At 30.5% G+C, this 64,197-nt stretch overlaps 6 protein-coding genes across 6 annotated transcripts; 5 read left to right on the forward strand and 1 right to left on the reverse strand.

Moving 5' to 3' along the window:
* Window positions 1–1,178: 1,178 nt before the first annotated feature.
* LOC107018675 (aldehyde dehydrogenase family 2 member B7, mitochondrial) lies at window positions 1,179–5,616 on the reverse strand. The gene is made up of 11 exons (XM_015219217.2): window positions 5,462–5,616; window positions 4,511–4,648; window positions 4,257–4,399; window positions 4,010–4,163; window positions 3,670–3,899; window positions 3,265–3,354; window positions 2,391–2,564; window positions 2,162–2,299; window positions 1,872–2,009; window positions 1,726–1,787; window positions 1,179–1,637 (listed from the first exon to the last, which is right to left on the reverse strand). The coding sequence occupies exons 1-11, from the start codon at window positions 5,508–5,510 to the stop codon at window positions 1,364–1,366; spliced, it is 1,590 nt and encodes a 529-aa protein (XP_015074703.1). The 5' UTR covers window positions 5,511–5,616; the 3' UTR covers window positions 1,179–1,363.
* Window positions 5,617–12,672: 7,056 nt separating this feature from the next.
* LOC107020620 (spermidine synthase) lies at window positions 12,673–16,535 on the forward strand. The gene is made up of 9 exons (XM_015221059.2): window positions 12,673–12,986; window positions 13,994–14,070; window positions 14,164–14,286; window positions 14,681–14,785; window positions 15,115–15,187; window positions 15,304–15,375; window positions 15,459–15,654; window positions 16,055–16,181; window positions 16,287–16,535. The coding sequence occupies exons 1-9, from the start codon at window positions 12,797–12,799 to the stop codon at window positions 16,350–16,352; spliced, it is 1,029 nt and encodes a 342-aa protein (XP_015076545.1). The 5' UTR covers window positions 12,673–12,796; the 3' UTR covers window positions 16,353–16,535.
* A 1,573-nt stretch (window positions 16,536–18,108) lies between these two features.
* Window positions 18,109–22,444, forward strand: LOC107019902 (putative potassium transporter 12). Its single transcript, XM_015220263.2, has 9 exons — window positions 18,109–18,447; window positions 19,259–19,487; window positions 19,575–19,823; window positions 20,001–20,051; window positions 20,205–20,465; window positions 20,539–20,591; window positions 20,687–20,801; window positions 20,896–21,150; window positions 21,230–22,444. Exons 1-9 carry the CDS (start codon window positions 18,166–18,168, stop codon window positions 22,243–22,245), a joined length of 2,511 nt encoding a protein of 836 aa, XP_015075749.1. The 5' UTR covers window positions 18,109–18,165; the 3' UTR covers window positions 22,246–22,444.
* A 392-nt stretch (window positions 22,445–22,836) lies between these two features.
* LOC107018491 (RRP15-like protein) lies at window positions 22,837–26,547 on the forward strand. Its single transcript, XM_015218987.2, has 9 exons — window positions 22,837–22,992; window positions 23,496–24,033; window positions 24,476–24,577; window positions 24,672–24,753; window positions 24,876–24,895; window positions 24,994–25,054; window positions 25,320–25,393; window positions 25,844–25,948; window positions 26,187–26,547. The coding sequence occupies exons 2-9, from the start codon at window positions 23,527–23,529 to the stop codon at window positions 26,247–26,249; spliced, it is 1,014 nt and encodes a 337-aa protein (XP_015074473.1). The 5' UTR covers window positions 22,837–22,992; window positions 23,496–23,526; the 3' UTR covers window positions 26,250–26,547.
* A 12,542-nt stretch (window positions 26,548–39,089) lies between these two features.
* On the forward strand, window positions 39,090–44,684 carry LOC107020517 (potassium transporter 6-like). The gene is made up of 8 exons (XM_015220917.2): window positions 39,090–39,128; window positions 39,214–39,703; window positions 40,532–40,585; window positions 41,696–41,956; window positions 42,066–42,118; window positions 42,609–42,735; window positions 42,827–43,081; window positions 43,374–44,684. The coding sequence occupies exons 1-8, from the start codon at window positions 39,090–39,092 to the stop codon at window positions 44,432–44,434; spliced, it is 2,340 nt and encodes a 779-aa protein (XP_015076403.1). The 3' UTR covers window positions 44,435–44,684.
* Window positions 44,685–52,755: 8,071 nt separating this feature from the next.
* On the forward strand, window positions 52,756–60,098 carry LOC107020451 (probable alpha,alpha-trehalose-phosphate synthase [UDP-forming] 9). The gene is made up of 5 exons (XM_015220819.2): window positions 52,756–53,024; window positions 53,183–53,269; window positions 56,749–58,811; window positions 58,940–59,207; window positions 59,314–60,098. Exons 3-5 carry the CDS (start codon window positions 56,848–56,850, stop codon window positions 59,635–59,637), a joined length of 2,556 nt encoding a protein of 851 aa, XP_015076305.1. The 5' UTR covers window positions 52,756–53,024; window positions 53,183–53,269; window positions 56,749–56,847; the 3' UTR covers window positions 59,638–60,098.
* Window positions 60,099–64,197: the final 4,099 nt, after the last annotated feature.

Here is a 64,197-nt window from a genome sequence, read left to right on the forward strand (position 1 = left end):
AAGTGTGGTCATCTACACCCCCCCACACAAATATATTGACAAATTTAGTTAAATTATATTTTCTTATATTAATAATAAATAATTAGGTTAGAACTTATTTATAAAAAATAAGAGAGGTAAGCATTAAGTTAAAAAAAATTAAGTGACTTCCGTAGACCATTTGATCCATTTGGAGTGACACTTCTGACAAAATTTTCTCTATACCTAAGGCTCGAATCCTATACTCTTATGTTCTCTATGATTTGCTCATTTAATACTCATTCAATTAGTTCTTAGTTATTTTGGTCCTTTTTCATTTTCCCAAAAGGCATACAACACAAATATAATGTTTGCTTGGGCTCGCGTTGACTAGCTATCACATTACACAAACATACACACTATTATCAACAACAATAGAAAAACCACACAACACAAAATATGATATTTGGTGGACTATTTCAAACTAACTAAAATGCACATAAACCACAACATGATCTTTGCTTCAACTCATGCTGACTAAAGTTGAACCACACACAAATGCATATAATTCACAAGATGATCTTTGCTTCAACTCATGCTGACTAGTTTGAAACACACACAAACTACACAAACACATAAACACAAACACATAGACACACAAGAACTACACTCAAAATTGTGTATGAGAATTGGATTCTTAGGCCCCTATAAGAAGCCTTCTTTACCTTGTTGGTTAGAGACACAATTCACATAGCAAACAAAGCAAGAAAAACAAGAAGAGAGCAAAAGAAAGATGGCAGATAAGGAAAGCAAAGGGAAGGGAAAAGCAGAGAAAATCGGAGAAAGCAAAAATGGCGTATTTCCATTCACTCCTAAGAAAGGAAGTGTAATTCCTAAAGAGAAAAAACATGTTTCCACCATGATGGGTGAGAAAATTGGTCACTCTATTGTTTCTTTTGTCAAGAATAGCAAAAACAAGATCAACCATCATGAATGATACGAACAAGAAAATATTTTCCGTCATACCAAACTCACCAATATCATCCTTGTAATATATTTTTATTCTGTACTACCTTTTGTTCTACTAAGGTGTCTAGGAGGTCCCCTGTATACCACAAATCACAAGGTTCAGTATTGTATTTGTATATGCTTTTGTGTTATTGAATTCTACATTATAGTTCAGATCTTCATCACAATATGTAAAACACATACACAACGAGTGAATATAAGAGGAGAAATGCGAATTGAATAAAACTAGTTGCCAATTGACATCAAATGCAGTTTGTATATAAAAGAAGTTTTGAAAGAAAATCAACATTTATCGTCATCAACATCATGAACTAGAGCAACTTGATATCACTATGGTTTAGTTTTATTTGTAAAAATTGCTTTAAGAGGATTATGTTTATAACCATGCTGGATTCTTCAATGGTGTCACAACTGCCTTTACTTGCAAGTAATTCTTGAGACCGTATTCTCCCTTTTCTCTTCCCTGACCACTCATCTTATAGCCACCAAAAGGAATTGTAGCATCAAACGTATCAAAGCAATTAATCCATACCGTCCCAACTCTCAAGGCTCTTGCCAACGTGTTTGCAGTGTCAATGTTCTGTGAAAATACTCCAGCAGCTAGACCATACCGAGAACTATTAGCTCTCCGTACCACTTCATCAAGATCCCTGTAATAAACATATGCATACCATAAATAGAAGTCGATAATAAAGCTCCATGTACTGTTGACATATATATTTGATCATTCTCACATACTTAAATTTTAAGATGGACTGTACTGGACCAAAAATCTCATCCTGTGCAATCAGCATATCATCCTGACAATTGTACAATTTGTTAGTTATGACAATTTATGGACGTTGATGCTAAAAAGCACGTGTAGTAAAGTGAAATGTATATACCTTAACATTAGAGAAGACGGTGGGCTTAATATAGTATCCCTTTTTACCAAATTGCTCACCGCCAGTTTCAAGAGTAGCTCCACTATCAACACCAGATCTAATGTACTTCATGATCTTATCGAACTGTTTTGAATCAATCTGTGTGACAGGAAACGCTCAGGTTCGGTATTGTTACCTTATGAGAAGACTTACAAGGAAGGAGATATGCTTTTTTTTTCATTATACAGGTTTAATCCATTGGTTTCCAGCATTTTAGATAAGAAGAGTATTCGTTAGGAGATTATGAATACCTGAGGACCCTGCTCGGTGCCTGATTTAAACGGATCACCAACTACTCGTTTCAAGGCGCGTGCCTTTGCCTTCTCCAGAAATTCATCATAGACCTTCTCGTGAACATAGGTCCGAGAGCCAGCACAACAACATTGGCCCTTTAAAATTTATGTCATAGGTGTTACCGTGTTAGTATCTAACATGAACCTGACCAACACCCGATGAAGAAGTATAGATAGTAAATAATACCTGATTAAAGAAGAGAGCAAAATGAGCTTGTTCAACGGCCGTATCAATATCAGCATCCTCACAAACAATAAAAGGGGATTTCCCTCCAAGTTCCAATGTCACAGGCTTTAGATTGCTCTTAGCAGCCAATTCAAGTATGGTTTTCCCGGTCTCTGTTGATCCAGTAAAAGCAAGCTGTTGTTGGAACATAAGTGAATCAGTGTCCAATCCAGTGCAATATACTGGTATCTACTTCCATATGTACAACTATACATAGATATAAATAGATAATTCAAGTCATCTGTTGCCTTATCTACTCGTTAGACTTGAATAAGCTACATATGTGCAGACGTGTCTTCCATCCTAATACTTAGAGATTGGATAAATTGCATATAATAGCACGGCTGGCTAAAGATTCAAGTGCTACCAACTCTCTAATCCCATAAATACAGTCCAGAGTTGGTTAAGAATGAGAGTAACGCTAAGCATCAAATACTACCAGAGTTTTCATACGGAATGGGATAAACTATTGTAGATGCACTAGATTTCCTGCATAATATGTGTGAAACTTGCCTTCTTTATTGATATATGAAAAGTAGTCTTTTCAGGTGACAAGATTTCTCCACTGTTGTTTTTGAAATAATACTAAAAATATCAATGTGAGGGATATTAGCTCATTTGGCACAACTAGTATTTGGAAAGAAATGGCTACAAATGCCAATACATGAATTAAATGCTTGAATATGAATGAGGTTAAGAGTAGTTGTGGTGTCTCTAGCAATCCGTCAAACCAAAGAAATTGACACAATATGGAGAAGTAAAAGCTAAGGAGCCACAAACTTCAGATCTTCACACAGAACAGACTAAAAGACGGAATAAAAGTAGATAGAGTTACCTTATCCACATCCATATGACTACACAGAGAAGCACCAGCTGTGGCACCATAACCAGAAATGATATTCAGAACACCTTCAGGCAGGCCAGCCTGTTAGTAATAACTGAGTATTAGAGATATACCGTATCACTGGAAACATGTAGCAAGTGGCAACAAAAATGTATTAAAAAGAAATAAGTTGTAGCATATTAACAAGTAGATGCTTCAGTTTATGATTATTGTTAACACCAGAAACTCATGACACTTTAGTGACCTAGTATAAGAAGTAATGGATTATTTTTATAAAATTTGAGAAGTCGGAACTGATGATTTCACTTTAGATATGATGCCTATAAGATGAGACTTTGTGTACTTGCAGTGTGGAACGACTCTTGTCGGAAATAAAAGAGGAAACTTGAATGGTACCTCCTGAAATAGATTTGCTACATACAATGCAGATAATGGGGTCTGCTCAGCCGTCTTTAGCACAATTGTGTTACCACAAGCTAAAGCAGGGCCAATCTTCCAAGAAAACATGAGGAGAGGAAAATTCCATGGGATAATCTGACCAGCAACCCCGATCGGTTCATGCAACGTTTGAACATGATATGGTCCATCGGCAGGAATGGTCATACCATGAATTTTATCTGCCCAGCCTGCAGAATTAAAAGGAGAACATCAGGTGCATAAAACATTTTCAGGAACCAAACAACATAAAAGAAGTGGCGAAATACAATTACGCTCTTCATATGGTTATCTAACATACCAGCATAATAACGGAGTAGACGTACAACCATTGGTACTTCAATCTTAGCAGCTTGTGCATAAGGCTTCCCAGTGTCCCAAGTCTCGAGCGTTGCAATTTGATCGTTATGTTTTTCAATCAGATCAGCAAGGCGCAGCAATATCTTTGACCTTTCCTGCAGTTATGAACCAATAACGAGTAGATGAAATCTCGCATGCACAATCATTAACATAGCAAAAGAATGTACTAAGAGATACAAAGTAGATACATAAGCAGTCATCCTAGGCCATGGTCCTTCATCGAAAGCCTTACGAGCAGCAGCAACTGCCCGATTAATATCTTCTGCATCACCTTCAGCAATATGTGCAATTACCTCCCCTGTCCTGGGGTCGAGAGTCGGGAAAGTTTTTCCTAAAAGTTCAACGAATTAGCTCCATTGTACAAAAAAAGGGCCAAAATAGAAGTACTAAAAAAAGAGAACTGAGATCCATTATGGTGATTAACATGGATTAACAAATTTACCTGATGCAGAATCAACAAACTGCCCGTTGATAAGAAGTTTAGTATGATCCACATTGACAGTAGGCTTGATGGGCTCCTCGAGAGCAGCCGCTGTGCTGTATTTATAAGCAGCTATTTTGCCAAGATGGGATCTTTTTCCTACACAAAATAGTTTTTCTCATTATACTTCTCTACATTTCATCTCAGAATATTCAATCATTTCAATAAGTTTTCTACCTTAAAGATTCAGAATAGTCAAAGTGAAACAGGACTAGAACTCTTGAATATTCATCCATATTCAACTTTTGAATAGCTCATAAGCACAAGGTTGTTGAAAAGACATTAAACTCTATACAATATATTCAACCATTTCAATAAGTTTTCTGCATTAAAAGACTATAACTCTTCAACAACCTACATTAAAGAAAAATCATGATAATTTAAATGATGGAGATGTACAACAAGACTCATGCCACTAAAACACATGTATTTTTTATGATTATGGCGTTCGAGCCAGCTTTCACGCATCTTGACTAATTCCACAGAATACCTGCCACCTCCCACCACTAACAAGTACTAACGGAAAAAAAACAGAAGTGAGATAACAAATATAGTATTGTTGAACACCTCTTGAGCGGAGGGTAAGTGTGAACACTATTGATACTCGATCCTCCTAGAGATAGAGTGGGGAAAAAAGTTTAATTTTACTAAACATGTTTAAGTTTCTTGTTTTTGCTTGTATAAAGATTAGATCTTTAAGCATCATGAATTCAAAACCACTAAAAACACATAAAGGGGCTCCAACATTATTGCTAAAACACACAAAAGATTGAAACTTTTTATCCAAATCTTGAAATTCTATTAACAAGATCATGAAATTTATTAATTTAACCCCATAATTAATTCAACAAAAATAATCAAAATCCATTAAACAGAGAAACATAAAAGTTGAAAAAAAATAGACATTATTACCCTTTGATAGCAGATGAACAGAACGAGAGAGAAATACACGAGCCGCCATTATTGGAGATGAAAATTACAGCACTGTTTTCAAGAAAAAAAAAGTAGCAAACTTTATATAAACAATGAAAAGTTTATGAAAAAAATAGTTTGTTGTATCACGTATACTGTGGCAAGTCTTATCACTTATTAACAAATTATCCAATAATAGTACTGTCATTTAATATATTAAATTATTACGTAATTTCTTTTTATGTAAATTCTAAATATATTTTATTACTAAAAATATTAATTAATTTGATCCTTGTTATAAAATTAAAAAAGAAAGAATGCATGCAATTGCAAGTAGGGATATATTGGTCAAAGAGTGCTTTTAATTTGCTGGCGCAACGCAATTTTTTCCCATTAAATATTTTTCATTTTATCTTTTATTATTTTTTTATTTTTTTTTGCAAGCCTAAACATATTTATAGATTTCAAAATTTTAAAAAGTCAATAGAAGGTGAATTAGTAAAATTATTTATCTTTAATTTATGAGCATTTAAGGGAATGCAAAAGAGTAAAATGAATATAACTAATATAAAAGGGGGAAAAATCTCTTATTTATTACTCCTATAAAATATGGATTTTGGGTCTCCCTATATTTGTGTAAGTACATTCAATTTTGTATTAAATAAATTTTATTTATTTATTATTTTGTATATTTAAATTGTTTCTAGAATTGTCGTCAAAAATACATAGTAACAATAATATAACACAATAATTAGATAGTTTAGTACTTGATAATTCATTAAATTTATACAAATTTCATCAATCAAAGGGATTCAAAGTAACATGGATTGAAAAGTTGTACCTTCTATACTTTTATTTTTTTTTCTTATTTACGATTTTTTTTTCTGTTTCGATAATTTAAGTGGAGAACTTTGTTGGGGCACTTATCCAAAATGGGAATAAAAAAACTTCATAATTTGGATAAATATTACATTGAGAAAAAGAGTTTAAAACGGAACTCCAAAATTTGTATTTTCTATTCATAATCATAAAAGTGGAAATATTTAAAATGGATAGTGAATTTCCATGGTCAATTTTTGTTGCCCTTTTAAGGCTTTAGTTTGGGTGGATTGTAATGTTTAACCTATGATTTATGTCTCATTTAAAGCATGTCTGGTATTATTGTTAAAAATTCTTTATTTACATAAACGTTTTATAAAATACTTTTTCAGGAATATATATATGTATACAAGTTACATATATATAATTGTTTAATCGATATACATATACAACTCGTCTCTCTCTACTCTTTTGCTCGCCTAGCTCTCTCTTCGCTCTCCCAATTTCATTCGCTAGATATTCAAATATATATGTATACTAATTACATATATACAACTGTTTAATTGATATACATATACAACTCGTCTCTCCACTCTCTTCCCTATCTCGCTCACCTCTCTCCTCGCTCCCCATATATAAATCCATAAGTATACCAGTTACATATATATACAATTGATTAATCGATATACACATACAACTCGTCTTTCTCCACTCTCTACCTCTCTCTCTTCCTTCTTCCAATCTCGCTAGCCTTTCTCCTCCCTCTAACATATAGCTACGAATGTAATTAGCAAACTATAGTTATGGAGTGTTATTAAGTTGTTTTTGAGTGGTTATACTTAAAAATACCCCTTTTTGTCTAATGGGCTCTTGGATAGTTCACATCAATTGTAATTGGGCCGTTGATAAACATTTCCATTGTGGATCTTAAATCAAGTTTCAAGTCATTTGTTTCGTGTTTGTCTTTTAAGTTATGTTCATACGTGACTTTAGAGTTAGAACATAATATAACTTTACATATTGAAATTCAAATTGTTAAGTCCAAAACAACTTAACAAAAATAATATGACTTTACAGTTTGAAGTTAGAATCTAAAGAATTTCGACTATGCATAAGTTCGATGGTAAAAAGGGAAAAAATCAAAGATCAAGTCATTTGAAGGATAAAATTGAAATCGTGCAATTTTATTTGTAGAAATCGCATTTGTAGTTGCTTCTACAAACTTCTACTTAAAATATATATAATTTAAAATTACTTTTAAAGTTTAGTCATTTAATAAATATAATTTAAAATCTTTAGATCTTTAAATTAGAGTTAAATAAGTTTATTATAGCATACTCAAATATCTGAAGTTTGAAAAGCTTAAAATTCAAATCAAATCTTTGATTTAAAGTTACTCTGGCAAAAATTAATGCATTCAAACTTCAAAACTTATTTTATCCTCACATAATGAAACATAAAACAAATATTATTAATTAATAAATTATAATAAAAATAATCATAATCTAAGTTGACGATATGCTAACTTAATATCAAGCTTGGAATATAAAAATATATTGAAAAATAGTGGCTTTAGGTCTATAATAAGTGCATTTGGCACACATTTTTTCTCCTCAATAAAATGGAAACTTCACCTACCACTTGAAATTGTCTTGTAGCCAAAAACAAATAATTGAATGTTCTTTCATTCATTTAAACCAACCTTAATTTGTACTCAATTTATTTTTGTTTAGTCTATTTTGTTTTTAAAATGATTTGTTTCTTTATACAACTGTTTAATTTAAATTTTCTAAATGAAATATTTAAAATAATAAAATAAAATAATATTTGATACATTCTACGCATATCTGTGATTTATGACTAAGAGATTCAAAAATACTTTATTTACTTTTAAATTCTTTTCACTTTTTTTTTCTTTAGTGAATATTCTTAACAAGAATGGACCAATTGCATAGTTTTATTGCATATAAATGGGGTTACTTTTTATTATTCAACTTTTAGCATATAGAATAGAAACTATTCCATAAACACAATCTCTTTTTGTTAAATATTTGATTCGAAAATTGAAGTTTTAAAAGTTTGAAAATAATTCTTTTTATTTTCCCTCTTAAGTTGTTTATAGAATATGCTTCTTTTTTTTCCCTCAAAAGTATATCATTATTTAGTACTCAATATTTTCAATTTACTATAGAGTTTAGGTCACTTAATAAGAAAACAACCACCATGATGAAGTAAAACATATTATATTTACTATTTTTGGGATCCAAAAAGTACTTGATAAAGCTTAAAGGTGGTCTAAAGCTTATTTGAAATTATTGGCTAATGCATTGATATTAGCAAAAAATAAAAGGGTTAATAATTAGTGCAAGCATGGCTAATCCACCATAACTTACTCATTATAGGAAATTATACAATAAACAAACAACATTTAGCTACCAACTTTGTACTTGGTCTGGCTCGGTTATTTTATGCGACTGACGTTTTAAAAGGTGAAATTCTCGATCGTAATTTGGTCATATATATTCAGTATGATTAAATTGTGAATCGAGTAGAAAAGATTACCATCTTCTTTTTCTTAAAGAATAGGAGCGAGACTTTCACAGTGAAAGAAAAAGCTTAGTAATACAAAAGTAATGAAAAGCCCTAAAATTCCTTCAAACGTGCAAATGTGCAATGCTATTTCCCTTTATTATAAAAAAAAAAAAAAAAGAGAAGAAAATGTGCATCATTGACTATTATTTTCTTTTTAATTTGGAATAATCATTGTTTAATGTTTACTCCTAATAATTTTTTTTTTGTTTAGTGCTAATAATTACTACTTATGGGGTTTGATTGGAATTTAACGGTAAAGTCAATTTTAATTTTTTTTTAATTTTTAGAGGTTCTTCTAATTAATAGAAAAGAAATCTAATCTCAAACAATTCTTCTTGTTTTTTTTTAAATAGTAATAAAAAGAAAGAAACAAAATTTCAATTCACACAATCCTTATTTCCCTATTTTTTTTTCTTCTTTATTGCATGAATCATACATGAGATAATTTTTAGGCTAAAAATAAGAGGTTAAGTTTCAAGGTGAAAAAATATACATGTGAATTAATTTTTATCCAAATTATAAACATGCATAATTTAGTGAAAAAATAAAATAAATAAACAGCAAATGACTACTTAATAATTTGGCAGCCTTATAATTTTAACACATGATGTGTCACGTGTAAAGCATAATACAATTAAAATAAAAATCCATGCCATGTGAATCATGTACCTAATCATTGTCAATTTTGGTAAAGTCCAATCCCCAAAATTGTATTAACATTAAATCATAAATTTTAGAAATATATTTATATAACTGAAAATTTGAATAAAGTTTAAAAAGTTTTAAGTTCAAAAAATTGATCCAAACTAGATTTGGGGTGGGGGTTGGGGTGGAGGGATCACTTTTACTTATGAAATTTTAGATTTTTTGAGATTAATATCTGAACATAACTTTAAATTTTAAAAATTACTATTTCAAAAAATTAAAATTTTAAATAACTTCAAAATATATTGTTAAAAGTATCTTTAAGAAAATAAAATTATTATAAAATAGATTTTTGAAGCTTGAGATCCAAATAATAATACATGACATTTTACATGGTAATTTATTTCATATGTGATGTTCTGTGTATTATATCACGTAGAATTCATGTGTTTACTTATTCAATTTTATACTAATTTAAATATATATTTGTACACACCAAAAATTGAAATGCACAAACATAAAATGAGATCAAATTATAAAACACGTATATTATATTTTAAATTAGATAATATAAAACAGTAATTCACACCTAACGAGTTCATCCACGAATAAAGTACTAAAATTTGGGATTGTGAAAAACGTGAAGGGGTAGGTAGAAAGTAGATGCAATTTTTATTTTTGTTTTCTTATAAGATATAAGATCTTTCCACCGCCAACAAAGGATGTGGTATAGACGGTATCGTATAGTGGGTAAAGTTATTTTTTAATTAATTAATAATTTTGAGTTCGAATTTTAAATATGAAAAATTATTGAAAAGGAATGTTTTCTTTCAAATGGAGCTAAGAAAATACAAATTTAAAATAGTCAAATTTTAATGTGGTATCAAACATCAAATACTAAAATAAAATAAGGGAAAAGGGTCTGATATACCCCTCAACTTTGTCATTTAGAGCTGATATACCCCTTGTTATGAAAGTGGCTCATATATACCCCTACTTGTAAACAAATGGCACACATATACCCTTTTCCTCTAACGGAAATGAAAAAAAATAATAATTTTAATCTAAATTTTTATTATTTTTTTCTAAAAAATATAATCCCATATGAGTAAATTTAATCCTCGCCAAACATATTTTTTTGACTTTTTTTTGTTTCAATGACTAATTTATAATTATTATTTTGATAATTAAATTTATTTATGTTTCACTAATATTCTTGTAAAACTTATTGTAAATGATCAAAATTTTTCTTCGAATACGAAATTAAATTACAATACACAAAAAAAATAGTTTAATTTTTTATTCTTTAAACTAAGGAATGAAAGAAAAAATAAAATAAGAATAAGAAATTCAAATAATTATAATAAAAGAAGTCAAAAAATAATTTATGTATGAAAAAAATTAAAATATACCTTGAACTTTGATAGAAGAATCATATATACCCCTAAATAATTTTTAAAATTTTTTTAGAAGTAATAAATATAAATTTAAAACTAATTTTTTAAAATCCATTAAATGGAGGGTATATGTGAGCCATTTTGTAACGACAGGGGTATATGTGAGCCGTTTGTATAACGGTAAGGGCATATATGAGCCACTTTTATAATGAGGGGTATATCAGTTCTAAATGACAAAGTTGAGGGGTATATCAGACCCTTTTCCCATAAAATAATAAGATATGTCCCTCCCTCCATTTTAATTTATATCATTCATTTTTCTTATTAGTCTGTCCTTTATAAATGATTTGTTTTTATATTTAGTAAGAATTTCATTTAAAAATATCTACTTTATTTGAATGAATGATTTTCAACCAAATAACTATTATGATTTATTTTAAAGGAAAAACTATATAAATAAGCTATAAAACTCAAAATAATTATATATCCATACATCCATCCAAAATAAATCAAGAAATTCCATATTCTTAAAAAAGTTACAGCCCATACCCTCCATGCATTAACGCTGTCAGTTTTTACTTAATTGATATTAAATTAGTATCATATATTGTATTGATATTATTAAAGCTAATAATTCTGCTTAATTGATAATAAATTAGTATATAATATTTATATATATAAATTAAAGTTTGTTGTTCATAAATCACTTATTAGTCAATAATATTATAAGAATATATGTATATTATTGTGATATCATTAAGATTTCTTGTTATTTTTTAAGCATTTAAGAAATTTCATCCTTTTTTAAATCTCATATCAAATAAAGCTATGTTCGTATAAATTAAGACGAATAAAATAAAATAATTTTTTGATACTCGAAAAAAGATGCCTTTGACAAAAAAAAATATTCTTTTTTTATTTTCCAAAGGGGGTTGTGGGGTGAGTTTAGTGGGCCCAATCTTTTTGACTAAAAGCTGATACCTAGTAAAAACACAAAAACCCTAGTTGAGTAGATCATCCCATCATTTTACAATAATCACTAAAGTATTTCCATCATTTTACTAAATAACTAAAATAAAATTCATAATCTTATAAATAAATAAATTACCAACTCTAATAAGTAAAATTCACTTATTAATCTATATTTTTTATTTATACTTTGATCTATATAAAATTAAATAGACCTTTGATGCTAGGATTTGAGGTCCTAATTTAAAATCACATTTAGTTAGGGAAATTTCTAAAAAAAAATCATTTTTAAATTCTCTAAAAAAGTAAAAAATTTCAAATTTTAAGTTAAAATTATTTTTAAAATATATAAACTTGACCTATAAATTTAAATTTTACATTTTTTTCTTTATATAAGTTTTACAAGAAAAGACTTACAATCGTATATAGATTGATCGTACCATTTTAGAGGATTATGTTATATCGATCTTTATAAAATTATACCTGTCTCAAAAAATATAATTACAAATATTTATTTATAAAATGACATAAAAAGAAAAAATTTATTCGCTCAACAATTAACATCTTATAATATTTGGATAAAAATAACATAAATTTTTATATAGCTCATAGTTATAAATATACAAAATTTCACCATTTATCATTTGAAAATCATGTTCCAAAAATGGATTAATCTTTAATAAAAGATTCTCTTCCTTTTTTTAATAATCATTTTTAATGTTATAGATTTTGTGTTACTATTATTATCTTATTTTATTTTATCTTATATACATTGTACAGAGAAAGAGAGTGTGAAGGAGTCTGAATAGAGTCCTCAGATTGCGGTAACAATTGTAGGTATCCACCTGAGTTAAAGGGTTAAATTCAAGAACCCTGTTTTGTATTGTGGCCTATAAATAGACAAGGTTTAGTTATGGCAGATGAGTGTGCTGCTTTTGTGAAGGGAACTGAATTGCCAGTGAAGAGGCCAAGAGAGGAAGAAGCAGAAACAGAGATGGAAGCAGCCAATAACACCAACAATGCTTGTGAGAAAGAGGAGTCATCTCCTTATATCTCTTCTGTTTTACCTGGATGGTTCTCTGAGATTAGCCCCCTTTGGCCTGGTTTGTTCTAATCTCTTGTATAGTTTTTTGATTCAAGTTTTCTTTGGTTTTATGCATCTAGGCATTTAAGATTCTGCTTTTGGTGAATTGGGTTGTTATTCATATCTAGTTTTGGGGTTTATTAGTCTAATGATGTTTTGTGGGAATAAAAGTTTGGATTTTTGTGTTATTTGGGTATCTAAGGTTCTGGTTTTGGGGTTTATTACTGTAATGATGTTTGTGGGTATCAAAGTTTGGATTTTTTTGTTATTTGGGTATCTAAGGTTCTGGTTTTGGGGTTTATTACTGTAATGATGTTTGTGGGTATCAAAGTTTGGATTTTTTCTTATTTGGGTATCTGAGATTCTAGTTTTGGGTTATTGGGTTGCTCTTGGTTTCTGGTTTTGGTGGATTTTGGGGGATTATTTCTCTAATGATGTTTGTGGGTATCAAAGTTTGGATTTTTGCTTATTTGGGTATCCATAATTCTGCTTTTGAGGGATTGGGTTGCTCTTGCTTTCTGGTTTTGGTGGGGTTTTGGGGTTTATTACACTAATGATGTTTGTGGGCATCAAAGTTTGGATTTTTTCTTATTTGGGTATCCAAAATTCTGCTTTTGAGGATTTGGGTTGCTCTTGCTTTCTGGTTTTAGTGGGGTTTATTACTCTAATGATGTTTGTGGATATCAAAGTTTGGTTTTTTCCTTATTTGGGTATCCAAGTTTGTCTTTTTGGGAGATTCTTGGTGGGTTGAATACGTGAATGCTTGTGGGTATCAAAGTTGTGATGGTTGGCGATTGGTTTCAGCTTTGTTCTGTATGTTGGATTTTTAGTTTTGTAAATATTCTGTTTTTGTGGGGTTAAGTGTGTGAGCGGGTGGTTGCTGTAAAATTCTCAAAGTGAGATTTGGCACTTGAAAACTTGCCTCCTATCTACTACAGGATTGAGGTCTAGTTTTATTTTCTGGAAATCTAGTACCAGTTGTGAACAAAAAGGGAAGAGGTTACTGACAGGAAACGAATTATGCAGGGGAAGCACACTCATTGAAGGTTGAGAAGATATTGTTTCAGGGGAAGTCTGATTACCAGAATGTCTTGGTTTTTCAGGTAGTTGGTTGATCTACTAAGGTTTTAGTTTCTTCTCTTTTTTAAGATGCTGAATGCTTCATTCTGTGCTGCTTGCTCATTTTTGTGGTGCAGTCATCAACTTATGGAAAGGTGCTTGTTTTGGATGGTGTGATCCAACTTACAGAGAGGGATGAATGTGCTTATCAAGAGATGATCACTCATCTCCCTCTTTGTTCAATTCCCAACCCTAAAAAGGTCAGTTACACTACCATGACTTGAAAGTATTAAATCTTGAGATCTCATATGCTTTTTGACAGCATTCGATGTTATATCCTGAGGTCTTATGACATTGCTAATCAAGCCCATAGATTAGAAATTTTATCAACATCTGTTTGTATAACTCGTCCTTACAAGCTTCATTTGTTTGTTTGTTTTCCCTTTGTATCACGTTCTGCAGAAATTATTTGTTTATTTGCCCCTTCTAATCGCATTCTGCTGAAATTGTTTGTTTGTTTGCACCATGTAATTGCATTCTGCAGAAATTGTGTATGAAGAGTGATATTTGCAGGCGTATAATGGCCAAAAGCTATTGGTGCTGTTTGTTTCTTTTATTTGTGTGCCAACTTTAAGATGATTCTTCTTTCCTCAGGTGCTGGTTATTGGAGGAGGAGATGGTGGTGTCCTGCGTGAGGTATCCCGTCACTCTTCTGTCGAACAGATCGACATATGTGAGATTGACAAAATGGTAGTTGAGGTAAGCAGACTTGTTGATGCTAATTCATAAAAATGGTACCTTTTGTACATTTTTTGGTCATCATCGACATTTTTCATCCCCACTAGGGGTAGAGGAACATATTAGATTCTTCTAATTACATGTATTAGCAGTGTCTAATGGCATATTCGATCTTAGTCCAGAAGTGCTACTAGATGTTATCCTTTCTCTGTATTACTTGTTATTACAAGGTTTTGATGAGCTAATTCATGTATTTCATGTTAAGGACATCTCATTTGTAACTTACTAGCTTTAAGCTCTTGGAGAACATAATGCAATGTTGAAATTAAGTCTTCCTTCTCTTCCGACAGGTTGCTAAACAATTTTTCCCAGATGTAGCTGTAGGATATGAGGATCCACGTGTGAATCTCCGCATTGGTGACGGTAAGATCAAATAATGATTCTTGTTATCTTCTCAACCTTTCTGTTTGATTCTCATTTTAGTTCACTTACTAACATATATAAGTTCTTGGTGTTTCCTTTTTCCTGCTGTTTTGCAGGAGTTGCATTTTTGAAAAATGTTCCTGCCGGAACTTACGATGCTGTCATAGTGGATTCATCTGACCCTATCGGTAATCTATCATGTCATTGCTTGAGTACTACCTTTTTCATGAAAAAATTCAGCTTCCTTACAGTTCCACTCTTTCAACTTCAGGTCCAGCACAAGAGTTGTTTGAAAAGCCTTTCTTTGAATCTATAGCAAAGGCTCTTCGTCCTGGAGGGGTTGTATCTACGCAGGCTGAGAGCATATGGCTTCACATGCACATAATTGAAGAAATTGTTGCTAATTGCCGCCAGATCTTCAAAGGCTCTGTCAACTATGCATGGACTACTGTTCCTACTTATCCAAGGTGAACTTCTATTCTTGTCATTTGATCCAATAAGGTTCCGTTGATATGAACAAATTTGATAAATAAATACCAATTACTCAAAGATATTTCCTTTTCAAACCTGCTTTGAAATACTTCACTTGAGCCAAGGGTCTACTTAAAACGGCCTCTCTACCTTTCACAAGGTAGGGGTAAGGTTTATGTCCACCCCTCCCTCTCCAGACCCTACTTGCGGGATTCTATTGAGTATGTTGCTGTGGTACTACTTACTCAAAGTTACGAGTATTAAGACTGAAGATCCGTTAGGCAATTAATCAACAATTTGAAGTGTTCTTCTCATGTATTGGTGTCCATACATTGTTGCTTTTCTCTCATAATAAATATTGTTTTGCTGCTGTTGACGACTGTATCACTCTTCCAGTGGCATGATTGGTTTCATGCTCTGCTCTACTGAGGGACCTGCAGTTGATTTCAAGAACCCTATTAACCCCATCGACGATGAAACCCCTGCCAAGTCCATTGAACCTTTGAAGTTTTACAACTCTGAGGTATGTTGTCATTCTATTTCTTGGACTGAATCTTTGTTACTCACATCTAATCATAGCACTTCAACTTTTGATTTGTTCTATTCTTTTTCCCTTTGTCTCCTCTAGATTCACCAAGCATCATTCTGTTTGCCATCATTCGCCAAGAGGGTGATCGAAACCAAAGGAAAATGATTTTGAAGGAGTGCTGAATTAGTTGTACTACGCCCTATAGTTATCGCAGTTCTTTTTTTTTAAATTAAAGACAATGTTTTTAGGTTATTTAAGCCAAATGGAGTTGAATGATGGATTATAATTTCCTTTGTGCTGGATAAAGTTTTCATCTTTTGATATAATATTCTAGTTTGTTTATCTTGATGATTTTCATTCACTTTACATTATAGAGTTGTTAATGCATATTATATTAACTCAAAATTCTGATATTAAATCAAACACCAAACATTAATAGGGTTGAGGCAACATTACAATCTATACATATAAAATTTTATATTAACCAAAATGGCAAAATCGCTGGAAAAGCAAAATCGCTATAATGTGATTCTTTTTTTAACAAAAACTATTTTTTTTAAAAAAATTTAAAGAAAATCGCTGCCTATCTTAGAATTTTTTAAAAAAAATTTGCAAAATCGCTGCAATTTGCTTCGCTGTTGTACCTGCGATTTTGCCATTTTGATTAATATAAAATTTTATATACCGTTTAAAAATTTTTGTTAATATTTTATACGGTAAAAGTTACCAAAATTTCGATAAATACATATTACTTTTTACGCATGTAATAGTAAAATTACAATATTTTAGAAACATAATCACTAATATAACAAACTATACTCACATGAACAACAATATTCAAGAAACGTAACCCTAATATCTATATATAGTTTTACTATATTCATTCTAATAAATAATAATACTCAAGATTTTCTATAGTCGCTCTAACAATAACATTTAAAAACGTAGAAAATTATATTCAGATTAATAATAATATTCACGAAACTTGTAAAAAAACAAATTAGGAAGTATATGTATAAACATAAATAAAAAATTAGTAATTAATTATACCTGCAACTTGTCTTTCGTTGTAAATGCCTTTATAAACTGCCCCAAAACCTCCAAATCCAACTAAATTTTCAATAATAAGTTTTGAAGCATCAAGTTCCCATTCTTGTTTCTTCGTCATGTTTTAGCTTAATTTTATGGATTGTTGGGTTATAGTATTGATTATATATAGTATTTACTATAATTTATTTCCTATTAGGAAAAGAATTACCTTTTATTGAATTCAAATTATGATAGGATTAGTTAGTTGAAATAAGTTATCAGTTATAATAAAATACGTTATATTAAAATCAATTTTTTATTAAGGTTTTGATTTGTAGTATTTAAAAGGAAAAATGCACAAGTAGTCCCTCAATCTATGCCCGAAATTCCAGAGACACACTTATATTATACTAAGGTCCTATTACCCCTTTAACATATTTTATAACTAATTTTTTACCCCTTTTCGGCCTACATGGCACTAACTTGAAAAAAAATGTCAGTCAACGTTGGGCCCAAGTGTGTCTATGAGATTTAGGTCGAGGAGGTACTTGTTCATTATCCCTATTTAAAATAATAAATTTTAAGAAATACAAAATTACTTGGGACTACTATAAATTGTATCTTATCTTATTTCGCCTTATACAATACCAAAATTAATTTTGTATTTTATTCTAAAAAAAGAAAAAGAAAAAAAAGGGGTTTACGGGTAAAGTTGAATTTTTACTCAAACTAGAAAAGAAACAAAAATAAATTTAATAAATTTTGATGTTGATAGAAAGTGTCAAACATTATTCGTTTGTTCTGTTATTATTACATGACACGTTTTAGGTTACAAATAAAACTTTCCGTGTTACACGAACTAGATTTTAGGATACAAAAACAATAATAATAATAATAATAATACTTTAGTACACCAAATAAAATAATCAATTTTGTTGTTGTTAGAATTATGAGTAGTAAAGAAGAAATTGAAGAAAATAGTATTACTAAAGGATTATTATTGAGAAGAAATGGTAGTAATGGAGGGGGAAGTAGTGGATCATTAAGATGGGTTGATGGTAGTGAAGTAAATGATAATCAAGAAGAAGTTTATGATAAAAATGAAGAGATTATTAGAGAAAATAATTATGGATCTGTTAGAAGAAGGCTTAAAAAGCCAAAAAGAGTGGATTCTTTGGATGTTGAATCTATGCAAATTAAAGGAGGGAATGGTGGTAGCCAACATATAGAGGTAAATCGACAGCGTAAAGAATTTTTATTATTTGATATGAGTTTAATCATGTTATAAAGTCATGTTTATCGCAAAATCTGATTGAGTAAATATTTATATAGTAACAAAGATGTATTTTTGTAGGAGAGCTCAAATAGTTGTTTTTAAAGCTCTTTTCTAAAAAAAAAAAAGTGATGGAATTTCATAAAGGTTTTAAATCGTCAATTCTGAAAGTAGAAATTTTAGACTCGACGTAGAGAAGTAGTAGTAGTAACATCATGAGTGGAATTTTTATGTAAGTTATGAGTTCATTCAAATTCGATAGACCTAAATCTTATAATATTTATGTTAAGAATCCACTAAATAAGTATTTTTTCTGTCCTAAAATCAAGTGAGTTGTGGTAGAATTTCCTGATCTCGAATCCATATTAAAAACAACTACATTAATGCATCTTGAACTCAAAATAAGAAGGAAAATTTAACTAATATATACTAACAATAGAAAAAATGCATAATCAATTTATTTAAAGTTGTTATAGAAGATAATCCTCACTATTCAAGTTGGTAATCAACTTTTATGAACAATAATTATCTTTTTGATAACAAGAATTTAAGTTATATGCATTGACAGAGTAAAAAATATTTATACAATCAGATCGCTTAAAAGGTGTTTGTAAGTAACTCATTGTACATGTTTTGTGGAACTATCAACATTTTCTAGTTACATTCTTACACTCTGTTTGTATGGTTGTTACGTATTTTTTTATAATGTATCGTATTGTATTTTGTGATTACATTCTTGGACTAATTTCTATTACTTGTATATAAACAGGATGTGCCTCTTTTAGCTACTCTTTCTCTAGCATTTCAAACACTTGGTGTGGTATATGGTGATATGGGAACAAGTCCTTTATATGTTTTCTCAAATGTATTCAGTAAGGTTCACATCACTTCAGAAGTTGATGTCTTAGGTGCATTGTCGATTGTGTTATACACAATCGCGCTCATTCCTCTAATGAAGTATGTGTTTATCGTGCTTAAGGCCAACGACAATGGTGAAGGTATATATACGTAGGCAGTTTTCAAAAGTTTATCTTTTGTTCTCTCTCAACTTGTGATGTAATGCTTTGTTTTGTTAAATGTGGTAGGAGGAACTTTTGCGTTGTATTCGTTGATCTGTAGGTATGCAAATGTCAATCTTCTTCCTAATCGTACGCCTGCTGATGAATGTATCTCGAGTTTTAAGCTCAGATTGCCTACTCCAGAGCTAGAAAGAGCTGTGTGTATAAAGGAGATATTGGAACGTAAATTGTTCTTGAAAACGATTCTATTGCTATTGGTTCTGATGGGAACATCGATGATAATTGGAGATGGTATCTTGACACCAGCAATATCAGGTACTCCCTCTGTTTCAATCTATCTGTCTTAATTCTAACTTTCTACAAGACATCTTTAAGACCATAAGATCAAAGTACATTTTGGTGAATTCTACGTATCTTTCTTCATGTCAAGTCAAAACGAGATACCAGGATGGTTTATGTTGTTTGGTTTGAAATTCGTTTCTATTTTGGCAGTTATGTCTGCTGTTAGTGGACTGGAGGGTAGGATACCGGGATTTAATACAGGTATAGTTTGCTTCTTTATCTTTAAAGTTACTCGCAAAATGACTTACTATTAAGAAGCTAAGATTTATTTGTGTTCTATGGAAATGTTTTGATTAGTACTGTTGGGAACTTGTGCATAGAAAAACCATTAATGTGATTGATCGTTGCATACAGATGCTCTGGTAATAATTTCAATTATCATCCTTGGTGCGTTGTTCAGCATACAGAGATTTGGGTCAAGTAAAGTTGGTTTCACTTTTGCTCCTGCTCTAGCATTGTGGTTCTTCTGTCTGGGTTCGATAGGAATTTACAATATGCTGAAGTTTGATGTAACTGTTGTAAGGGCAGTAAATCCAACTTATATCTATCTGTTCTTTAAGAAGAACTCGACCAACGGATGGTCAGCTCTTGGTGGTTGCGTATTATGCATAGCAGGTATGTAACCTATTGTTCATCTGTGGAGAGATGTAGAATACTAATATGATGCTCGATTATTCAACACGTGCAGGAGCAGAAGCAATGTTTGCGGATTTAGGTCATTTTTCTGTGCTGTCTATACAGGTGTTTTTGCCATTGTCCCTTCACATTCATATGCTTGACTTAACATAATATCTAACAGCACACGCTTCATTTCTGATGCAAGTCGTCTCGTGCAGATTGCCTTCACGAGCGTGGTGTTCCCCTGCCTTCTGTTAGCTTACTTTGGCCAAGCTGCTTTTCTTATGAAACACCCTCAATCAGCTGGCAGAATCTTTTATGATTCAGTCCCAAGTAATAATCGTGTTAATGAGCTCTATATATTCACTTTCCGCGTTCTATAACAAGTGCTCTATTGACACTCGGTTTTTTTTATCTGAACAAACAGATACTTTCTTCTGGCCAGTTTTTGTGATAGCAACTATAGCTGCAATAATTGCCAGTCAGGCTATGATATCTGCTTCATTTTCATGTGTTAAGCAAGCTATGGCTCTCGGATGCTTCCCGAGGATGAAGATTATTCACACCTCAAAAGAGCATATGGGGCAAATCTACATTCCAGTTATCAATTGGTTCCTGATGATAATGTGCATGCTTGTGGTTGCTGCATTTAGAAGCACAACAAGTATAGCCAACGCATACGGTTAGTCTCTCAGTTTACACAACGACACTCAAGTGCTTGTTATCTTGATGATACCGAGATTATGAATCTTCTATTGCAGGTATAGCTGAGGTCGGTGTAATGATGGTTACTACGACTTTGGTTACAATTGTTATGGTACTGATATGGCAAACAAATTTGATTTTGGCTTTGTGTTTCCCCTTAATATTTGGAACAATGGAGGTTGTGTACATGTCTGCTGTTTTATCAAAGATCTTAGAAGGTGGTTGGCTTCCACTCGTTTTCGCCTCTCTGTTCCTCTGTGTGATGTATATATGGAACTATGGAAGTGTACTGAAATATCAAAGTGAAGTTAAGCAAAAAATCTCATTGGATTTCATGGATGAACTTGGATGTAGTTTAGGTACAGTAAGAGTACCAGGGATAGGCTTACTCTATAATGAACTAGTTCAAGGCATTCCATCGATTTTTACGCAGTTTCTATTGGACCTTCCAGCTATTCACTCTGTTATAGTCTTTGTCTGCATCAAGCATATCCCAGTACCTGTTGTTCCTCAAGAAGAACGATTCTTGTTCCGAAGACTGTGTCCTAAGGACTATCATATGTTTCGTTGTGTAGCTCGATATGGCTATAAAGATGTCAGGAAAGAAGATCATCACTTATTTGAACAGCTTTTGGTTGATAGTCTTGAGAAGTTTTTAAGGAATGAATCACTTGATCTTGCTTTAGAAACCAATAAACAATCTCAACCTGAGTTTGCCAACAATGTTGTGAGTCCAATGGACAACTCTGATGAGCTTAAAGTACCATTAATGCGCGATCAAAGATTAGAGATTGAAACATCTATCTCAGAACCACCAGCAACCACAGCAGCAGGAGATGAAGATCCTAGTTTGGAATACGAGCTTTCAGCACTTCGCGAAGCTAGTAAATCAGGATTTACATACTTGCTTGGACATGGAGACGTCAGGGCGAAGAAAAACTCATGGTTCATCAAGAAACTAACTATAAATTACATGTATGCATTCCTTAGGAGGAATTGTAGAGGAGGAAATGCAACAATGAGAGTACCTCACATGAACATAATGCAAGTTGGAATGACATACATGGTTTGAACAACCATATTGTGTTTGTTTTACAAGACAAAAATGTGTATGTTGATGATTCAAGAATTTAACACAATCAATCTTTCAAGTATTCTATAATGTCTAGTTAGATTACTCAAATCATCAACTTGAATGATGATTTAGTCTAATATGAAATATGTTTGAAATGATACAAATGATGAACGATATTTTGCTAATTATCTCTCTTTGAATGGTTATTACGTATTGTTTCATAATATATTTTTATAACTTTTTGTCTTTACATAATGTCACACATCTTCAATTTGAAGAACAAATTTTCACTCAAACGACTGCTCGTCATCTTCTTCGCTTTTTAGTTTCTTAAAAAAATTAATATATCGCAGCTATAAATTGTTTCAAGTGTTATAAATCAAAAAATATAAAATATTAAGAGAATTTCATATCTAAAATTTGGATTGTTTAGAGGTGACTTCTTGAGTTGATAAAAACTGAAATGTTTATGTATTTTTCATGTATAATGAAGTTATATATAGTAAGTGTATTATAATGATATAATCTGTGTATTTCCTATGTATACGTAAGTTATATTGTATAATCGGTAAGTGTATACAACGTGAGGCCCAATATATTACATCAATTCAGCCCACTTTACTCTTTCGCCTTCTTTAGGTCCAAAACCCTCAACCCGCCGAGACTGAGAGCTGCCGTCTACTGCTCTGAGTCTCCGCCGCCGGTTGCCGCCTGCTGCTGCTCGGCCGTCTTCCTCGTCGTTAGGTAAGCTCCGTCGTTATTAGTTTTTTTTTTTGAGAAGAATCAATTGTAGATTAACTACATACACTATAATTGAATTGAGAGTTGTGCTTGTTGAAGACGTGAATTCAGTTTCTGCTTGTTGATGTTGTGTGTTCAATGCTTGATAAATTTCTCATATTTGAGTTGAGATTCTGTTAAGTTATCCAATATTATTATTCTGTGAATTTTTATGTATTCGGTATTTATCTGTTTTTGCTCGTGTGTATTGATTCTGCATTTAGATTCTGCAAAACGAGAACCTATAGATACATAAGTGCAAATAAAGTTTGATTATTTCAAAGCCTGAATAGTATAACGCACTATCCCGTATCCGTCTGAACCTTGAACCTTTTAATTCTGTAGCTGCAAAACTTTAAACTCTATTCTTGTTATTGGTAATTTATGGTTATGCTTATCTAGGTTGTAGTTGTGTTTGTGTGCTGAGTTTCCTTTTTCTACTGCTGACCTAACTTCTAATTCTGCAGCTTAAGCTGTGTAAACACACGATAGAACATTATGGCTGAAGAATCAGTCTCAGAAGCTACGAAATATTTTAGGAAAAGAAAGATGGAGCACAGGAAGAAAGGGGGTAAGGGAAAGAAGAAGCAAAAGGGTGCGCCATTTAGTGAAAAAAGAGTAAAAATAGACAATAAAATGAAGAAGCTTTTTGAGAAGAGAGCTAGAGACTATAACTCTGATAATGAAGATGATAATGATGGGGAGCCTTCCCCTGTAACTAGAGCTAAACGTACAGCATATGGTAAAGACAAGCCCAAATCATATGGTAAAGAGAAACCCACATCATATGGTAGAGACAAATCCACGTCATACCGTAAAGAGGAGGAGGATTTTGATGAGGAATGGGCAGATGATGGAGAAGAGGATCTCAATGAGGAAATTGAGATATCTGAAGATGAAGATGGAGAAGTTCAGCCTGGAATTACAAAGTTCATAGATGGTTGTAACGCATTCAGACTGGCGTTCAAAAAGATACAAAAGAAGTCTGCTTCTGATGATATACTGGTAAGTGACCTGCTTTCTCCATCATTTTTTAGTTGGTTGGCTTCGTGTTACCCTCTTTTTTTCCCGAAGTTATAGGACTTCAAAATAATTTTGTTTTGTTTTGTTCCTTAATGGGCATCTGGACTTGGTGTTTGAGATATCTATCTTCTATGAGTGTTTGGTTTTGAGACAAAACAGTGCATGTTTGGAGGAAAAAACAAGACAGCTATGCAGGAAAATTAAGCATTTTGTTTCTTCTTCCGCAAGAAAAATGGTACTTGTTTCCACAGATAAAACAGACCCTTTATACGCCTTTTAATGCATTTATTCAGTTACTAGCATGTAAGCTAGATTCTAATGAAATTATAGTTCAAAAGCTCCACAAGCTCATACTTACTGTGTAGAGGAAGTGTTTTGGAGAAATTAATGGTAAATATGTTGGTTTGATGAACCTAACCTGCAGGGCCCTGTCTTATCAGCACACAAGAAGCTTGTTGCGGAGAAGCTTGCTGAAGAAGATGTAGAACGAAAGGTTAAAGGGGAGGCAAAAAAGGAGAAGCACTTGGTAATCCTGTCTGGTTTCATTTAATTGCTAAGTTTCCTGTTTTTTGTTAGTGTATTGTTGGGACTTGTTCTAATCTTTGACATTTGTGTAAAAGATAAGAGAGAAGGGACATGAGAAACCTGCTAATTTCTTGGACACCTATGAAAAGTCTCTGATAGCAGTTGCAACAAAGGGAGGTAATCAATTTCTTCTTGTTGTGTTGGAAATTTAATTAGTATTGTAAATGCATTAATAACCTTTCTATTAGATCCAACTAACTTTGTCCTAAATTTTTTTGGGGGCACTATGGGACTATCAGTTGTCAAGTTATTCAATGCTGTAAGTTGCAGTACACACTCAAACTCAATGCTTCTGTTTTATAAAAAAGTTTTTTGCTACTTTCAGCTTGCTCAATTTTCTTTGTGTATGTGATACAGGTTAACAAAGCACAACATGCTCAAAAAGGTTTAAATCCCTCAAGGGCAAAGGACGAGAAAGGTAAGGGCAAAATTATATGATCGGTTCTCAATTTTCTTTATAAAAAGTTTTTGTTTTTTTAAAAGAACTGAGAACTCTGTACATGCCGTTTTGCTGTTCACATGGTAGAAGTAAGGATGGGATCAACTGCAAGTTCTCGTCTTTAAAAACTGCAATGGATCACAAATTCTTTATAATTCAATTGGGAATAGTTTGGTTAAAATTTACCTTTAGAGCTGTTATTCTGTATCCAATACAATAACTTCTTCTATTTTCTGATGTATAGTAATAAAGAAGCGACGAAGAGAAGTATTTTTCTCTGAATTGGGCAAGGCACCATCACAAACAACTGTATCAAAGGTCAACTCTTTTCTCCCTCTTAGAATTATGATGATCATTTTGGGAAATTTCTCTTATTATTTTACAACATTTTTTCGTATAGTTATCTTGTCTTGGACGATCGTTTTCTTTTGTTTTTTGAGTTGGGTGGAGGGGGGCGGGAAGAGCAAAAATGGGTCTAATCAGAAAAAAGTATTTTCGTGCTGTCTCTAGTTGGTTCTATATTTATTTCATATTATTTTTCTGTTGTTACATTTGCTTCATACTTGAATGAGTTGGTCCTAAATGAAAGGTACATCAAATAATGTGATATATTGTGGTGCTTTTTACAATTACCAATCATTTTTTGAGTCGATATTTTTCAAGCGCTTGTCCAAAAAAGAACATTTTCAAGTTTCACCTATGCAGGCCAGTCATTTTCATACCAGATTATTGCTTTTTTCCCTTATTCTGTAGTTTAATTTCATGCAGGCTGGTGCATGCAATTTTTTGGAAGATGAAGGCCCCGCGTGGGCTCCTCTACGTGATAACTACATGCTGACTAATCCCAAATTAAAGGACTGGGATAAGAATCCGGTAAGGATAACTTACTCCTAACTTTCTGAATTTACCAGACACCATGCTTGTGAATTAAACACGGTAATAGGAGAAGCTCCTTGTATATAACAAAATGTTCCCTGCATTCGAAACTGTTTTTCAAAACTCACAATCCTTATTAGTTAATAATACTAGTTATTAGATCTTTATGCTTATTGGAGGCGGTAGGACAATCTCCCTCTTTGCAAATGATCGATGTTATCTGATGTTCGTGCAGGACACAACTGTTGATGACGACGTGAGGATGCCAGCTGATTCAGATTCATCTGATGATGAATAAGTTACTGAAATTTTGATATTCAATCTATCTGTTTCAAGCATGTTGGGATGCTGAAAACCTATATCCAAAGCAGGGAAGTATCGCGTAGGCATAGTCAAATTAACGCTGGAGCAACTTTTTGACTGTATAGAGATCCTCCTGTTGTTAGCTGATGTTTTTTTTGTAATCCCTTTACAGATTTTGATATTTTATTTTCGAGGTCTCTTCGTATTTTATCCATTATTCGTGCGAACGGGGATATACTTAATGGTGTTCTATATATTCCAGTATTACACTAGATTGATTTAGCACTATGAAATCATGTTGCATAGCCTGTGTTGTTAAAGACCTTTACCAAAGATAATTAAACTTTACAAAGTTGGTTCAATCTTATTACAACTTGAATATTCATCAACCATCTTATTTTTTCTTGAGAGAAAAATGTGTATGTTCTTTCATATGGGCTTTTAGATTTTAGTCTGTTCCCAAATGGGCTTGACTTCTTAATAAGATAATATTTGGTTACATGCAAGTGGCAAAGTAGAATAGTAAGTTACATATGAGCTACATAAGAAAAGAAAATGCTTTTTTTCTTTTTCACTCTTTTTTGCTTCTGTTTTTTCTCATGCTTTTATGCTAAGGTACTTGTATTAGAAGCTTTCCCAATTTCTCACTTTTATTTAAGTTTGTTCAATGAAAATTAATAATACTTTAATTACATACAATTATTGGGAATAATTTACTAATTCACACTTCTAGAAGTAATATATCTACATTCTAAAAATAAATGACCTTTGAGTGGCTATCAACACTTGCCAAAGAAAAAAAAAAGGTGAGAATTGTGTGAAAGGTGTTATCTTATGATGATAATTTAGAGTGGTCCAAAAAATGAAGATGCCAAATGTAAAAGCAACATGATTATTGACCTTCAATATTTATTTTCTTTCACTAGTGTTCCTATATATATTAGCATTAAGGTATCAAAATACTCAAGTAGAAACATTTTCTATCCTTTTCATTTGACACTTGCTTAGTTGGTCCCCCCTCACTAAATTGATATTAATGGCTAAAAAATCATTGATAAGTAGAAATTTCTTGAACCAGCACCATTTTTCACTTCTTGTTTTTTGACCCTTCAACTTCTTCTAGAATGAAAATTCTTTGAAACTACTAATAGATTTGAATATATGTAAGTGTTAGGGAGAGGGGCCTCCGCCCCAAACAGTCAGATTCACTATTTACTTTTTTAGTTGATATACGTACATTATGTACGATGTGTTATACCTTTATTGGCTATTTTTAGTTTTAAGCGATTGGGATGTTGGTATTTTATATTTAGACTATTTTATATCATGATGCCAACAATTTGAATGTGTCCATGTACTATATAATTTCCTCTCTACAAAGAAAGAAGAGTCATTAGGTAAATGTAAACCACCAAAAGTTTCGCGTTTAACTAGATTTTTGTGAGTTTTTAAGTCCTGTAGGTAAAAAAATATTTTATTAAGAAGTTTTTTTCTCTAATAAGTCCTATTCAAATTAGTCACAATCCCAAAATGTATATCGGATATCTGATGGAAAAGAAAAACACTATAAAAGAGTAGAGTCGTTTGATAGCTAGTAAAGACGTGACTTGTCTATGTATTAATTTCTATATAAGTTATACATCATCTAATATCTAGTTAAGAAGAAAGTAATTCAAGAAGCAATACGTTATGAAGGAATTGGTGTATTATCTTATGCATGGTAAAAAAATTAATAGCTAATAACGTCATAGCGAATACTCACACTACTGTTACTTATATTATCGATACTCGCATAATTCTTATCGACTATCAAACAAACTCTTGACATTACATCAAGTTTTACTTGTTCAAGTTGGGTGTTCTAAGAAAACATCAAATATGGTTGAAACTAACTACTCCAATACTTATCCTTTGTTGTATATGTATTTATTTATATGTATATGTATATGTATATATCCATGTCAAAAAAAAAAAACAAATTGAATTTTCTAGGAATAAGTGGGTCCAAGTCTCTAATCCAATCAATAAAAAAAGACAAATTGAGAGGTCCAAGTCATGAATAATTGGACCATTTAGTGAATAGGGCCCAATTTGAGACAATCTTCCACGTGTGGGAGCTATTGATGAGGATGTCTTGAGTTTACGTAAATAGCCACTTTGATTATTGACTTTAATGATGTCAACTTCTTTTGCATAAAATGAATCCCATTTTTTTCATTTTAGTCACTAATTCAATCATAAAAAAGTGAAAGAGAAAGAGAGATAATTAGGTAAAAATAAACTTTATGTCAAATGTCAAAATTTAGGTACATGACTTAAAAGTCTTTATCATGGAGTATGCATAACTAGAGTGGCCTTAGTTGGAATGAAGTGACTACTTGGGTCCAATCTCCAAATAGAAAAAACTTTGATAATCGCATCTGATGATTTATCTAGTATAGTTTATATGTCCTATATAATTTACAAGCTATTACATAATACGCTTAGATAAATTTATTTAGCGTGCACTTTAAGAACAGTAATTATGATTATTTTCAAAATAACTCCAAAAAAGAGAGCTTGTCATATTTCATTCAATATAATAGCATTTAAAATCTATTTGTTGAATAATGCTATTTCATGATGTCACACATATTTATTAAATCAAAATTATTAGGTTCGAGTGAATCCATCAAATGCCTAGACCGCCCCTAATCGAAGAAATGGTCAAAATTCAACCACTCAACTCAAAACACTTTTTGTTTATTTGTTTAAGTTATTTTTTTTAATTACAATTAACTTGATAAAATTATTTATTTAAGAGTAACTTCAAATTTTATCCTACATTTAATTATAAAAAAGTGAATTATTTATTGAAAAAGACAAGTAAAATAGGTTGTGTATTTATTTTAGAATTTAATTTTTTTCAAATTCATATTGAAATGTCTATTTTAAAGATTTATTGTTCCTTATTAAAGATAATTTTTCATTCATTTCCCAAACATAAAAACAAAACCCTCAATATTTATATGTAGAATTCACCTAATCCTCTTTTTATTGATAGGACATAGAATTCCAAACAAGAAAACAATGACAAAATATATCTCTTAAAGTAAGGAGGAAAAAAAGAAAGAAAAGTTGGGTGATCAATATTATAATGTTTTTAGACACCCTAATTAAGGACAACCTTATTATATATTCACTTATTTTGGCTTATTTAATTACTTGGATATGATATAATATAATTACTTTAGGTATTTGATGGATATATTTGACGTTTTACCTAACTATATATTATATAGTTTAGTATGCCAATGTAATACGTTCCTAATTGTTAACCTACTTAGGCGGCAACTAAAACACTTTATGACAACTACTTGTTATGCGTGTGTTTGATACGAAAGAAAACATTTTTTTTAAACTTATTTTTATATTAAATAAGTATTATTTTTTAATTTATTTATTTGTAGTCGTTATGTTGAAAAAAATAATTATTCTAAAAGATTTATAATTTAGATAAATACTATGCGAGCATTACTGATTGCGAATCAATGAAAATCTTATATTATAAAACACGATTTTTCCTTCAATTTCTACCGAATTAGCTCACTAGAATATCAATACACTTCTTGATGATTCAACTAAAAAACATATGAGAATAATCATTGAACATTTTTTAGTAGACAATTTTAATTGAAAATAATGTTTTTTTAGTGGTGAAGGTGAGGTGAGGTGAATTAAGGAGTGTAGGGTGGTGGGGATAGGACAACGAAGATGATAGTGAAGATGAGGTGTGTGTGTATCAAAGTTAAAATAAGGATACAATTTAATCGATCAAATATAAAAAAATCGAAAAAATATTTTTTTTTCGTATCAGACACACCAATATAGTTGGATGTTTATTCAAACTTATGAAATACCTAATGAAAACGTGTTATGGTGTTTGTGTGTTGTGTTAAGCATGTAGTTTGTTTGTGTTGATTTTGATTTGTGTGATCCATGTTCTTTTATTTTGAACCGTTCCCTTTTTTCAATATTTAATAGCATGAGGTTTTCTAAAGATTATATTAAATAGGTGGATATTAAATATTTCAATATTGTTGCATTCGATATTTTATTCTGTTAGATAAGAAATATATAGTAATTCTGAAATAAAATATGAGATTATTATTTGATATTTCGTTAAATTTTTTATTAATCTAAAACTTGCGATTTTGAAATAAGTTAAATCAGTATTATTTTTACATACCATAACAATCTCATAATTACGGATTCCGAGATAAATATATCAAAATGAAATGAATTTTCTATTGCTAGATGTTTGGTTTATTGGATAATAATAAAATATTTAGAGATAATATCAAATATATATTTAATTTAATATAAACTAGGTTAAATAAAGTATCTTCATAGTTCGATATAGGTTGATTATTCGAATTTTCATCCTGGTTAATTAATATAAATAATTAATTAACTATTATATGACAGCATTAAGTATTAGGTAAACATCCCAAATACAATGTAAGTCAAACTGAAGTGAAGAAAATTTTATAAACAATTAATTAGTAAATTGTTTGGTATGAACCAACTATTTGTGTGAGAATTTTTAGAAGAAAAAGTAGGTATACGATTCCAACTTTGGAAAAAAGAAAAAAAAATTTCTTCTACAATTGTTAGTAGTAAAATTAAGTTTAAAAAAAGAACAAATAAACATAATAACAATTTTTTATTTTGTCTAGATATTTTTAGAAATTGTTCAAATCAAAAAGAAATGTCGGCCAATAAATTCTTTTATTACCAATAGACCCACAAAAGTACACATAAAATTAAATATTTACTATATTTTAATTTAATGGAGAAACTATTTCCTTTGTTTAGAGCATACATATTTCTTTTCAGGAAATTTAAATATTTGGAGATTGTTTCAAATAAGTTTATCAAATTTATCCATTATTTGAATTTCAAAAAGCAGGTTAATTATACTTTCAACCTCTTATTTCAACTTAATTTTAAATAGAGATAATGCACAAGTACCCCTTTAACGTATGCTCAAAAATCTCAGAGACACACTTATAGTATACTAAAGTTCTATTACCCTCTGAACTTATTTTATTAATAATTTTCTTTTCGGCTTACGTGATACTATCTTGTGGGCCCAACGCTGGTTGACTTTTTTTAAAAACTAATGCCACGTAGGCCGAAAAGGGATAAAAAATTACTTATAAAATAAGTTCAGGGAGGTAATAGGACCTTAGTATAGTATAAGTGTGTCTCCGAGATTTCGGGTATAGGTTGAGGGGGTACTGGTGCATTTTTTCCCTTTCAAATACGACGTTTTCCTCCGAGTTTAATTTTTTTTTTTAAAAAAGTATTAACTATAAAACTTTTGATCTCGCTACTAGGTGTATTATAACCTGAATCGAAGATAATAAATATTAGAGAGAAATATTAGTTACACTCGTAAACTTGATGTAAATTATTGATAACCTTTAGAATATTTGTCTGCTTGAGTAACTAAATGTAAATACACTCGTCATTACATTACATATCAAGTGATATCAAACTCGTGTAGGAGCGCATTAGACTTTTAATAAAAAATTAAGAGAAATACTGAAAACACTCTTAAACTTGACAAAAGATTAGGAGTATATTTTACTCCTATTGCAAGATCAATCGAGGGTGATTTAAATTCAGTTAATCAAATAAATAAGTGTTTAAGGTTATCACTAATTTAAAAATGAAACTAATAATTTTCATGGGATGTTCTCGATAGGAGGAATTATCCTATGGTAACTAGGAGATTCATTGGTCATTAATGAATCATTCATATGATTTTTTTCTGTTTATTTTTTAATTGTAAGAATTTAGCCATTTAATAAACAACACACATTCATGGTCGATCATCACCAAACAATTCCAATTAATGACGTTCATAATCATGATCAACTATTTTTCCATCTAATCCTCTATGATTAATCACATAAATGTAAGTTCACCTAATTATGTCTTGTCATTTTTGAACATAAATTTCTGGTTTATCTAGCTAAACTCAATAATTCAAACTTAATCTATGTGTTAGGATCCTAACCACAAACATATATTATTATTATTTTCCTAAGAAATGACATTGAAATTAGATTGGGAAAAAAAATTATACGTGTTTTAGACTATATTATGATAATAACTCATTGAGAAAAAAATAAATTATTATGTGCATTTATTCAATTCTTTGAATTTATCCACCCACCATTACTTAATACTTCTAGTCTAGTCATAAATAGGCAAGAGTCCAAGTTGGATGAGTTTGACTGAATTAAAGCTATAATTAGAATATATAATTAATATGATTTCAAATTCTTTTAAAACAATAGAATTTCAATTTTGATTTGTGATTTCAAAGTAATTCTTATTAGAGATCATAATTAAGTAACAAATTTACTCACACAGTCACACCCAGTGTATACACCAATTCAATACAATAATTATGATTATATAATTAATGAAGTAAAACATACATATGTTAATTAATTAAAATTAAGTAATATAAACATAAATTTAAACACATGACATACATGTATTTGATGTATATATTAGGTGCGGATAAGTTTCACCTCTAACCAACCAATAAGAATTTTGGATGAAATGATAAAGTATTTTGTCATTTTTAGTGAGAGATTTTGAATTTGAATTGTGAATATAATATCGCTTTTATTTGGGGGCATACCTCTTAATATGAGATTTTTTTAATAGGAAAACCAAATTTATTTCAACTTCAATCATAATATAGAATTTCGAGTAAAAAGAAAAAAAATAATTAGCGATAATTATGCTCTTTTGCCTTTTTAAAATTAAGGTATGTTAGTATTTATCAATAACAATACTATTAAATAAGTAAAAACTTAGCGACATACAAAATATCATAGCTAAAATAACAAAAGTTTCATACTAATCCCATTCAGCTATAAATTATTAAAAAAACAATTATTTAGCTAAGAAATTTTTAGCAATAAGTTAGGTAAAAATTGCGGATAGATTTCGAAACTAATTTCATATTTTCTACTAGTACAGTGAGGACTTCTTTTAGATCAAATCAAATGGAGAATATAGTTATTCTATTTTCTAATGTTGATGTTCAATTTTAATCACTATCCCTATTTGCTTTATTTATTTCCCCTATTATAGAAAAAAAAAAAGATTGCATCATAATTGAGTTTTTGACATAAAGTTAAGAGCACAAATCACGTTTTGTGAAAAATGTATGGTCATAATTAAACACTTTTTTTGGAAGAATTAATGGAGTGATAAGCAATGCACATAATTATACAAAAACTCCATGAAAAGTAGTATAACATTTCTAGAGTAGTCATTGCACGTATTATAAAGGCTATAGTAGAAATATAATGAGATATGACATGATAAATATTAAAATTACAATAGAGTAAAGTATTTATTTATTACCTAGCTATAGCACGATATAATATTATATATATAAAGTCCTATTTATCAAAGAACGCTTATTTTTTATTTTTAAACTTTTTAATATGAATTTAGATTTGATTGAATTTTAAATAAATTACCGAATATCAAAGGATATTTTTTAAAAAGTTATAACTCGATATTTTCTTTATAAAAAGTGGTTAGAACTTACAATCCACATTCCTCATTGTATCTATGTTTGTTAAGGATGAACATGATACGGTTGGTATCAAAATATTATATTGTAAATTGGTATGTGCTTTTAATTTTTTTTTTTTAGTATTTGATATTTATAAGTGAATATCGAAATATTAAAATATTGAATATCAGAAGTATGTAGAGATCTATAATTCATTTATATATTATTATAACACTAATTAATGACGTTGAAACTTTGACTAATTTATTTTGATTGAAATATATATATTTTTTTTGTGTGTATTCGTTAAAAATCAAATTGATTGCACTTCTTTTGCGTATTTCTATACGTGTTAGGTGTTAACATTTCTTAAAAATTCGAAATCATAATTCTCTATGATAAGAATATATGTATATTAAAATCGAACAAATTATTATGATTATTAATTCATTATACCATAAATATATCGAACTAATCCAATGTGATAGTGATATATTATTTCTAAGAATTAAAATTATCGAATCAAAATTTTAAATACCGTACCAAAACTCAGCTGATGTGGCACGTTTGGGTTCAAGTAAGTGGGTACTTTTGTCAAATTCACTCATCTTTTTCACTTTTTCTTTTTATGTATATCCCAGATTTCTTTTTCTGTGCTTTTTCCATAAAATTCCATTTTGGGAGTTTTTCTTAAAAAATTAATTTTATATAAAAGAATTTGCCATAAAAAGGATAAATGATGGAAAATAACCACCCACCCCCCTCATTTTTGTAAGGGTAAAAGGACTTCCTTTGACCCAAAAATATTTTTCTCAATATTTTGGGTATAATATATCACATGTTGACATTAATTTGGACATTAATTTAATATTAGATTTATTTGGACATAACTTTGTGAATTAATATAAAAAATATCACTATTTTACTTAAAAATAATTCGTAAACAAGTTTTTTACATTTGGAATAATTATTCCAAAAGTTATAATTTGATTAATGTACAAATTATGTGATTTGATTTTTGGTATCTTTTAATTATTTAGATTTTTCATGTCAACTTCATTGACAGCTATCTAAGTTAATTTGCTTTAATGACATCGTGTCCTATTATTTATTTTCTTTCTTAGTGTCTATTCATCAAAATTCATATACAACAAAAGAGAAAAATAAATTAATTAGAGTTATCGATTGAGATGGAATTACAATTTTAAGGAACAAATATTTTAAAATAATAAATAAAATTATCTTTATGCTATTTATAAGTTACGATTTCATCAGTCATTAACAACAGATTATATCTGTATCTCACCTAAATAAAAATAGACTACTTTTAATAATTCATCCGTTTCAAAAATGATGGCCTAGTTTGACTTCGAACGGAGTTTAAGAAAAGAAAGAAGATTTTTTAATGTTGTGGTTCTAAATTAAAGTTATGTCAAATGTACCAAAATATCGTTTAATCTTGTGGCCTCAAACATGCCACGTAGAAAGTTAAAGTTAAAGTATTGTCAAAAATAGAAAGGGGTCATTACTTTTTGAAACGGACTAAAAAGAAATGGGGATATTTTTTTTGAAACGGATGGAGTATCACAGTTAGAAGTTTTGTTTTGCGGAGACCAAAATAAAATAAAATTGTATAGTAGCTAGTTAGGTAAAACATACATATATAGCATATCTTATTTCTTATTATTATTATTATAAATGTATAGTCAAAGACTCGTGTGTGTGTTTATGATAGACTTTTCTTGTTTGTTTGATCAACTTCATGCCAATTCAACTTCTTATCTACCCAATCAACTTATTTAATTTTTTTTCTTCAAAAATTAGTCATTTTCCAGATTTTGTTGAACAATAATTATAGGAAAAAAGTTGTTTTGGAATAATGTTAAGTTATCCCACAAGATTAGTTGTGGGGTGTTGAAATCATACAACTTATGGAGATATAAAATAAATTTTTATATAATGTGATTTTAAATATTATCAACATTTTTTGAAAAAAAAAAAAGGTAAAATTTGTTTAGTCTTAGAAGATAAAGAAATGGCAAAAAAACCCAAAAAAAATTTAAATGTTTTTCTAGAAACATTCCTATTATTATATATTATTAATTAAAAAAAAATCAAGCGTGGGGATAGAACATAGTGAAGACCATGAACAATAATGCAAATTATTTATTATAGTATTATTATTTTTGTAGTGTTGAGATCATGAATCTTGAAGATCCACAGTAAAATTTAAAATATTTAATTATTAATTATCTAAAAACTTAGGTCATTCATTAGGCTCTTTCATTATGTTTTATGATCGAGACAAAAAAATTAATATGATATTTAATCAAAAAAAAGTTACAGATATATATCATTTGAATCAATTTAACAGAAATATACATAACATATATATTATAACTAATCTATGTATATTAATATATTAAAGATGTATCATCTATATATTTCGTAAATATATTTTATAAACTAGTCGAAACGAATTAATATTTAGAGTAAATCATAATTATCCCATCATATGTCTATTTTTAAATAATAACACATATTTTAAAGACCAAAAATACAGTTGTAGACATAATATGTGGTCGGTAGATTGTCATTTGTCACTAATCACAAGATTATTTTAATTTAATTTATTCTCTAATCTTACTTTTTTTTGTCAGAAGAAAAATAGAATATTTAATAAACTTAAAAAAATAAATATGAACGTCCCTAGTAAGTACCATATATTTTTGAAAATAAATATTAAAAATAAAAAATAATGTAAAAACCACTATTAAAAGGTTGTCGTGGTGTGATTTCTTATAGCATAATATATATATCATGGAGTCCACTTTCATAGATTAGTGATGTAATTTTATTATTCTCTAAAAGAAACTCATGGAAATAATTAATGTTTATTATATAATTAGGAAGGAGATTGCATACCATTTTTATTTTAGGGCGTGGTGATATTTAAAACTCAGAATCGTACTCGATATAACATAAATTGATATCATATTAAAATGTGTAATTAAGTCATCTAAAAATTTAAGCTAACAGATATTTTTCATATTTATTAATTACTTGATTGAAGTTACAAATGATAACTTATTTTTCATTTTCACGTTTTAAATATTATATTATTAAGTTTTAGTTTCCAATACTTCAAGTAATATAAAAGATTAGAACTACACGTCTTTTGTAGTGAATTTTAAGTAGGTTTTGATGAATAAGTTCAAACCAAACATTTAATTCAAGAATGAAAAATAAAGTTATATACCACTAATCACTAACATTCAGTCAATGAATAGATAGGTTTATATTTAGAAAGTCATGTTGTATCCCTCCATATATTTTTTTTGTATTTGTCCATTTCAATAAATCAAAAAAATTACTAATTTTTAAAAATATTATTCTTATTGTTTTACATAAATAAATATAGATTTTCAAATCATAATTAATATAATAATATGCACGGTATACTTTTCTATTAAATTATTAATGATTGCTTGAATTAAGTGTTTAGTTAAAAATTTTTTTGTAAAGAATAGAATAATTGAATGATGTAATTAAACGTAATTACGTATCTTAATATGTTTAACATAATAAACGATTCAGATCAATTATACTTTTTGAGTTTTTGAGAATAATAAGAAAATGGTGGAATTACATAGTGTAAATATCAATCGATTTTCAATCTTTTCTCAATTTTAAGGTTTTTTTATATATCATGGATATATTTTAACGATAGTATTTATTTAATACTCTATATCGAGCAAATATATCGTGTATATAAAAATTATATTATATATATATATATGTGTTAAGAGTAAGTACTATTCTATTTTTTAAGCATGTATATTAATTTTGGATACCTTTAGTAACATTGTTAGATCAGTGCTAAGCTTTTATGTGCTATGAGTATTGGAAATATGATACATTCTTTTATTTTAATTTATGTAATATTATTATATTTATCCCTATTTTTTAAAAAAATAATATATTTTTATATTTAACACTCTCTCATGTCTAAAACAATTGATGTTTTAGGTTTAGTCATATGGAGATGTAATTTTATGTCTAAAATAATGTTATTATTTCATTGGATAGACATCGAATATAATTGGGAAGGAATAATTACAATTTTCAATTTTGATGAGAGATTTAGAATTTGGTGTAGTTATATTATTAGATTATAATTTTCAAACAAACCCTTAATTACTCCCAAAAATTAAGAGGAGTTTTAACAATATATAATATCCTTAATTATGTTTTTTTTTCCTTTTTGGATATACATAACTATCATTAACTTTCTATATTGATTAGAAATATATCAATGGAAAAAAATTAGAAAAAAGAAAATTAGGTTTTCTTTTCCTTCTTAGGTAGACATAATTATCATTAACTTTCTATAATTATAATTGATTAGAAATATGTCAATGAAAAATTTAGAAATAGGAATTAACACCTTCCTAATTTGGTAAATTATCAATTTTATATTTTGGATCAACTCTTATTTTAGACCGAAAAAAGTAATAATTTAACATCAGACTTTTTTTTCTTGATAAACTAAGTTACAAACCAAATCACATTTACAACTTATTTCGAATTAAATTTTTTAAAAATATTATTTCATTTTTAAATCTTAAACTTAATCAAACACTGTCACGTAAAATACGAAACGAGAGGAGAGTATGCAAGCTATCATAAGCCCCAACTCTCTCATAAACCTCCAACTTTCAACTCTCCTCTTGGGCCAATTGAAAATGATATATCTTTAACTTTCTTTTCTTCCTTTCATTTATCTCACAAATCAAAAAAATAAATAAAAATTATATAAATAAATAATATGCTTTTTAAAAAAAATAAAATAAATAACTTCCTAAATTTGTAGTGTTGATGACCAAAATATTCTCTTACTCTTATGCTCAGATTCCAGTTTTTTCTTACCTTTCTCTGTCATTTGCTTAGAGCAATATCTCTGTGGCAAAGAGCTGTTCAACTGCATTTTAGCATATTGTAATCCACCCCACCCCCCCTCCACCCACCCCACCCCCCTCAACTGTCTTCCTACTACAGCTACCACTGTCATTTTCTCCATTATATGAATCTTGATTTCCCAATAATCTTTGTAGTTGTGTTGTTTTCTGTATTGTCTTGAGAGTTTTGCTCTTGTGTTGAAGTAAAGATTAATGGGTATTGGTTGAAATTCTTGAAATTTCAATAAAAATTGTATCTTTATGGTTTTAAAAAACACCTGCTATGGATCTGGAAACAGGGGTTAATCAGAATCGTGTTAAGGTAAAGTGTTAAAAAGTTTAGTTTTTTAGTTAATGTTTTAGAAATTCAAGATCACCCTTTTGATAATTTTTTGTGGGGTTTGCAGAAAGAATCATGGAAGACAATCTTGACATTGGCTTATCAGAGTTTAGGAGTTGTTTATGGGGATTTGAGTACATCACCTTTGTATGTGTACAAGAGTACTTTTGCTGAAGACATTACACATTCAGAGAGTAATGAAGAAATTTATGGGGTTTTATCATTTGTGTTTTGGACATTGACTTTAGTTCCTCTTTTGAAGTATGTGTTCATTGTGCTTAAAGCTGATGATAATGGTGAAGGTGGAACCTTTGCTTTGTATTCACTACTTTGTAGACATGCTAAGGTTAATTCATTGCCTAGTTGTCAGTTAGCAGATGAAGACTTATCAAGTTATAAGAAAGATAATATTATTAGTCCTGCTCCAACTACTTTTGGGGCCACACTTAAATCAACTTTGGAGAGACATAGAGTTTTGCAGAGATTTCTGCTTGTATTGGCTTTAATTGGAGCTTGTATGGTTATTGGAGATGGCATCCTTACACCTGCTCTTTCAGGTATGACAATAGTCAATTCTGCTCCGAAGCCTCGATTCGAACTCCAAAGATGAAATCCCAAGTGATTGCATTGATGACATAATTATTATTGCATTTATTGCTGTTGTGCTTTCTTCGATTTTAGTATTACATGTTAGTTCCCCTGCTTCAGTTATTGTATTTATTTGTTGTTGCTAACTGTTCTTGTTTTCAACATGGTTTTTTTTCCACGAAAGGAATTTGCTTTACAGACTTATCTTTTGATATTCTTTACTTGAGCCGTGGTTTGTCGGAAATAGCCTATCTACCTTCACAAAGTAGGGGTAAGACTGCATACACGCCAGCCACCGCAGACCCCACTTTTGGATTACACTGGCTATGTGTGCTATTGTTGTTATTGCTAGTGCACTATTTTTTCTAGTTCCTACCGCTTTTCGACATATAATTTTTGCCAGCTACCCCTTGGAAATGAAAAGGAAACTCGATCCTCAACCATCCGGATACTTGGTTCATGGTGGCAATTCACCCTTGCAATTGACTCTCGTTTTGTCTTTACCTGGAGGCATGAGACAACTCTCTCTACAAAACTTGGCAAAATAGCCCTCGACTACTTGGGATTAAACTACTTAGCCTTGGAGGGATAAGTGTTGGATTTAGAGAATCATGCCCTGATAGACATGTAAATATTGCCGTAGTGGACCTGAATAGAACGGAATGGTATAGATGATTCATATAAGCGGCTTCAACTGACTTGGGATTATCACATGGTTGATTGGTTGACCAAAAGTTTGGAATTTGTGGTGTTTGTTAGTTTCTGACATCATTCACTTTTTGTGGACTTTTTTGCAGTTTTCTCAGCAGTATCTGGCATTGAACTTGCTATTGGAAAAGAACATCACAAATGTAAGTATTATCTAATCTTTTTCTATGAGACCATTATGCTATATGTTTTTTCTTAAGCTGCTTAACCTCGAAGAAAAATTATACGGTTAACAGTGATTGTGCCTTTTTTACGCTATAGCTTTTCACCAAGGGGAAACTTGATGAACCTTCAAGTTCAAATTTAAACAATTTCAGATAATCTGGTAAATAAGAGAAATAAAAATGACTGTGTACTCTTTATTAAGTGGTTTTTCGACATTTTCAAAACGACAGAATTTGAAGTTAAAGATTATAAAGCACTAGTACTATTTCCATGGTGCACATTTTGAATTCATGAGAAATGGATTTCGAACTTCTTGAAACCCGTCGTGATCTTATCATATGCTAATTAACATGTCTATAGATTACCAATTCCATCTGACTGGAGCCAGTCAAATAAGATTCGAAGGCATGACTCCCCCTAATCCAACATTAACGATAAAAGTTGAAACATGTAACCATACATGTAAATGCAAAGTTATTAGCCAAGTATTTGGTTTTAGTTTATTACTTTTATTGTCCTGTATATTCTCCAAACACAAGTCCACATAAATGATTTTGTGATTCCAAATGACAGCCAATGAATTTAGGGGAAACCGGATCTTTTTCATAAGTTAGGTACAATCGTTGATGCTGGCAAAGTATAGTGAGAAATATCCTCAGACCTTGAGAGATACAAGGAACATAATACCCCCTGGTAGTGCTCCAATATCTTGCCAAAAGTGATTATTCACATTGTTTCATTATCTTCGTAGCTTAAAATGTCTAGCTCGATAGGTTTTCAGCCTGCTTAATCATGAAAGAACATCTAGAATTCTCTTCCTACCATTTGGAGATTCTTTAATATAACATGTACAAAACAAAGTTGGCAAATCATTTACACAAAGGAAAACAGGCAACATAAGACATTAGAATAAGAAGGGTCTAACATTTTATTATGAGGACCTTTTGAACATGTCTATTTGAGTGATATATTCTAGCTTCCATTTCTTTATTTTATTCAAATTTGTGTAGTTCATTCAAAATACTATTTAATTCTTGATCCCTATGCTCAAAATGACATGCTATCTTTCTAAAATATGTCATTTGCAGATGTAGAAGTTCCACTTACTTGTGTCATACTGATAGCCTTGTTTGCCCTTCAGCATTATGGCACCCACAGGGTTGGATTTTTGTTTGCACCTGTTGTGATAACATGGCTTATGTGTATCAGTGCTATTGGTGTATATAATATAATAACGTGGGACCGTCATGTGTATCGAGCGCTGTCTCCATATTACATGTATAAATTCCTGAAAAAAACTCAAAGAGGAGGCTGGATGTCCTTGGGAGGGATCCTCCTGTGCATAACAGGTAAAATATAGTTATCAATTGCTTTCTGATTATTTTCCTCAACCAAAATAGTTATCTACTACTTTTCTTTTGGGACGATGATCATCAAATGTACAACTATATCTTTCAGGTTCAGAAGCAATGTTTGCTGATCTAGGACATTTCTCCCAGTTATCAATACAGGTATATATTCATTTTTCATGTTATTTCCTGTTCTGTACACTTGAATAGGTTTAATGGTCACACATTCATCATGAAGAGTTTCTGATTTCGAAAGTCTCACCACAACTTCTCAAAAAGTATTTTTACGTGTCTGGCCTAAGAAATAGTAATAGGCTCACGCATACAAGGATGTTCTGAAGACCTAAAATAAATATTAACTATGAACCCTCTCTAGTATTGATGTTTTTAAATGAGACGGTTATACCATAAAAGCATATATGCAATGCAACTGTTGACAGTAATCCTCTTTCCAGAGAGCTAATGTTACTGATGTGATTACAATGCGATGAATTAATGGTCAGTAAGAATAGTTTCAAGGTACATCTCTTTAAAGGTTCTCTTTTTTTCTATAGAAAAACAGAAGCTGAATCGAGTTGATTGTTTACATATAGTCAAGTTGTGTATCTGTACCAGAGTTAGATGTATAAAGAGACTATTTTCCCTATTGCAGATTGCTTTTACCTTCATGGTTTATCCATCACTGATACTCGCATATATGGGACAAGCTGCTTATCTTTCACAGCATCATATTATTGAAAGTGAAAGCTATGGTATTGGCTTTTATGTTTCAGTACCAGGTATGTATATTCCTAGTTGCTTTTACGGGGGAAACATAATGGTAGTAAGAAAATTCAGCTGATGAAGGTCATCTCAAATTTGTTGTTTCAGAGATACTACGGTTGCCTGTTCTAGTGATTGCTATACTTGCAGCTGTGGTAGGGAGCCAAGCCATAATCACTGGAACCTTTTCAATTATTAAACAATGCTCCTCTCTGGGTTGCTTTCCTAGAGTCAAAATAGTGAATACGTCGTCAAAAATACATGGACAGATCTATATTCCAGAGATCAATTGGACCTTAATGCTACTATGCTTGGCTGTTACTATTGGCTTTAGAGACACCAAAAGGATGGGCAATGCTTCAGGTATGGATGTAATGATATGAATTAAGGGAAACTGAAGATTTGATTTGTCGAAATCATTTACCTTCCTGGATGGATTGTTAAACTTAAAGTGTCTTTATTGGAGTTCACCAAATAATCAATCTATAAATTGACTGATAAAGTTAACTGTCATAATGTTCTTTGTGATTGGTTCTGTCCTAAAACAAAATTACTTATTGAATCTGTTCCCTCCTCCGTGGTAGACCAATTTTCATGTTTAATGCTAAATGATATTCATTTCTAATCCACATCCCCATTTTTTGCTTTATATCAGGTTTGGCAGTCATAACTGTCATGCTGGTTACGACTTGTTTGATGTCATTGGTGATTGTTTTGTGCTGGCGCAAGAGTGTCCTCCTTGCACTTTGCTTTGTGATATTCTTTGGGACGATTGAGGCCTTGTATTTCTCAGCTTCTCTGATTAAATTTTTGGAAGGAGCATGGGTGCCTATTGTGATGGCCTTTGCTTTCATGATAGTAATGTGCATTTGGCATTATGGCTCTTTAAAGAAGTATGAATTTGATGTCCAAAACAAGGTCTCTGTTGAGTGGCTACTCGGTCTCGGTCCCAGCCTAGGCATTGTAAGAGTTCGTGGCATTGGCCTCATACACACTGAGCTCGTATCCGGAATCCCAGCAATCTTCTCACACTTTGTTACCAATCTTCCAGCATTCCACCAGGTCCTAGTCTTCCTCTGTGTCAAATCTGTCCCAGTTCCTCATGTTAAACACGAGGAGCGTTTCCTCGTTGGACACATTGGTCCAAGAGAGTACCGCATATACAGATGCATTGTCAGGTATGGTTATCGCGATGCTCATAAAGATGACTCAGAATTTGAGAATGATCTTGTCTGTAGCATAGCTGAGTTCATAAGAACAGGAAAGATGGGGTTGAATGTTAACGGTGAAGATCTCAGAAAGGATTTTGAAGACCTGACTGTTGTTGGAACCCCATCAACTCATCTATCAGGTGTTCAACTCCGTGAGGACGAAGATGTTAGTGCTGAATTAGTTGGAACATCAGAACGAAAAGAAATACTATCTCCACGCGTAACAAAGCCTAAGAAAAGGGTGAGGTTTGTTATACCAGAATCTCCCAAGATTGATAGAGGTGCACAAGAAGAGTTGAGGGAACTGATGGAAGCAAGGGAAGCAGGTATAGCTTACATATTGGGTCATTCCTATGTAAGAGCCAAACAAGGATCTAGCTTATTTAAGAAAATAGCTATAAATTTTGGTTATGACTTTCTGAGAAGGAACAGTAGACCACCTATATACACTTTAAGTGTACCCCATGCTTCTACTTTAGAGGTAGGAATGGTTTACAATGTATGATGTTTTGTATACAGGAAAAAAAGAACAAATAATGAATGTTGTACATGTGTTTGTAGTTTTTGTATGAATAGAAAGAGAAGTCAGTAACAACCAGTTTGTATACACCTCGACTAATTTCATGGACTATATGTTACCTCCCATCAACACATGTATAGTATAACTCTATCCAACGAAACATTGACATTTGAGAAAAGATCACCTATCACCACATTCAAATTTATGTAATGTATTTTTAGCGGCAATTAACATTCTTTGTATGTATACCAAAAGTTTTCAGCGACATTGGTTCTAATGGCATTTAACTACTGTCGGTAAAGACTTTAACATTCTTTATTAATGTAAATATTTATTGTTGTTAAAAGTTGCAGTGATATAGTTAAATTTTGGTCATTTTGCATAAAGATTAGACATATATATGGTACAATTTTAAATATTTTTGCAACAAGTTCATAGATAAAATGACTGAATTTTAATATTTTCTGCATGAAGTTCATTTTAACAAGATTTTGCCCAAAACATAATTAGTATTTAATATTGGGTATCAATTAGTCTTTTTGAAAAATATAGAAGTAATCCATATAGAAACCCAGTATCAACTGGGCCAATAAGACCTCAAAGTAACACAAGGCAGAAGCCCAAAGTTACAACTTCATTCACAAGGATATATAACGACGTTATCATCATCTTTTTGCTTCTCACTCGATGTCGAGCATCAACATTGAAACTCATTATTTTGAATTTGTGTCGTATAGGGCCTCTTTTGGGAGAAAACACTTTCTACCAACGATTTTTCCATACTTAGGGCTTGAACCGAAGACCTTTGGTTAGGAGTATAGCAAATATAATAACAATAATAATATTACTACATGAATTTTTTTTTCTCTAAAAATACTACATTATAAATCATACTCATTTGTTTCAATTTGTTTGACATACTTTTTTTTTTAGTCCATTACTTTTTCAACTCAAGAAATGCTAAAGCTATTTACAGTTGATATTTCTAGCTAAGTCGAAAGGAGGGCTTTAGGCAAAGAGCAACTCTCAAGAAGAATATCTTTCTTTTTTTAACAACTTTTCAATTTCAACTTTTCATCTATATTTAAAATCACAAGATTAAAAGACATTTTAGTAACCATTTGCTCTATCTTTTTAAGACCACAAAATTAAAAAATCTTTTTGATTTTTCTAAATTTTATGTCAAGACAAAATAAGTCACTTTAATCTGATAAGCAAATGGTATTCTAGGTCAATTTAGTATTTTATTTAAAATTTTATGTTTATTAATTTTTAAAATAAAGACAAATTTTGTATATTAAGAAAACATACAATTGTAACTATTTATATAACTCAAATGTCAACGTAACATCTAAACATTCAAATATGTATTTAAATTCAAACCTATAAATATCAATACATACGTTAATATTCAGATATATATTTAGATTCAGACAATTCTGTGTCGGAGACGCAATTTTTGACTCAAAATATTTATTGTATGAATTTGGAGGGGACATAGAAATGACAAAGAAAACGTGGAAAAAGAGAAAAGAAATTCTCATAGGTTGCTTGAATTATACGTTTGAAACATTCCATGCAAGTAAGTGGGCCCCACACAAAGCCCAATCTCGTCGGCCCATACATTATCTTATCACAAACTGCCTTCAATTATGCTCTGTTTTGGATAAACTTGGCCCCGCTACATAAAAGATAAAAAAAGAAAAAAAAAATACATAAATACATGATTTAATTTATTATATCCTCCAAAATTCTTTTATCATTTAAGAAAATTATAAAAATTCATGTGTTACGTAATGTATAAGTCGAATATATCAGATATATCACTTTATGATGTATTAGAACGTATGTGATGTATCAAAATATTACTTTACGTGACATATCAGTTAGTTAAGCAATGTATCAATCGGATACATCACTTTATGTGATGTATTAATCGCTAGTATGCGATGTATTAAAATATTGAGTGATGTATCAGAAATCGTAACGTGATTGTTAGGACGTATAGGGAAGTGTAAATCGAGACATATGTATCGAGGCATTTTGGATAGTGATAGATCCAGAATTTCTTAGTTATGGACGCTCAACTATTCGTAATTTGAAATCGGTACCAAAATGGGTGCTCAATTCACATATTCATACAAAGTATATTAGTTTAGTCTCCAAATGTAATGGGTGCTCAAGCACCCATGCACCTGAATGTGTATCCACCACTGATTTTGGATATATCTGAATTCCACCAAAATTAAGAACTTTTGTAATTTGAATAGAAATAGAATATGATTAACTCTTAATACTATAAGATTTGTGTAAAAATATTTGTTAGATAAATTCATCAACATTTACAATTTAAGTGAATAATTTATTTATTTTTGTTCGTATATGCATCAACTTGTGTGCAACTCAACTAATTTAATAAAATACATTATGTCTTCCAATTATCTCAGCTAATTCCATAAAATTTATTCATTTTATACCAATAATATGGAATTATAAATATCAAATGACTCTATCCACTAAAAACAGAATAATATTTCAAACTCAAAGAAATAGTATTGATTAGTCGCTTAGATGTCTGTTGGTAAGCAACCGTCCAAAAAATACAATTAAATTTTTTTTTAAATATTAAAAATATATTTCTTTCAATTTCTATCTGAACCCTGAATCCTATATCTTAAATAAAACTATGAATATAAATTTAATAAAGTTTCCCTGTACTTTAAATATAATTATAAAATATAAATTTAATAAAAATTTTAATATAGATATTAAATAACGAATTGAAACTAAAAAATGGACACTTCTGTGATTGGAAAACTTTAGAAAAATTAAATGGGAAATAAATAGATCACAATAATCAATATTGGACTTGAAGCCATGCACATGGGATTCACATGGGTTCTGGCTAATTTTATTTCTTGATCTGTGTGTATATAATCAAGTAAAGTAGGCATATGAACAATATTTAGTTGAAATTGTGAAAAAAAATATATTTAAAGTTGAAGTTCACAAACAATAATAATATTTTTTAAAAAAAAGGTTGGACTTTAGAATTGAAAATTAAAGTTATGCTTTAACATGACTTTTAAATGGAAAAAAGATGATATTTTGTGAAAGAATCTATGTGTTATATTCCATTTGGATGCTTCGTAAACATGGACTTTTAATATTTTATTTGTATTTTAAAATTAAAATATTATTTGAAAATTGGTGGTCAAACTAATATTTGCAAAAATGAAAATATCATTATTTGTCAAAGAGGACCAATGTAATACATTCTTTGATTGGATTCAAATAATCAAATCTATTCATTTCAAAATCGGATAGAATTTGGTCTCATCTTTTAAAAGAGTAAGGCAAGAATTTTATATGTTCTTTTAAAAATCATTTTCGCTGTTTTTATAAAATAATAATTAAGTTTTTATACATTTTAACCTATGAAAGTGTAGTCGAAATGAGAAAGAGAGAGGGCGTGTCTATATTAAAAAAAATAATTCAAATTTACGCAAGAACGATCAACTATAGAAGACATACACCTTGTAAAGACAATATTATTGGATCAATACGAGGATAGGAAGAGAGACTTACATATATAATATTCATTGACCTAGAAAATACATTCAGTATAGTACATATAGAGGTCATCTAGAGATGTTTGGAGGATAGAGGTATACTGATGGACTACATAAAAGCGATTAAGAACGTGTATGAGAGATTCACAATTCGAATTAAAACATGTGAGGTGACTCAAAATACTTTTGATCATAATATAATCGTGTAGAAGTCAAGAGAGATAGAGACATGTTAAAAAACTAAAGAACAAAATTAGACAAGACATAACGTAACATAAGGCAGTGTTTGGTAACTCATATTTTCCTTGATACACGCAAATGAAGAAGTGGTAAATATTAAATGTGCTCATCTAATTAGAACAGCAGCACGCGGAGCTTTTCATAATGACGTGGGGCTTTTTTATTGGATAAACATGCAAATGGTGGGTCCCAAATAGGGATTTAATCAAAGTTCGTAAGGTGCGACGAGGAAAATGGCAAGAGTGAATCCCACGTATATACTTTGTAGTTTATTTTTTTAATATTTATATTAGCGTCTGATTAAATTTAGATAAATATTAATATAATTATATTATTAAAATAAAATAATTTTTTGATAAAAATAATTTATATTATTAGAATTTCGAACTTAAAATCTAAAAGTTTAAAAAAAAAGAAATATTTATCAAATCATTACAATGTTAGTTAGTTCCTTTTTGTCGGTTTGATATAATATTATCCATATTCAGTTTCTTTTATAAAACTTTCCCTTTCATGTTGCTTTATTTTTACCACCTTATCATTTAATGAGACGTTTCCAAAATAAAAACTATTTAATATTTAATTCATATCTTATATAAAAATTGAGGTTATGATCTCGAACATTATAATTTTAAAATAACTTTATTTTTAAGTTAACGACTTTTTATTTGATTTTTTACTTTGACTGTCCTTTTCCATTTGCCAAATTTTATGCCCATCTATTAAAAAACAAGTTGTAAATATTTATAAATTAAAAATCAAGATATTTCTAATAAAATAGGTTTTTAATTTTTTATTTCTTGTAGATATGGGTCGGTACAAATATTTATGATTAGGAAAAGCGACCTAATGCAGATTTACTGGATAATACACATAAAATTGTCACTTTTAAGTAATTAATTAAATTATCTATTCTTTTTGTCAAATATTTTTTCATAATATACAATATAGTTTGTTTGAAATGCCGACCATGTACGAATTCTTTGTTTGCTTGTATCATGTTCAAAGTTACTTTTTTAATTGAGAAACTTATTGCATAGATTTTATTTTAATTTAAGGGCCCTAGTATCTTCTAGATCATAGCAAAACAAAGACCTCTTCAATTTGCATCGAAAAATTATTTTTTGCTCAATTTAAATTTACGAAAATTTAAAATATATTGGTAAAGTAATGCCAAGTTGTGAAAATAATAGTATGAGTAAAGTTGATAAATAAATGCACGAATGGATAAAGTGCATTTATGTTATTGACATTTAATTCAATTGATTTTGCATACCTTTTCTTCACATAATTATTAGCGTATGCACTTTCCCTTTTTATGCTTATTATTTGGGGCTTTGTCTTCTTTTTTTCCTTGTCATTTATTAAAATTTTATCCATAGTAGTTTTTACTTTTTCTCCGTACTCCCTTCGTTTAAAGAATAATGATCATATTTTTTTTAAATTTATTTTATAAAGATGTTTTTTTCTTTTTCAATAACATTTTAATTTTAACTTTTCACGTGGTATATTTAAGAGCATTTTGATACATTTGACGTAACTTTAATTTATAACCACAAGATTAACAAGTTTTTTTTTTGTTTTTTAAATTCCGTTCCAAGTCAAACTAGATTATTCTTTTTTATACGAAAAGAGTAGTAAATAATGCCCTTATCTTTTTCATGACTTATATTTTTATATTTTATTCTTTTAAGAGATTGCAATGCACGTCCATAATATTCCTAAGTTAAAATTTTTTGTTCGAAAGAAAAAAATATTAACAAATATTTTTTTTATAATAATAGTTTATATTTTTTTAGAACCAATTTTTAAGGTTATGTACATTCAATTTTATTTGACGCTTGCTGTTTTCTTTTTAGTACTTAATTACTGTATGTTTATTAATTATACTTTGAAAATTCAAGTTTCATTAATATTACTTTATAGATAATTTAATGAAAAGAATAATATTGAAAGAAAATAATATATCTCTTTGATTTGTTTAAATTGATAAGAGGAAGAATCTACATATATGTATATATATATATATTTTGGTAAAATAGATTAACTATATATATTTAGTATACTATGAGAGCCATGTAAAAAAAAATTGAGGGAGTATATTTTTCCAATATTCCTGCTATAACAATTAAAAAAAAAAAAGAACAAACCACACTATTAATAATATTATGAACATTAAGCTAACATCTTGTGCAAATTTCTCCCACATTAAGCATATTTCTAAACAAGTGTTTAATTTATTTATTTTCGTATTCGAACGTCAAGTTCAAATAAAATTAATTTAATGTAATTTTTTTTCGAAATTTATTTCATTTTATTTAGAGTTAAAAAAAATATCAAATACTTTTATATGTATTTTAGACTTTTTAGTTGCACATATATAAACTATATATTGTGTCTTTTGATAATTCTTAGTGGGGGGAAATCATCTACCCCATAAGTAAATTAAGGATGCCATTTTACTAATCAAAGATCATGTAATTAATGGATCTCCTTTATCGTGTTTGATTGAGATGTTTATTAATCTTATATTCTATTAATAAATATATATAAATAATATATCTTGTTTTGTACTTTTCCCATTGGTTGGAGTCTATCAAGAAAAGCATATGAAAATTAAAGATTAATTAGTCATAGCTTATCCACATTTGACCTAAACTTATTGATTAAAATAAGCTAAGAGAGAAGAAGTACACCCATTCTCCAATAAACAACTAGCAAGCTTCTTTTACACTATTCGCGCGATAACATTGTTTATTATAAAAATAAAAAAAATAATCAAAAGATAAACTTTATAGTAAAATTATCTCTATGTGATCTATATATCACATATTTAAGCTGTGAAAATAAAAATTAGTGTACTGCTTATATTTTATGTAATGCGATTCTTTTTAAATATTTTAAATACGACATATTTTACGCTCTAACTACCCCTAAAACATATCAAGAATTAGTGGAGGAAGTTTCTCATGATATTGGTAAACTACTAATATTGCTTCTTTTAACTTTTTTGTTGACCTTGTTTTCTTTAAGGTAAAAAATGATTAAAAATCGATTTGATTAATTTTTTAAAAGTAAAAAGAAACTATATAAATCCATATGAAGATTCTAATCATAAAGTTTTTGGGCTAATTTTTAGTTTTTTTATTTTATAATATTTTTCTTATCTATTAGTGGTATCTCTTTGGCTCTAGTTGTCTTATATGTGTTTGAGTGGGGTTGTTAACTATATTTTGGTAAAAAGAAAATTGTGGTCCAAAGTTTTAACAAAAGAACTTATATTACTTGTATTTTATGCACTGAATGAGATAAATATGTATAGCCCCTTATGGATATTAAATAATCAAAAAATCTTAGTAAGATTTTTCAATAATGCTTTATCATTATTTAGTTCTTATATGTCATGATAGCATTTTGCAATATTGTTATAATGAGCTAACTTAATAAATATTAAGATTTTCTTGATATGATTAATCATCATGTGAAATTTTTATTGTGATAAATTCAAGAAAGTTTGACTTTAATTAGATGTTTAGCGTTCACGAGTATGAAATTTTTTTTGTAGGGAGACTTTTTCCTTAAATAGGTTCTATATAATGGCGATTCACATTTTAATTAATACTAATTCAACAGATTAATACAATAGCTTGATTCAAACACCGTATATGATTTTTAAAACTTTATTTAGTATATATAAAAAAAATTACTATCTGAGCTCATAAATTTAAAAAATCTTACTTCGTTGTTGATTCAACACCATACAAATTTAAATAAAACAACAAATATTTTTTTTAAAAGAAAAATAAGAATATTCTTAAAACAACTCCTAATTAACATAAACTTTAGTAAAAAATCTTACCTAATTCCATTTAAAATAGCCATGTGTCCCCTCAACCCTCTCCTTTCTCAACCATACCAAAGGAAAGAAAAATGACAAATCTTAAAAGGCAAAACCTTAATATATTTTTTTAAAGAAGGCATGGAACAAGTTAGCAATACTAAATTAGTACTCCCTTAATTCTATTTGTGCTATCGTTTAATTTGACATAATATTTTAAAAAGAATTTGTGATTATTTATGTGATCGTGAATTATCATATTAAAATTAAGTTATTTTTAATTATAATAAAGTGATTTTTTTTCTGAAACAAACTAAACAAAAAAAAAGGAACATGAAGTGAGACCGAAGATATAACACTAATTATTTTTATATTCCACCTAATGCTCTATATCTGTATTGAAATTCAATTAATCCAAATTCACATCAAATACTCCTTTTTATATTGAAATTAAACTCAAAACTTCTGATAAACGAAAAAACAACCTCACACGATACACGACATTTTTTTGTTGGTTAGTAGTTAGTACTAATCCTTAAATATTAGGTAAGGATAGAAAATTAAATATAGGTACAAAATCACAAACTATAACTATGGTTGGTTTATAAGTTAACCATGGTTAAGCCAAGTTCGACTTTATCTTCTCACACGTAAAACGACACTTCCCCAAAAGCCCAAAGTCAAGCTTTTCGCTATTTTATAGAAATAGTAGTACTTATTGCAACAACACTTGTACCATTTCCCTGTTTTCTTCTTCTTCTTCTTCTCTCTCTGCATTTTGATCTCCTCTCTCTATTTTCTTCCATTGAAACTTCACACTCACACACAGTTACTTTTTCTCTCTCTTCATGTGTGTGATAATTTTTGAATTCGTCGGATTCTGACGTCATCACCGTGTTCCCAGTCACCGGATTTGTCTTTTAAGGTACAGTCAGTATATGAAACTCAGTTTCTATGATATGTTGTTTAATTTTCCTGGAATTTCATGTTTTGGAGGTTTATTGATATGGAAATTGGTGTATATGTTGTTCGGTGACGAAACGGTAGAGATTGATGTGTTTTTTAATTGATTGATTTTTGCAGTGGTTTTTGAATTTTTCTGTTTGGAAATTTTGCTGTTATATCTCATCGGAAATTGCTGGGAGTTTTTTGGAGGTTTACAATTTTAAGGTGAGAATTTTCAATTTTTAATGGTTCAGTTTAATTTTTAGATCCTTATTTCTTTTGTTTGTATGGTTGTACTTGTATTTCGACTTGATATAATAACTGGATTTTTGTCCTGTATCTTACAGAAAATATCCATTTTTGTTTCATTGGAAGATTCTTTACTTTATATGAACCAGTTTCATCATTGATTTTGTGAATGATAACTTAAAATTCAAGGTGGAGTTGAAATGGTTTATGGAAATGAAGAAATCAGCATAAAATGGTTGTTTTGCACAAAGCCAGGATAAGTTGGTACTTTTGTTTCTTTAAAATCAGATTTACTGAATTTGGAAAACATTATGAATTACCAGTAATTTCATGCTAATAGCAAAGGCCTAAGAGATGCGGAAATAATGAATTCGTAAATGGGTTCATTTAACACTTGTGGAAGTAAATGTTGGAAGAAAAATCTAGATGTGTAGCTGTTATGTTCATGCATTTGAATGTTTGTTGAGTTAGTGTCATAAATGAGAGCGTAAGAAAGAAAAACGGGAACGTGAAAGCACCTAGATGCGGAGTTTGCGCAGGGAGGTGTAATATGGTGTGTTTCTTGGAGATCATGGCATGCATGACCAAGTATGTGAATTGTCATTCATTAATGAGCAGAAGACGACAAATATTTCTCTGTAGAGAAGTTCCGCTAGTTTTGAGGGAGGAACTTTTAGCTCAATATTGTGTGTGGACATCACATTTTTCATTGAATAAAAAGTTATAAAGAAAGTTAATAAATTGGAAAACTTTCCCAAGTTTTCAGAGTGACGTAAATGGACTGTTTGTAGCCGTTGAAGTTCTCAACGTTTTTTGTTTCCTTGTGCACGTGTACCACGCAAACCTACACACACTATCAATATAGAATTGAGTGTGACACCTTAAAAATTGAAAGCATTAAATTTGAACATCCATAAGGTGACAAATATCATAATTATGCCGTGAAGGATCGGGGGAGCCAGGCATATAGTTTCTTTTTAGGCTCTTAGCTAAGTGTCGGTAGGGATAATTATCCCCACAATGATCACATAAAGATCTTGTTATATGGTAATGGACATGGAAGAAGTTTGGTTTGCTTATTGCATCTAGTGCTCACAAGATGTAGTTAGCTCATTAGCAGAGGCGAAGTCCAAATTGAGCAAGCTATTTGAATATGAGTACTTAGTAGGTCACATGCGAGTTCATTGCATAGGGGCAATGTTCTTCTGAGTTTCTTGCTTGACGTTTCTGGTGATAATGTTACGCATGACACCGTAAATGGTTAGATAGTTGATGCCCTTTTTTGAACTATTGGTTGTTGCAGAACTTTCTTATGTTTGTACTTTCTAAAAAAAATTTCTTACTAGGTTGTAATTTCTGTTTGTTTTGTTGAATTAGATGTTACCGCTGACTGTGGAAGGTCAGACTTCACTACCATATTTATTACACTGATGACAAGGGCTGGATCTTATTTTGATCCATTTCTCTAGAGATAGTTGTCTTTTACAGGTTGTTTAGATTCTATGGATATCCGATTTGGTGGTCAAGTGTTAATCCTCTAGCATCCTGTAGTAGTGTCATCAAAGGTGAAAAACGTGCAAAGCGCTAAGGTCCAAGGTCCATGGGGGCTTTAAACCAAAAGCACAATCTTCAATGCAGGTGCAAATAAAGAAAATAAAAATAGTGTAGTTTATGAATAACACTTATAAACACACATAACAAATATATAAATGATAATATTTTTTAAAAGAATTACAGTAAAGTAAAATATTCATTATTTACTGTGCTCTTTACAATAACTTCATTGGCGATGAGACATATGTCTTAAGCTCCCACCCAGCAGGGCAAAGCATTTTGCCTGCTTTGCACTAACTTTAGGGTTTGAACTAGCCTTTGACAATAATTTGTTTTAGGGGGGTTAACAGAATCCTAAGGGGTCATTTCGTTTGGAGGTTTGTGTGTAAAATGACGATTGCAGAACAAAAAACTAGACAATAAGTGTACTACTTAATTAGATTCTTCTCTTGCATATTATTAAACAACAAATATTAAGAGTTCTGACGGCATGTTAGAACTCATTTTATGGCTGATTGGCAAAGCTGTTAAACTTTAATTTAGACCTGCAATTGCTATACTCTAGAGAGATATATAGCAGCATTAACAGTGCAGAAGGGGTTTTAAGCGCACAACGCACATAAACCATGAGCTTTAATAAAAACAGGTTCAAAAGGAGAAACAATACAAATATATATGTTTAGTCAAAGGATAATAATTATAAGCATGAAATGAATGACAAATTTATGAACAAAGAAATTGAATTTTTTCTACTGTGAAGTGAAATATCAATTGTTTAGAGAAGAGGCTCATTGTCAAGGAAAAGTATGCCCCCCTATAACGTTGATGACAACACTAAAGCGCACATTAAGCAAAGAGCTCAACACGTTTCTAGTGTCGCTTCAGGCCTTGAGTGAGCCTTTTGACAAATAGTAGTATAAAAAATGCCTTTATTGTTTCAAAGAGCATTGAATATCCAATAATTTCCTTTGAAAGGAAAAAGGATAGATGCAATTTATCATGAACACATTTACCTATAATTGCTACATCCAGAAAGTAGATGGTGAATAACTGCAATAGCTTTTTAAGCATCTTCAGAATGTGTATTACTACACCAATTTAGTTTTTAACAGAGAGATGAAAGGATTAATGGGTGGCCTTTCTGTAATATCCTTTTAATTGGAGAACTTGGAAGTGGTGCATGATTTGGTGCGCTTGCCTTCAAATAGGTTTTGGTTTGGATGTGATTTTGTTACAAACATATCATTCCTAGGTTTGTGATGAACCATCCACCGATCTTATTCAACATGTTGAAATTAGAACTAAACTTTTTATTGGTACTTGTTTTTTGTTCACTGCTCATTACAGCTCAACAGTAACTGCTGTTGCTACTGAGTCAGTCGTAGTCTATCATAGCCATATTACAGTTATTATGATAAATGCCATGTTATTAGATCATGACATTGGGAAATGTGCATTTCTCTTCTTATGTATTGGATCCCACCTTATAATGTAACCAACCCTTCACCCTGCTAAGTTGGGTAATACTAGTAGCTTCCATAATATATCAGTTGTCGGCTTGTAAATTTTTGTTTAAAACTCCTACTTCTGTCAAATTCCATGGTGCTGCATTTCATGTCGTTCTTATTATGTGATTGAGATGAATTATTGAATCATTGTAATGTTGTAACAGTTATATGAACTCCCTAATATTTTCCCTTTTTTTAGTTTGAGATTAAATATTTCTCGACACTTGTAAGTTTCTTTGCCATTCCTTGTTTGATGCTTGTTAAATCGTCAAGCCTTCCAGTCCATAGTTACATTGTCTGGTGTTGTGATGACTGATGATGTTAGGAATCACGACTTATGATGAACTTGTTGGCGAAATAATGATTTCTTTTTTCTACCTGTTGGTGCTGTAGGTTACTGCACAATTGCTTTGGGGCTGAAAGTTTCAAGCTTAGATTTCAAACTCCAGCGGTGCGTGTTTAACAACGTAGACCAAATTTTATTTTATAATCATGCCATCAAGATCTTGTGCTAATCTTTTGGACATGGCATCTGGAGATATACTAGATATACCTCAGACACCTAGAGGTCTTCCACGTGTGATGACAGTTCCTGGAATTATCGCAGATGGTGATTCTGATGGTGTGTCATCCTCATGTCGAGAGCGAAAAATTGTTGTAGCAAACATGCTGCCTTTGCATGCTCAAAGGGATACAACAGCTAAAAAGTGGTTATTCAGTTTGGATAAGGATTCTCTTTTATTGCAATTGAAGGATGGGTTTTCTCCTGAAACTGAGGTTGTCTATGTTGGTTCTCTGAAGGTTGATGTGGAACACAGTGAACAGGAAGAAGTTGCTCAGCGACTTCTTGAGGAGTTCAAGTGTGTGCCTACTTTTGTACCCCATGATATCCAGGAAAAGTTTTATCACGGCTTCTGTAAGCAGCAACTTTGGCCTCTTTTCCACTACATGCTTCCAATGTGTCCTGATCATGGAGATCGTTTTGACCGGCAGATGTGGCAAGCTTATGTCTCTGCAAATAAGGTTTTCGCTGATAAGGTTATGGAAGTGGTAAATCCCGATGATGATTATATCTGGATTCAAGATTACCACCTCATGGTTCTACCGACATTTTTAAGGAAGCGCTACCATCGTGTCAAGCTAGGTTTCTTTCTTCATAGCCCATTTCCTTCGTCAGAAATTTACCGAACTCTGCCTGTTAGGGATGAAATTCTCAAAGGGTTGTTAAATTGCGACCTAATTGGTTTTCATACCTTCGATTATGCACGTCACTTTCTGTCATGCTGCAGTCGAATGTTGGGTTTAGATTATGAATCTAAACGAGGACATATTGGACTTGATTATTTTGGTCGTACAGTTTACATTAAAATTCTTCCCGTAGGCATACATATGGGTCGACTAGAGTCTGTGATGAATTTGTCTTCTACTTTTGATAAAGCTAAAGAAGTTCAAGAACAGTTCAAGGGGAAGAAGGTAATTCTGGGTGTGGATGATATGGACATCTTCAAAGGGATTAGTCTGAAATTGCTAGCATTTGAGTACCTACTACAGCAGGACCAGAGCTTGCAGGGGAAACTTGTTCTTGTTCAAATAGTAAATCCTGCTCGTAGCTCGGGCAAAGATGTTCAGGAAGCAAAGAGGGAGACATATTCAACTGCTGAAAGGATCAACCAAATTTACGGTAGATCTAATTATGAGCCCGTAATTTTGATTGATCGTCCGGTTCCTCGCTATGAGAAGACTGCATACTATGCTGTTGCTGAATGTTGCCTAGTGAATGCTGTAAGGGATGGGATGAATTTAGTGCCTTACAAGTATATCGTTTGCAGGCAAGGTTCTCCTGGTATGGATGATGCTATGGGTATTAAAACTGATTCTCCTAGAACTAGCATGCTTGTCGTGTCAGAATTTATTGGTTGTTCCCCATCTCTGAGTGGAGCAATTAGGGTAAATCCATGGGATATTGAAGCTGTCGCTGAGGCTTTAAATGTGGCCATTACAATGTCCGATTCCGAGAAACAACTTCGTCATGAGAAGCACTACCGCTATGTAAGCTCTCATGATGTAGCTTACTGGGCTCGTAGCTTTATGCAGGATTTGGAAAGAGCTTGCAAAGATCATTACAGTAAGCGTTGCTGGGGCATTGGCTTGGGCTTGGGCTTCAGAGTTATTGCTCTTTCTCCGAATTTTAGAAAGCTGTCTATTGATCACATCGTCTCCTCATATAGGAGAACACAGAGAAGGGCAATATTCTTGGACTATGATGGCACTGTTGTACCTCAGTCATCATTGGTTAAAGCTCCAGGTGCTGAAGTTATTACGCTGTTGAATTCTTTAAGCAATGATCCTAAAAACACCGTGTATATTGTTAGTGGCAGAGGAAGAAAGTCATTAAGTGAATGGCTTGCACCGTGTGAAAGGCTCGGAATAGCTGCTGAACATGGGTATTTCATAAGGTAATGGATATTTTATGTGAACATAGCACGGTCCTTTGTCCCAGTTGCCCTATAATTTCTCATTTCGAATGATTTTCTGAAGTTTTCCTTGAACACCTTCATGTTAACCGGTTTCTATCATGTTGCAGGAGTAGTAAAATGTCGGATTGGGAATGTTTGGCTTCTGATCTTGAGTGGAAACCAATTGTGGAACCTGTGATGAAACTTTACACAGAAACAACTGATGGATCATATATTGAACCTAAAGAGAGTGCTTTGGTGTGGCACCATCAGGATGCAGACCCAGACTTTGGCTCCTGTCAGGCAAAGGAATTGTTGGATCATTTGGAAAATGTACTTTCAAATGAACCTGCAGTTGTTAAGAGGGGCCAACATATTGTCGAAGTCAAGCCACAAGTAAGATCTCCCTCCCTCAGGTGTTGTTTTGTGTGTCACGCCGATACAGACATGTGCATGTTGCATTATGCTCTTCAAAGTTTTTACTTTTTGTGCTTATTTGCAGGGTGTGACTAAAGGATTAGTGGCACAAAAGGTCCTCTCGATGATGGTAGATAGTGGGACTCCACCTGATTTCATTATGTGCATTGGAGACGATAGATCAGACGAGGACATGTTTGAGAGCATATTAAGCAGTGTATCCAGTCCGTCAGTCAGTGCTGCCCCAGATATCTTTGCCTGCACTGTCGGCCAAAAGCCAAGCAAAGCGAAGTACTACCTTGATGATACAGCTGATGTCCTTAGACTACTTCAAGGTCTTGGTAATGCGTCCTGTCCAAAGCCAAGACATACTGCTCATTTCCAGGTTGCATTCGACTCTGTTCTGTGAGAAGGCTAAGTAGTTGATTGGGCATGCACATGATTCTACTTTTGGGGTTAATCTTTTACCTTACATCAATCTTAACTTAAATCTGATGCATGGCTGGACTCGGAACCGACTGTTTTCCAGGTTATGCTGCATTCAGGGCTTGACATTCCCGTCAATGTTGACTGCTTTTTCTGTAGATTTCATCATTGGGGAAAAACTTTTCTTGAAAGTACAGTTTTGCCGTAGTCATGATGGCTGCCCTGAAATGATTAACAAACACCATTGCGTTGTATAGATACATTTATCTGTTTAGCTTTATGACAGTTTGGTTTAAGTTTTACCTCAGTGGATGCAAACAAACAATGCTTGATGCCCTTTTTGTGCCAAATGAGTTCGCTTGAACATGTACATAGTGCTAAACTTTTCTGGAACGTGTTATCGAAAATGCGATTAGTTCGATTGTTCTGCTTTACTACTGTAAATATTTTAGACGCTATTATCCTGATCATTGTAAAATTTAGTGTGTGCAGTTTTCTGTTTCTTATGTCAATCACATCTAATTGTCTTAAATAGTTTTATACAATTAATTTTTGAGGACAGGAGTTGCATGAAGTAGGAATAATTAAAGTGGAATATACTCTTAACTTCTTTATAATAAATAAATAGCCAAACATTTTGGGGTTGGACGGTGTCCAAGCCCAATGATGGCCCCACGAACAATCAGTTAGCTGACCTTCTACCCATTAATGTATTCCATTTTTACTTTTCTTTTTAGTTCGTGAGTATATTTTTATATTTAGTAACAATTCAATTTTAAAATATTTATGTTTGTGTAGATAAGGTGTGTTCAGTACCAAATTGGATTCTCGGAAGCTACTCAATTTTAAATTCTTATTTATGTCTATATAAAGGATATTAAATTTCATTTCCTTTTGAAGATGCATCTCAAATATGCGGCAAATTTATGAAATATTCATAAAGCAATCAAAATCATCCGAGTTTGAAAAATACGCCGCTAACAGTCCCCTTAAATCATGGATAAAATTTAATGTTTATCAAAGGGAGAAACAAATTTGTACTCTTAATGTTTATTATTAAAATTATGTTTCTTTCATATTCTTTTTGTAATTGTAATTATTTTCTATCAATTTAAAATTTGTTGCAAATAGTATAATTAATAGCCATAGAAATATCTACAACTTGTTTTAGATTATGAATTTATTGTTTCAAATATTTTGTATTAAATAAACAATATCACATAAATAACATATGGTTATAGCCCTTCGAATAAAAAAGAAGAAAAAAACATTGAGAATGATAGAATACCACCCAAAAAGAAAAGAAAAATAAGCTAGAATTGACATAGAGATTAGAGGAATTCTATCATGTAATGAATAATAAGAATGTGTGTAGTAACGTACATAGCTAAATATGATTAGAGATCACATGAATTATAAAGTATAATGAAATAGAATAACGAATAAAATTTACCGCACTGTATTATTATCATCCCTAAAAATAATGCAATCCAATGGCTCTTTGGTGAAGTCGTAATGCTCCATCTTTTTTTTTCCCCTCGTTTGCCAAAAGATTTTTGAAGAAAAAAAAACACTAATAATAGAAAAGAAAAAGTTATTATTTAAAACTAATAGCATATCTTTTAATTTCCTCCCCAAAATGATGGTAAATAATTGATACAATGACATCAGAATATCACATGATGAAGATGTATACAAAAAAAAATAACGTAATAGATTTGAAAATGATGTGAATGGGCACACATAAATTGGCAATTGAGCTATGCTATTCACCAACCAATAAAAAACCATCAATAATTTAAATGATAATGTGACTAATGTCACTCACACGAATTTTACTTATAATTAGTGTTCGTTTAATTATTGGTTAGGAAGTGAATTATTTATATATTAGAAACGTTGTTTTAAAAAGTGGAGTGTAGGGCATTTGAATTTGATGTCACCAACAAGGTCCGCGGATGGAAGTAACCAAACAATCTAGCAAAAAAAGATTCATATTTTCATAGGATGAAAAATGTATATTACATATTATGTACTTGATAAAAACATAAAATAGCTTATAAGCACATTAAGTTTCAAATCACTCAAAGTAAAAACGAACATAATTTAGCTGTAAATGTACATACCTTTGCTTCAATAGTTGTGTCAGTTTTCAAGAACAACGTGATATTCTCACTCAAATTTTCAAGAAAAGTTCTCAACTCATGCAAGTTACATCTATTTATTAGTTTGAGTAACAATCTTATACATTAATTAAGTTCTTGCTCATTAGCGTTCTCTATATTACAAAAAGTTATCTTTTGTGAATTATGGCAAATCAAAATTTAAATCTAAATTATTCTCTCCCAATATAAAATGGATTCACAACAAAAACTTAAATTGATTTTTTTATATTAATATATATTTTTAGTATGATATAAGTGGTAGTTGTGCATATTAACTTTAAACACAATGATATATGCCCTTCTTTTAGTAGTTGCATTTGCATGTGCCCATAGAGAGGAAATGAAAATGATTGATTAAGAAACGAAAATACTGTATATATGATGCTTTCTTGGATTTATTTTTTCTATCATATTTTTTTCTCAATTATATTATAACATCTAAAAAATAATTAATATATATATATTTTATATATAGCTACAATAGCCTTAGCAAGTGGGAGAATAGTTTTAGAATAATAAGTTTTATAGATACAATCAATGTTTATATTGACAAAATTGGACCACCCAAATACCAATAGCCCCCACCAATCTTCTCTCTTGTCGTCAATGGCTATAGGATCAAAACTTTATAAATTCTTTTCATGTTTAAATTATATAATTTATATAAAAAAAAATTCATCTGATATCTTATGTTTGTATTGGAAATATCTGATAAGTGGAGATAATAATAGTTCGTGGGATGATTGTAAATGATGGCTAAATGATAAGGGTAGCAAAACCAAATTCAACCCGTCTAATTCGTTTAAATTTGGGCGAGTTATTGATCCATTCATTCATTAGCTCAACTCATTAAAAAATAGGTTGATATGGAACCTGAATTGACTCGTGAAAAATCTTGTCGAGATATTCTTAAAAAAACTTTTTTTTTTCAATTTTACAGGTTGTATATGGCCATAATAAAGAAAAATAATAATTTTATTAGGTACTAAAATAACTTAAAAGAATAAATAAAACGATTAGGCTTGGTAAACATTGAGTTGGTTGGGTCTTGACGTGTAATGTAATTCATTATCTAACACATTTTGACCCAAACAAATTAGGGTTGGGTTGGGTTGGGTGTTGACTCCATTGTTATCTTATATCCATTATAACCCGTTCAAATTTGATCCAACATGTCCACTTATCCCCCTAACTAATGATGATAATAATTGATTTCGGTGATTAACGATAGTTATGATTGGGCTGAGGGTGGTAGTTATGGATGGTAGGTGGTGGTAATTGACAGTAATAATAGTTGTGACTGAAATGATTATTGTGAACGATAAGCAAAAGTAGATAAAGTTATGATAAACTATGATAGAAATTCTTAAATAGACATCTTAATAATACCATGACTTTGTCATTAACATCTGAATCATTCACGCTCATTCAATTATTATAAAATTAAAAAAAGATACATTTAACATATGTTACATATAATTTTTTTACGTTGAGAACAGTTTTATTATTTGCAATTTTTAAAATTATGAGCTTCTTTACAAGATATTAACTTAAAAGGTCAATTTTTACACTTTTAAAAGAGAAATTAAAATCCCATTTTGTTTTCATTTCTTAATAAAATTTGAAATTTGAAATCAATTCAAAATTACATACCCAACACTTATTTGATATTTCATTTTAATTGATCAATATCAATGAGAAAAACTTAAAAGGATATATATCTCATTATTTAAAATGATATTATTCTAATTGTAGTTTATAAACTCTTAAAGTCTATTACTATTATCTAGTTAATTATTTACTAGTATTAATTAATTATGAAAAAACAATAAGTTTTACCTTCCAAAATAAGTATTGTCTTAGCTTATTAAAAAAAAATAACAAACACAATATATAATGTATTAAATTATTCTTATTTATCACTTCTCATGTCCTAATTTAGTGACACAATTCAAATTTTAAAAGTCAAATAGTTTCATACATAAAACCTTAAGTTTTCAAAAATAAAATCTTCATATTTGAAAACTAATGTAACACACAACAATTGATAATTTAAAATATTTTTTTAAAAAAATTACAATTAAATATAATTTGTTCGAATTTCGAAATTTAAATGAATGAAATATAACTTTTTTGTTATATACTTATAAAATATATTTATTTTGAAATAATTACACTTATTTTAACACGAAGAAAGATCGATAATTTGCTTGACCTTGGTATTTGTGGTAGTAGTAAAAAAACAAAGATTTATGATGAGAGATTAACAACACACAAAAGATTGTACAAATATTATCATAGATTCATATGATTCTCCCTTTTCCTCTTCTTTCTTCCCAATGGTCATTTGTAGGTCCCATCACCCACCCCCTACCCAC

Source organism: Solanum pennellii, chromosome 5, assembly GCF_001406875.1.
Source record: "Solanum pennellii chromosome 5, SPENNV200".
NCBI classification, from domain to species: domain Eukaryota; kingdom Viridiplantae; phylum Streptophyta; class Magnoliopsida; order Solanales; family Solanaceae; genus Solanum; species Solanum pennellii.

What these genes read in the sequence shown, in the direction of transcription:
- LOC107018675 (XM_015219217.2), bottom strand. Translation starts at nt 5,510, where the DNA reads ATGGCGGCTCGTGTATTTCTCTCTCGTTCTGTTCATCTGCTATCAAAG. An exon ending in TGTTCATCTGCTATCAAAGG is followed by an intron (nt 4,649 to 5,461) that starts GTAATAATGTCT and finishes TATTTTGTGTAG; the next exon opens with GAAAAAGATCCCATCTTGGC. An exon ending in CCGTCTTCTCTAATGTTAAG is followed by an intron (nt 1,788 to 1,871) that starts GTATATACATTT and finishes TACAATTGTCAG; the next exon opens with GATGATATGCTGATTGCACA.
- LOC107020620 (XM_015221059.2), top strand. Translation starts at nt 12,797, where the DNA reads ATGGCAGATGAGTGTGCTGCTTTTGTGAAGGGAACTGAATTGCCAGTG. An exon ending in GAATCTCCGCATTGGTGACG is followed by an intron (nt 15,188 to 15,303) that starts GTAAGATCAAAT and finishes GCTGTTTTGCAG; the next exon opens with GAGTTGCATTTTTGAAAAAT. An exon ending in ACTGTTCCTACTTATCCAAG is followed by an intron (nt 15,655 to 16,054) that starts GTGAACTTCTAT and finishes TCACTCTTCCAG; the next exon opens with TGGCATGATTGGTTTCATGC.
- LOC107019902 (XM_015220263.2), top strand. Translation starts at nt 18,166, where the DNA reads ATGAGTAGTAAAGAAGAAATTGAAGAAAATAGTATTACTAAAGGATTA. An exon ending in TTGCGTATTATGCATAGCAG is followed by an intron (nt 20,466 to 20,538) that starts GTATGTAACCTA and finishes CAACACGTGCAG; the next exon opens with GAGCAGAAGCAATGTTTGCG. An exon ending in CTTTTATGATTCAGTCCCAA is followed by an intron (nt 20,802 to 20,895) that starts GTAATAATCGTG and finishes CTGAACAAACAG; the next exon opens with ATACTTTCTTCTGGCCAGTT.
- LOC107018491 (XM_015218987.2), top strand. Translation starts at nt 23,527, where the DNA reads ATGGCTGAAGAATCAGTCTCAGAAGCTACGAAATATTTTAGGAAAAGA. An exon ending in TTGTCAAGTTATTCAATGCT is followed by an intron (nt 24,896 to 24,993) that starts GTAAGTTGCAGT and finishes TATGTGATACAG; the next exon opens with GTTAACAAAGCACAACATGC. An exon ending in CACAAACAACTGTATCAAAG is followed by an intron (nt 25,394 to 25,843) that starts GTCAACTCTTTT and finishes AATTTCATGCAG; the next exon opens with GCTGGTGCATGCAATTTTTT.
- LOC107020517 (XM_015220917.2), top strand. Translation starts at nt 39,090, where the DNA reads ATGGATCTGGAAACAGGGGTTAATCAGAATCGTGTTAAG. An exon ending in TTAATCAGAATCGTGTTAAG is followed by an intron (nt 39,129 to 39,213) that starts GTAAAGTGTTAA and finishes TGGGGTTTGCAG; the next exon opens with AAAGAATCATGGAAGACAAT. An exon ending in CCTTACACCTGCTCTTTCAG is followed by an intron (nt 39,704 to 40,531) that starts GTATGACAATAG and finishes ACTTTTTTGCAG; the next exon opens with TTTTCTCAGCAGTATCTGGC.
- LOC107020451 (XM_015220819.2), top strand. Translation starts at nt 56,848, where the DNA reads ATGCCATCAAGATCTTGTGCTAATCTTTTGGACATGGCATCTGGAGAT. An exon ending in GAACATGGGTATTTCATAAG is followed by an intron (nt 58,812 to 58,939) that starts GTAATGGATATT and finishes ATCATGTTGCAG; the next exon opens with GAGTAGTAAAATGTCGGATT. An exon ending in TTGTCGAAGTCAAGCCACAA is followed by an intron (nt 59,208 to 59,313) that starts GTAAGATCTCCC and finishes GCTTATTTGCAG; the next exon opens with GGTGTGACTAAAGGATTAGT.